This window comes from Elephantulus edwardii, unplaced genomic scaffold (assembly GCF_000299155.1).
Source record: "Elephantulus edwardii isolate Elephantulus edwardi_28Jun2011 unplaced genomic scaffold, EleEdw1.0 scaffold00015, whole genome shotgun sequence".
NCBI classification, from domain to species: domain Eukaryota; kingdom Metazoa; phylum Chordata; class Mammalia; order Macroscelidea; family Macroscelididae; genus Elephantulus; species Elephantulus edwardii.
In genome coordinates, this window is record NW_006399765.1 from 4,096,608 (window position 1) to 4,168,696 (window position 72,089).

General features: G+C 44.8%; 1 protein-coding gene and 1 pseudogene across 1 annotated transcript; both read left to right on the plus strand.

The window, feature by feature from the left end:
- The first annotated feature begins 31,498 nt into the window (after positions 1-31,498).
- Positions 31,499-41,602, plus strand: REM1 (RAS (RAD and GEM)-like GTP-binding 1). The gene is made up of 4 exons (XM_006881414.1): positions 31,499-31,839; positions 32,730-32,812; positions 38,643-38,844; positions 41,324-41,602. Exons 1-4 carry the CDS (start codon positions 31,500-31,502, stop codon positions 41,593-41,595), a joined length of 897 nt encoding a protein of 298 aa, XP_006881476.1. The 5' UTR covers position 31,499; the 3' UTR covers positions 41,596-41,602.
- A 29,724-nt stretch (positions 41,603-71,326) lies between these two features.
- LOC102846178 lies at positions 71,327-71,890 on the plus strand (annotated as a pseudogene).
- The last annotated feature ends 199 nt before the right edge of the window (positions 71,891-72,089 follow it).

Sequence of the window (72,089 nt, forward strand, 5' to 3'; positions counted from 1 at the left end):
GCAGTGGACCAGAAGATAAGGTGCTATTTGCAAACCTATTTTTATAATTAAGACCATTATTTCGGATAATTATAGCCCTTTCTCATGTCTGTGTATGTGCATGGAACTAGGAGAATCGCTCATCAGGCTGAACCTCAGTTTCCTCATTCATAAAACGAAAGTGTTAACAGCATCTTCCTCTCAGGTTGGCAGGAATAGGGATGTTGTTGTTGCTATGTACCATCAAGTAGCAACTCTATATACAAGAGCCCTAAACGCTACTCTATCCTGTGCCAACCTCACGGTCTCCGACACACTTACTCCCACCACCCCAATCACAGAATTGATCCATCTCATAGAGGGTCTTCCTCTCCCATGCTGTCCCTCCACTCTCCCAAACATGCTGTCCCTCTCCAAAGACCAGTCCCTCCTTGCAACATGCCCAAAGCATGTCAGATGAAGCTTCAGAATCCTTGATTCCAAGGAGCAGCCCAGTTTCACCCTCTCTAGGACAAACCTGTTTGTTCTCCTAGCATCCACGGTATATTCAACACTCTTCTCCAGCACCACAGCTCAAAGGCATCAATTCTCTTTCTATCATCCCTAGTCACTGTCCAACTCTCTGATGCATAGCACGTAATTGTGAAGAGTATGGCCCAGGTCAGGCGCACCTTAGTCTCCTGCCTGACGTCGTTGCTCTTCAGAACCCTAGAGAAGTCCCTGACAGCTGATTTTCCCAATGCAAGTCATCTCTTGATTTCCTGGCTGCTGGTATCAAGAGTGTTTACTGTGGAGCCAAACAAAGTAAAACTGTTAACTATCTCAATCTCTTCACCATCTATACTGATGCTGCCAATTGGTCCAATGGTAAGAATCTTTATTTTCTTGATGTTGAGCTTCAATCTGTATTGAAGGCTGCAGTCCTTGACCCTCTGCAGCAAGTGCTTCAGGTCCTCCTCAGTTTCAGGAAGCAGGGTTGCGTCATCTGCATAATGCGGGTTGTTGATAAAGGACGCAGAGCGGCTAACCCCTAGTAAGCCCGCTCTCCTCTCCTGCGCATGCTTTCCTGTTCACAGCTCTGCCGCTTGAGCTGGGTCAGGTTTACAAAGAGACAGACACAGGGAACAGCCAGATGTGTTTTAATAAAGCTCAGACATCTGCAAAAGTCAGACCATAGGCAACACTATCTTCATTTTGTGATCTCCACAGTACTATATTGGCCCCAAATGCAGATGTTGCAGGAACTTGACCTTCACACAGCACAGCTTATCATCCCCACAGATAACGTAAAACCTTTCGTCCTTGGCACAGGTTTCACGGCAGGTGCCATGATAATGCCAGCATTTTCTGGTGCTGCCTGAAATAAAGAGAGAATGAAGAAAGGAGCTGGTGTCAGTCTTAAGCAGAAATGGGTTCTGGATTAGTGAGAACTCATGGAGGGCCAAACGTCCCTGGGGGGTGCAAATGGTTTTCCTTGACTGCTAGCCCGCAGGTTGATAGTTCAAATCCATCCCATGCATCCAGAGAAGAAAATGCCTGGCAACCTGCCTCTATTAAGATTACAGCCCAGAAAACCTATAAAGCAGTTCTACTAGGAAAGTAATAGAAACCTATGGAATTGCCATGCATCAGAAAGCAACTAACGACAACAAGGGTCATGCAAAGAAAGGGAACCACAGACAAAGAGGAGCTTCAGACAACCCAATGAGCTAGAGAGGCTCTGTCCTGAGACCAGTAATGAACATTTAACATGAAGTTATTTGTGAACTAAAAGTATACAAGGACTAAAAAGGAGAGAGTAAAGTACCTAACAACGACCTGTTCTAATAATACAGAAGAGTGACACGGTAGTATCAGCCCCCTTCATCTATGTTCACAAAGAGGGAAAGAATCAAGATCAACATCAGTCCAAAGTTGAATCCCACAAGTTAGAGATCAAACAGCTCCTCTTTCCATTCATTTTGCTAATTCTGACCCCAGTCATCCTCCCACGGCACTCTCTACTTCTCTGCTGGGTTCTATAAGTCATTGCAATAGCCACACAGAACTCAGACTACACTCATATCTATGACGATCTGTAGGGAAGGACCAGTTCGCTATTCAGACAAAGAAAGGACTTTGAACACAGTTCTGTTACTAGGACAGCTTCTTTTTAACGTGCCCCATAGGCAGGTTTCTCTCTGGCTCTCTCCCTCTCACCCCTTTGCTCTCTCAGCTCCTCAGCCTTTTAGCCTTGACCCGGCCTCTTGATGTGACGAAGATCCTTGGCTCCACCAGTCAGTACGTGGAGGTACCTCACTTCACCACGAGCCTCCTATCAGAAGGCATTCAGCTCTCACTCTCTGGGTCAGCATGCCCACTGTAGCTGCCTCGTTTCTCTTGTCGGTTTCCTTATTCTGTTGCCACCATTTCTCATCATTGGCTCTGCCATGCTTGCCACCACCACTTCTTGCTACCTTATTGTAATTCCCTCTCCCAAACGGTATTATCCTCCTTTGTCTGCATAGTAGCAATGTGGTGTGAGACCAGGTGCTCCACTTAAGCAGTTTCTGTCCAGTAGGGTTTCAAGGCAGCTCTTTCTAGCAGTTCAGCATGCCAGCAAAGGAAGTGAGTCTTTCCTTTGCTTTTAGCACCCTGTCTCAAACTCTACTATTTTGTTTTGTCCCTAGTATAGCCCCATAGCAACAGGAATTCCCAAATGGAGAGACTTTTCCCCAAGGGAGTTTCAGTCCTTTCTCTCCTTTGCAACTGAAAGTGCTGCCTCTGGGAAAGAGTGTCACCATCTCTCATTGCCCTGTCTTCTAAGTCTAGGAAGTTATCAGTCCAGGGACCCAGGCTCAAAGGGTGCTTTCTGCTCTGAGCTCTTATTTTTCTTTCATCTCTGGGATTAACTTTCTTTGAGCCTAGCAAGATGGCAAAACTGGCCAATCCCTTCGTTAAAGTTCCTCACACCTTCTTTGCCATTCCCACTGCACATGAGCCCCATGAGCCTTTGCATTATTAGTGAGCTGCCCAGACTCCTTGATGAGCCACTGTAATAATTGTGTGGGCGTGCAGATGACAGCGTCTGGTCTCCACCAACTTTGCAAGGAGAAGGAATCCCAATCAACAGCAACAACTCAAAGTCAATTTCTATGAGGTCAGACATGTACACCCAAAGGGATTCAGCCTTCTCACTCCAGAGGCCAGGAGTCCACACCTGTATCTCATTCATGTCTCCTTGTTCGACTGCCTGTACTGCCACCATGTTTCTATTGGCCACTCACTTACCACCCCTCCTATGTAAGGACTTTGCTGTCTCCTAGAGTAAGGAAGTTTCAAGTGCAGGATCGTCCAAAGGATACTCTACACTTCCTGATCCTTCCTTCATGGTAAGAGCCTCTTTTCCACCTCTGTTGTTGAGCATCATAGAGTTAGAACCAACCCATACCTGACCCTCCAGTGGGTTTTCAAAGGCATTTAATTGCATGGGAGGAGATTGTCCATCCTTCTCCCAAACTTCTCCTCTAGGAAGGCTCAAATTTAGACCTGGCAAGATGACATACTGACTGACCCATACTCACATTAGTGTTTTCCACATTTTATTTGCACAGTCTTACCCCAGAGGTGCTATTTACATTATTAACGAGTAAGGGAAGCCAAATTTCATACCAAATATTATATGAAAAACCATATGCTTATTCAGGAATTGAAGGAATCACATAAGTTGGAATTTCTGTTGTGACAGATCACAGGAAATGAGCTGCTTCCTGCAGACAAGAGTTAGCTAACACCCAGGCAGAGGGAATGTAAAAGTACATGCATGTAAAACACTTCCTACCTGAGCTAAGCATTAAATTGACAGTAGAGAAAAATTGGGCTTCATTTACAAGAGAATCCTCTTTATGGTTTGCTTCCCCCAATTCTCAATAAATACACGGAGAGGCATGGCTTATGGTGCTTCAGTTAATTCGAACTGCTGGCCCCCTGTTTTTTACACTCTCTGGTTTATCTCATTCTTGGTGTTTTGTCTCATTATTAATTATTAATATGTTTTATCCTCGGTCTGCAACAAACAAGATATTGAATTCCCTTAGTGAACCACAACATCTCACATTCGTATAGTCCAGAAAACAGTGGCTTTTGGTGAGCTACACTGCCAACCCAAAGGCACTTGGTTCAAATCCACCAGCTACTCCACAAGAGATAGACAGACAGTCTCCTCCCTGAAAGGTACTCCCTCTGAAAACCCACTGGAGGGTTACCAATAATCGGTCTTGATTCAGCAGTGCATAACAGCAAATGAACAACTATCATGATAATGTAGAAAAGAATGAAGCTGTCAAGACTTTCCTTTTACTAAGATCTACAGTCAGTATTCACAGAAGCAGAATCAAGAAAGGAAGTGGTATTATTTTGAGAAAATGTGCTGCAAGGTACAGCTTTACAATGCAAACAAGCAAGGATGTCACTTTAAAGACTAAGCTGTTCCTGACCCAAGTCATTTGAGGGATTTCCAATTGCCTCATTCATATACATGTGAAAATTAGACAGTGAACAAGGCAAATGGAAGAATCAATGTCTTTAAACTGTGGCATTTGCAAAGAATACTGACTATATGATGAACTGTCAAAAGAACAAGCAGATCTGTCTTGGGAGAAACACAGCCAGAATGTGTCTTAAAAGTGAGAATGATGTGATTCCATCGCAAGTACTTTGGGCTTATTATGAAAGGACGTTAAGTTCCTAGAGAAAAACATCATGCCGGTAAAGCAGAAAGTTGGCCAAAAAAAGGACAAAACCCTCAGTGAAATGTATTGACAGAGTCAATGGTGGATTTGAACTGCCAGAGACACATAGCTTTTGGGTTGTCAGTAAATCACATAGTAGGAGACTCCCTATCTTTATCTCAGGGAGCAATTGGTGGATTCGAATCTTGTGCTTTTGGGTTAACAGCACAACTCCTTACCGCTATAGATCACCAGAGCTTCCTATGGACTAGGCCACCAGAATTCCTTCTAATATGATATCAAACTCATTGTGATCAAGTCATAACTAACTCCTAACGGACCCTCTAGCAGGTTTTCAGAGGCTGTAAATCACATTGGAAGAGACTGTCCATCTTTCTTCCATGCAGCAGCTGGTGGATCGTCACCAGCTGCCTTTGAATTCACAGTGCCGCTCCCAACTCATCTGGCCATTGGAACTAGTCACACGCAAAGCAGCTTGACAACAGCAAATTGAAAAGTAATGTAGTAAATTTGAGAACAATGAGTTTATGTCAACAGGGGAGAAATAAGTGTAATAAAAGTCACTGAATTATATCTACAGGAGTAGTTTAATTGATTAATGTTTTGCTGGATATATTTTCAACATTTTTTAATACCAAATCCCACTAAAATAAAAGACGCCAAGTTTTCTTGGAAGATTCCAGTTATTTGGCAGGAAATGTACAAGCTAAATCTGAAACTTTAATATGTCCCTCAATCTCAAAGAAAGTATCCAAAACTGAACTGATGATAGGAATAAATGAAAAAAAGACTCAGATGCCAAAATGAAGAGGCTCCCACTCCATATTTGTTCCTTATTAAGAATAACAATAGGCATACAATCTACTATTTATTAAATACAATCATTAGGATGAGCCCTAAGATGTTGCAAACTTTTAATGTGCTTAAGCAAAAAGCTTAGCGATTTGAATCTCCCAGAGGCACTGCAGAAGCAAAGCCTGGTGATCTACTTCTGAAAAACCAGTCATTGAAAACTTTGCAGAACACAGTCCTAGTCTGACACCTATAGGGTCACCATGACTTGGAGTCAACCCAAAGACAACTGGTAGTGATGATGGATAGTGGTTGCTGTTGTTGTTAGGTGCAGTCGAGTTGACTACTCATAGCAACCCTGTGAACAACAGATCTGAACTCTGCCCTGTCCTGTGCCATCCTCATCATCTCTGAGATGCTTAATCCCATTGTTGCAGTCACTGTGTCAAAATCCACCCCACTGGGCGTCTTCCTCTTCATCCCTGACCCTCCACCTTGCCAAATACTATGTTTAGGAAATAATATTTAGGGAAAAGCATTCAAACCTCAGAAGTTTCCAGAAAATTTATTATCTTACAAAATAGTAAACAAATAGCATTTACTCTGCATTTCCTCTCTAAACTATCTTTGGGTAACCAAAAAGCATTTGAAAGGAAGCATCTCCTTTTTCAGTTGTAGTGTGTACCATAGCTTATCTTCCAGCGGGTTTTCAGAGGCAATATATAGCAGGGGGAGGAGATAGGCCATCTTTTGTCTATGGACCAGCTGGTGGATTTGAGTCACTTGCTTTCAGGATTGAAGTGCAGCTCTTTACCACTAGGCCACTATAGTCCATCTAATAAATGAGTACTCTTCCCCGCATAATTGTCCCCTCTCATCTCCCTCAAACGTCACCTTCCCTGAACTTTGCTTTTAAAATGCAAACTCACCTGTCCTGACACTTGCCTTCTCCAATTTCAGAGGAAAGGAATTTCATTTGTCTGTTTGCCTGATGCATGGACACCCTTCAACAGTATTTACTGAAGGAGAAACTTAACTCAATACCATCAAGTTGTAACTGACTCAAAAACCTGCTGATTCTTCAGCAGTTCAGACTCTCCAAATTGTGCAAGAGGAGGTTGCCCATCTTTCTCCTGTGGAGGAGCTGGTGGATTCGAACTGCTAGAAGCAGCTCCACTTTGGGTTAGCAGCCTAACTCCCTGTACCACCAGAGCTAGCCTTGTTGATCTGCTCTTAAAAGACTATACTATCAGGATTCCCTTTACTGAATGAGCGATTCTGTAGTTAACTAATGGTGTATCAGCTTTCCCCTCACTATAGTTACCTTCCTGGGAAAGAAAAACAAACGGATCCATTGTCTTCATGTCAACAGATGCAAGACAAAAGGAGAAACAGTAGAAAGACTAAAAACATCTACCCAGAACAAGAGGAAGGACTCTAACAGTTTCAAACCCAAAAAGATAAATGTAAGTAACTGCTGAGTATAGGCACAGCCCCTGTGTCCTTTCCAATTCCTTCACTTGCCTGTCGGCAGAATGGAAATTCCTAGGAAAATCCAGACGACTTCGGAAAAATCAGGGAACTACATTTTCTGCACACTTACATTTCAATTTGTTCCTTTGTGGTCCCTCAGCTTGATATATGCTTTCCAGTTGAGAAATGGGCACCTTGAAGCTGAGAGCAGCGGTTTGTAGGGGTGAGTTCGGTGTCACACACAGAGCAGGCAAAGGGCGGGGTAGGTTCATCTTCCCTCCATGAGCACGGTTTCACACTGCCCATCCTCCAAACCCTAGGGAGCCCTGACCAGGACCCACTTCCCACCCCTCACCCCTCCTCTGAAGAGGTAAAGGTTACCTGGAACCTCCTGGGCCAACAGCAGCAGCGCAGTCAAAGTTACCAAGAAGAGCTTCATGGCTGGAGGCGGCCAGCTGTGGTGTCAGTCTGCGGAGGTAACAAGCCGGTGAGGATGCGCTCCCAGCTCGCTGGCTTCCTCCACTCGCACACAGTGTGCTCAGCTGGCCTGGGTACAGCCCGCTCTGGAACGTCCTGTTGGAACCACCTTCCGTCTCTCCTACTCCCAATCACCGTCCTGGCACACCCACGTCACGTGGTGTACAGCCACACACCCTCAAACTGATGCATCTGAACTTTATCTCCTTTCACTTGTACGGACCAGAAAGGGAAAGTCCATAAGAGCCCAAACATCCAGAAAGGGGTGTGTGTGTGTGTGTGTGTGTGTGTGTGTGTGTGTGTGTGTGTGGTGTTGAGTGCTATCCAATTGATTTTGACTCGTGCGATCCTGTAAGATAGAATAGAATGGACCCATGAGGTTTTCTAAGCTGAGAACTTTACAAGAGCAGATCACCAACTCGCTTCTCTCAGATCCACTGGATGAACTGGTTAGAACCAGCAAGCTTTCTGTTAACAGCCGAACACTTAGTAACTAACCATTGAGCCTCTAGGACTACTTTGGGAGAGGGGGAGTGTGCATATCTTTATTTGTAGGGAGCCCTGGTGGCCAAGTGGTAAGGAGTTGTCCTGCCAACCCAAAGGCAAGCAGTTCGAATCTACCAGCTGCTCCAAGAAGAAATACAGACTATCTCTTCACAATTTACAGCCTCTGAAAAGCTGCTGGAGGGTCAGCTATGAGTTGCTTCTGACTCAACAGCACACAATAACATCATAAGGTGTGGGCATGTGAAATCCACTCGCAATGTGTTGAATGAATGACTAAATGAATGATTGGATTATTTCATTCACACTTGGGTCAGAGGAATCTTCCCTTGATACCAGCACTCAAAGTGCTATAATGACTTTGCCCATCATAGTACCTCCCTCTGCCTGTTCTTTGTACAGCAAAGCATGAACCTCTTCTCCAGTTATTACAAAGGTTTAATACGCTCCTCAGGACCCTTGAGTGAGTCTCACCATAGCAGGATGTTCCTGGAAAGGGGTCCATAGGGTGCCAGTGATGGAGGGGAGAAAATAATTTGGGGTTCCCTGCGTCCAGGCAGTTTGGAATTGAATGGAAGAACTACCAAGCCGTGTCACGCTGTAGTAGAAGTTGGGGTTTTAAACAGCATCCTCAGACTTTCCCTGACCTCTCTCTGCTCGCCCTTGGTGATTGAAGGGAGGAATGTCCACTCCAGGGTGAGTGACTCCACCCTATAGACTCCAGGAGGAGGAACCGTACCCCGTGGACAGCCGAGGGCACGGGCAGGTGGTGAGTGTTCCTGTCACTTGCAGGAAGCACACGCCGCCCGTGTGGCCAGAGCTCTCCCACCTTTGCTTCCCGTTCACTTCGGACTCTGGGCTTCACCTTGGGCCACCACCAGCCATGCGGCTCCTTCTGCTGACTTTCGCTATCCTGCTGCTCCTGTCCCAGCTCACCCCAGGTAACCTGAGGGTCTTCAGGGCAGGGTTAGGGTGTGGGGACGGTGACCCAGCTAAGGGATCGAAGGATGAAGGTGGGACCTCCAGACAAGAAGTCTCCATTCAGAGCCACACTGGGGTTGGGATTACCTACCTGGCACCCTGACACTGCCTTTGCCCACAGCAGGTGTCAGATCTTTGCTACCAACTGCAATGCCCAGAGCTCATCGCTTGGCCATCCCCTTCCCCTTCTCCCTGCCTGACTCCAGGGAGCATTTTGAGGGTAGTCTAGTGTTTGAAGAAAACTATAGAGGGTGGAAACCAGGCAGGGCAAGAGAAGTGAGAAAGAGCAGAGGGCAATAGTAGCCCTTTTACAAAACAGGCTCAGAAACACCCAGGCTTTACGAAGATTGATGCTGCCTTAACAGAAGAGAAAGCTCAGATGTACTGTTGCTAGCTCTGTGTCAGACCCTGCTTTGGTAGCTGGGACCATGAAGTTAAATAACATGACTTCAGGGGAGCCTGGGCTGAGAAGAAATGTCAAGGTCTTTTTCCCTTGAGAACACAAAATGAAATTGTATCCAGAAATCCCCTATCTGAAGCGCTAGCCTGGCTGGGAATCAAGGCTACCCTTCTGTGTGGAAAGAGACAGTTCTTACTGAAAGCAGCATATTTCACTCCTGCTGATATGATTTTAAATACAAAGTTTCTGTCACAATTTGAGAAAACAGGGTATCTCAGCACTTTGTCCTTTTGTCAATGACTCTCATTTGCTATTTGGTGTAACAGAATATTCTCAACTCACCTTGCGCATCTTATCCCAGACCTTGAATGAGCCCCTTCTTAGAAAAATAATTTTATTGGTTTGCACATAATGATTCAAATACAATATGTTTTGTGCATGTACTTTGTGTTTTATGCAATCATTGATATTCATGAAACCTTGATTTCTTTAGTAGAGAAAAAGGTGTTTCCAAATCCAGTCTAGATGATGAGTTGGTCATTTTTTTTTCGATAAACCACCCAAAGAGAAAGAATACAAAGTCAAGGGAGAGTAGAGAAAAATGCCTACTTTTAATCATATAGTTTGTTGAGCTGTAAGGTTTTTTAAATGCATTCTAGACAAAAATTCTTTATGAGTTATGTGTTTGGCAAATATTTTCTTTTCAGTGTATAAATTGCCTTTTATTTACTTTAACACTACCTTTTGAAGGGCTCCTAAGACTTTTTCATTTTCAAGGAAATCTAGTGTATCAACTTTTCCTTTTATGGTTCATGCTATTTGTATAAACTAAAAATATTTTGTTGAAATAGCACATGTTTTGTTTGAGAGAGAGAGGGAAACAGAGACAGAGACAGAGAGAGCCTCTGGTGGCCTAGTGGCAAGAAGCTGTGCTGCAATCCCAAAGGCATGAAATCAGTGGCCACCAGCTGCTTTAGGGGAGAAGGATGGGCAATATCCTCCTGTGCAATTAACTGTCTCTGAAAAGCTGCTGGAGGGTCAGCTATGGGTCAATTATGACTCTATAGTACACAGCAAATTTTATATATATATACAAATTTTAAAAACCCCATATAATATATGGCTGTTTGCACGGGTATTGTGGCAGTTTTTGGACGTGAAGGACTAACGCTGCTTCCAGAAGCCAGGCAAGCCAGGTTTGGCCTAGAGTTTAAGGCAGCAGAGGGCCTTTGTTCAGACATTCCTTTAGGTCGTACAGCCCTGGTGTACCAGTTGCCGTACAGCGGTCACTTGTGGTTTCTGTGAGGCTGAACACTGTGACACTGATGTGTCAAATGTGTTAATGGTTAGCTACACAATGCAGACAGAGAGTGGGGTAGAGCTCCCCGATTAAAACAAGCTTGGAAGGAGGAGTGGCATCCACTTCCATAATAACTTGTCTCCAGAAACCCTATGAACATGGAGAGAGGATGAGAGACAGCCAAGCATTGAGGACTCTCCTTCATAGGGTCACTATGAGTTGCCTGCGACTCAACAGCACTTAACAACAACAACAATAGATAGAAAGATAGATAGATGATAGATAGATAGATAGATAGATAGATTGATAGATAGACAGATAGACTTGAGTAGATAGATAGACTTGAATAGACTTGAATATATAGATAGAATTGAATATATAAATACAATTGAATATATATGTAGAATTGCATATATATTGAATTGAATATATATATATATGATAAATTTTTTTTAAAAGTTCAATGACAAATCTTTGCCTAACTCAAGATCAGAAAGATTTTCTCCTGTGTTTTCTTCTCAAAGTAATGTTGTTTAAACTCTTATATTTAGGACCACAATCCATTTATGTACCGTGAAAAGTATGGCATATGAATGTGCCATTATTCCTTTTCCCTTTGAATTACCTTGGAATGTTTCTGAAAATCAATTGATGATATAGGTGTGAATCCATTTAACGGCTCTTTCTTCCATTCCATTGATCTATAGACCTTTAACTGCCTCAAAACCTGTGGTTGGAACCATCACTGGTAGAATCCCAAACCCAAACCTGACACCTCAGGGTTCCTTGAGAACTGTTAGGGTAGGCCTTAGAGTTTGAAGTCACAACTCAGGAAGCAGTGGGCGAGGGGTAGCAAAAGTAGCATAGATGGCAATCCCAGAGGTGTGCGGTTCAAATCCACCAGGTGCTCAGCTGGAGAAGGAGGAACAATCTCCTCCTGTACCAGTCAGATCTGATTTGACAGTACACACACAAAAATAAAAAAATAAAAAATATTTTTTTAAAAGTAGCGTAGCTGAACCTTCATGTTATATTAAATTGTGAAGGGGGACCTCAAAAGACTACAGATGATACTTCCAATTGTATAAAACATCCAAAGCAGACAAATACACAGGGACAGAGGACAGAACGGTGGTCACTGGGGCCTGAAGGAGGGGAGAGTGGGTTGTAGTTATTGGTAATTTCCTTCAAGTGAATTCCAACTCATGGTAACCCCATGTGACCCCAAGGGTAATCTTTCAGAAAGAGATTATCAGGTCTTGGACCAAATTCCTTCTTGCCCTGAGTGAAGCCACTTTTCTAGCATGCAGTTCAGACTGTACCCTCTGAAAAAATTCCCATTGCACCTTTGACCTTGATACAGTTTCTGCAGGGGAGGCGGAAGCCATTTTGCCTATCTTGCTCTGTTTATTTCAAACTCGTCGTTAGAAATGCCTACTGTTTTACAAGAGGATTACTCAGCTTGTATAGCATAAAACATTGTGTTGCTCATCCAACTTTGGCAGCTAAACTGATTCTAAGAAAACATCTCCCTTTAAATCCTCTCAGTTGTGCTTGTAATTTTCCAAATATTTTTCTGAACTAACCCAACTTATGGTTAAAATAAGTCAGAGTTTAAAAAGTTAGGACATAAAAGGAAAAAAGAATCCTAATGCTTCCTTACATTTAAAAAAAAATGTTATAACTTTTCTATATCAAAACCCTTTCTCTTCCCTTGAGTATTACAATACTTAGCGTTTTTGCCTGTAACCATTCTAGTCAGTCTTCAACAAACTCTCCGGTATTATATCTCAACAGAACCCACCATCACAATGCTAATATAACTCGGTTTAACACAGCTTTCAGATATCTAGGTGCGAGGAAACTGAGGCATCCTGACAAGGAAGGGCCAACTCTAACAGAAGTCTGGCAAGGCCCTGGCGCCTGCAGCTTTGTGCTTGTCAGACAATCAGAAACACCCTGGGTAGGTTCTCTTCCTGGAGATTTTTCCCTTTACCAACCTCTGTAGCTCCTTGGGGCAGGTCGTCAAGAGCTTCTTGGCTCTGCATTTCCCTAGTTTTGGAAATATCCTTTGCCATTCATAGAACTCTGTTCTTACTTTAAAACAGTTATCTTTTGTGTTTCTCATTATGATAGTAATTTACTATAATAAAAAAAGATATTAGGGAGAGCAATGCTAGGATTGAAGGTAAACTGGGGAACCTCTGTTATGCCGTTTAAATCCTTCCTCAAATCTTTCAAATCCGAGATCTACTGCTTCTTGAGACTCACACTGGCTCTCTTTTTCCCCCCCCGCTCTGTATCAGGGTACACCCAGAAATGCTGGAATCTTCATGGTAAATGCCGCCATAAATGCTTCAAGAAGGAAAGGGTCTACGTGTACTGCACGAACACCAAATTCTGCTGCGTGAAGCCCCAGTACCAGCCAAAACAAAGTCAATGGTTAGCCTAAGTGCTTTGAAGCCTGAAGCTACAAAATGCAGATGAAGCGATGCAGAAACCACTTCTAGGGGGGGAAAAACACACCTCTGGCTTATCCCTAGCGGGGAGCTTTTCCTGTGGTCTGTAAGGTCAAACTATTGTCATAGCAATCCTATGTTCTTCACTTTTTTTCAATCTCATTCTTTTACAAATGTAAGGTGGAATTTTCTAGAAGGGACCTGTCTACAGGACAGGTGATAACATTTTCCTGGCAGAGCACAGTGTTCTCATGTGCTCTTGTACTTGTAGAAGCCACGTATCTAAAAGATTCAACATCTAACTATGTTCATTTTGAGAGATTGACTTGGTTGTTTTGGATGACTACTGGCTCCTTAATACTTCTGTTTATGCTATTAATCTCTGAAACTCATTATCATCTAATAAAATGTTATTCTGAACTCTCAAAAGTTTTCCTTGCATCTGTACAGAAACACAGCAAGAACTAAAAACACTTTGCTCTTGTCTTGTTTTGCATTAATTTTTAACAATAACATTGATAATCTTTCCTTTTTAATTACAATATGTACTCATAGTCATTTTCAGTGTGATGAAGGTCAACAGATGTGTCCTGCATCGAGGGACCAAATATGACCCACCACCTGCTTTTGTAAAAATCGTTTAATTAGAACATAGTTGTGTCCATTCATTTATATAATGCCTATGACTACTTTGGAGCTCTGGTGGTCTAGTTGCAGGAAACTGCACTGCAATCCCGAAGGCACATGGTTCAAGACTACCAGCTGCTCCATGGGAGAAGGATAGGCAATCTCTCCTGTGTGGGTCGGTTCCAACTCTACGGCACACAACAACAGCATGACTACTTTTATGTTACAATTGCGGAAATGACATGACTTATATTGTTTAAAATATTTATTATTTGGCAAAAAAAAGTTTGCTGTCCCCCGACCTATATAAAAATAATTTGGAGATGTCCCTGATAATTTTCAAGAGTTGTAAAAGCGTCCTGAGGTCAAAGTGTTAGAAGAACACTGGTCTGCTCAATCATTGTTGAGGAAAACAAAGCTGGGCTGAGAAAATTTTTCAATAAAATAATTATGAGATATCATCTCACAACAGCAACAATAGCAAAGTTCAACAGGGCAGCAAACAACAAATACTGGCGAGGTTGTAGAGAGAGTTTGGAACACTTATTCACTGCTGATAAGAGTGTAAAATGGACAATCACTGTGGAAGGTGGTCTGGCACTTTCTCAGAAAGTTGGTGAAAGGCCACCTGGAAGCTGGGCAGCATTCCACACTGACGCACCTCTTGGGAAACATACCAGTCAGCCTGGTGTAAGATGACTACAGCCAATCAGAAGAGAGCATGGCCACCAGCCACATGCTACCTAACATCAGCTATGACACAACCCACCTGAGGGTCCTGAGAAGCTCCATACATGGGAAGGGGCAGGGGGCATCCAATCAGAGTCCTCCACAGAGAGCTTACCACCAAATGGATCAACGTACCTCCAACCCCAGCATATAAAACCTTTGTTGTAGCTTCCCCATGTGAGACTTCCCATCCCCACTGCCTTCCTTGGGCCTGGGGCTGCAGAACTTCACCCTAGAGCTGATAATAAACTCCTTTGTTTCTCTTCATCTGGTTCTCCAAAGCCTTTTATCTCACAGTTGGAAACAGAAATATCATTTGACCCAGCATTTCCACTACTGGGAATGTATCCTAAAGAAACCAGGACTCAAACAGATATATGCATACCCATGTTCTAATGTAAATACACTAAATATAAATGCACTAACATATAAAGAAATCGGTAGATCATGTGCACTGCAGGGATGCAACAGCTACAGATGCAGACTCAAGAGAGTGTGCACACTTCAGCAGCAACTCAAATACTACCCATGGTTTTTTTTCAAAATGATAAGCAACTTGGCTAAAGCTCTAACAAAATTAAGGGCAGTTTTGGTGAGGTTTCCTGCCCCCCTACTTACACAACAGTTTCATTCCTAGAAAACTCAGCATGCATTAAAGCCATGCAATGTGTACTTGAAAAACAGCCCTAGATTCCAGGAGCAGAACATGATAAATATATTCCTCATCTACAAGGCTGTCTGGCAGGTCATTTGAACGTTGTTTAGGAAGCTGGTCAACACTTCATTTTGTGTGACAGTCACACATAACTGCATGCGCTTTTGGTATCTGTGGTCCCCAATCCACTGAATTTCAGCAGTGCTGTTAGTTGCTGTCAAATTGATTCTGGCTCATAATGACCCCGTGTGTGGGCTTTGACCTTTCTGAAACAGGTCTCCAGGCCTGTCTTCCAAGGTGCTTTTGGGAACAGGGAAGATGGGTGGTTTCAAACTATCAACCTTTTGACTAGTAATCAAACTCTTAACCATTTGGGCTGCCCAGGAAATTCCATAAATTTTGGAATTTGCTCCTATAGAGCAATGGTTATTAATGATATAAAATATAATCTATGCATATGAATGATTATATGTAAACCAGTTTTTTAAAAAACAAAGATAAACTAGCAGAAATTTTTTTTTAAGGGAAAAAATAAAAATAATTTTAAAAATAATCTTTAAAACAATGCTTCCCATAAATTCCCAAACTAACCCCCAGAGGGCAGTATCTCCTCTTTGAAAACTCCAAAAACTCCAATTTTTTGGCCTTAATCCACTGACTCCAGCGAAATCTGACTCAGAGCAAACCCTCCGACGGTTCTGAGACAGTAAATCTTTAGACAGTCCATCCTTCCCCCACAGAGACTGGTGGATTTGAACCGCTGATGGTTAGTAAGAGACAAGTAACACACTAGTCCTCAAGAGCAATTTATCTGTTAAAAAAAGCCCTGAAAAAGTAATGCTTTCTCCCTAATTTGTCCATTCATTTAGTGTGACAAAAAAGCTGCCGCATAAGTGCAGATAATTTATGCAAATTCAACTATTTTTTTTAAAGAAACAAGATTTTTATTTATTTTTTTGGTCTTTATTTTTAACTTCCTTTTGGATCAACTTTGTTTTCTCTTTCTGAAGTTGCATATAGTAGAGATCACTCAGAATATAGTTCTTCATGGCTGTGTTTTGCTCCACTGAGTAACAAATCTGGCTGCTAAGCAAAAGGTCATTGGTTCAAACCCACCAGCCTGTCTGTGGGAGGAAGAAAGATGGTCTGCCTCCATATAGAGTCAGCGTTGAAAAACCTGGGAGTCTTTCTTTCTGTCCAGAGTTACTGGAATTCAGGTGGTGGTTTGTACATTCTTTCACTGAGTCTAATGGTTTTCAGACCATCTCATGCTACGTGTGTAAGTAATTTATTGTAGTCTGTCCAAAACCCCGCTGTCAGGGAGTCAATTCTATTATCAACAGGGATCCCTCATCAGGTTTCTGAGTCTATAAATCTTTAGTCTATGGAGTAAATAAATGACTGATTCAAACCACTTACCGTTCAATTCACAGCCTCATGAATTTCACAATATGCCACCAAGGCTCCTTCATGTTGTGGTTTAGTGAGTTGTAGTGTACAGACAGAAAACAATCTATGCCTTTTGTTGTTGTTGTTTCTACCTGTAGAGTATTATGAATTATGTTCTAATCAGCATTTATGTAAATGCATTAGTAAAGCCATATGCCTTCATTCCTCTTGTCATTACTAGATCATATGGTCGTAGTCTATTTAATTTTATGGGTAACTCTGAATTATTTTTCCAAAGTGACGGTACCATGTTATATTCCCAAAATCAATATATTAGGATTCAAGTTGCTCCATACTTTGACTAACTTGCTGTGGACTTTCTTTTTCATTTTAACCATTCTAATCAGTGTGTTGTTGTTTGTAGTTTTAATCTACATTTCCTGGACAACAAACATAGCAAAATAGATTACTTTTATTTCTTTTAATAAATCACTTTCATATGGCCTTTCTTACTATGGCCTTGTGACTCTCACGGAATGATTGTGTAATTGTTATGTGCCATTGAGTCCACTATGACTCTGACACACCTGCCCCCATTGCCACAGTCATCGTTGTGTCAGTCCATCTCATCCAGGGTCTTCCTCTCCTGCTCTGACCCTCCACCTTTCCAAGCATAATGTCCTTTTCCAAGGACTAGTCCCTCCTGGCAACATGCCCAAAGTATATGAGATGGATCTTTACAATTCTTGCCTTCTAATCTGGTTTCATCCACTCCAGGACAGACATGTTTGTCCCCTTGGCAGTCCATGGTACATTCAATGCTCTTCTCCAGCACCACAACTCAAAGGCATCTATTCTTCTTCTGTCATCCTTGGTCATCATTCAGGTCTCAGTTACAGAGCAAGCAACTGAGAATGATTGGGTAGGACTCATGCATATCTTCCATCAAGGGGATTGGACACTTTGCCAATAATGTAAATGGCATGCAAGGAATTCCTGCAAGAATGGAAACATACAAATAAGGTATAAGAAACCCTAAGGAGGGAATTGGTCAGTTCTGTCATCTCATTTTACTTAAAGGAGAACCAAAACAGAAAGGAGGGGATCTCATTACCACTTAGAAAGAAGAGTTAAAAGGGGGGTATTAGCTTTGGACCTCCAAGGTCCTTGCACCAAGAACCTTCCAGACCCAGGTGACAGAAACAGCAAGAATTTTAACAGTAGGGACAGAAAGAGACATCACAAAGCAGTGGCAGAAAAATAGCAGTAAAAGCTGTGAGACCAAGACAGCAGCACAAGAAGGTACCGTGACCTTCCCAGTTCATGGAGTGAGAGAACTGAGTGCCTTTGAGTCAAGGCTTGCTAGTGGAGTAGGGTATCTCCGGGCCCGTACCAGCAGAGCCAAAATGTTAAAACACTTGCCTGAGCAGGGCAGCGGGTCTGAAAGAGAAGCCTGCCTGTGGGTACAGCTGAGAAGCTGTCCTAACTGAAGAACTGAATCCTGAATTGTTCCTGATCCCGAGTTGTAACCTGTGACGTAACTAAAAGACCCTGTAACTCTGAGTACAGTCTGTGAGTTCTGTGTGGCCAATTAATCAAACCTAACAGAAAAACAGAAAGTGCTATAGGAGGGAAAGTTGGTCCCAGAATTGTTTAAAAAGGTGGAGGGTGGAGGCAGGTCTGACCTCCACCCCTTAACAATCAGCCTCAGGCTGCAGACGCTGGTTATTCTTTTTCTTCCCTCCTTGTGAAGTTCGGGGACTCAATCTGGTGCTCCCACCATGCTGTTGTTGCAGTGGCCCTGTTTTAACAACTGAGCGGAAACATATTTGCATGGATTTTTAAGCTATTTATGTACCCTCTGTTGTGATGTTTGTTTCAATAACTTATTACTGAATGTTTTACCTTTATTGATCTCCAGAAGTTCTTCATGTATTCTGGATATGAGTCCTTTGTCAAATGTACATTGTTGTTGTGTGCCATCAGTCAAAAATGACCCATAACTGACCCTCCAGTGGGTTTTCAGAGGCAGTTAATCAAACAGGAGAAGACTGCCCATCCTTATCCCATGGAGCAGTTGGTGGATTCATACCTCATGTCTTCAGGATTGCAGCCCAGCTTCTTACCACTAGGCCACTAAGGCGCCCTTTGTCAAATGCATAGATGATGCAAATATTAACAATAATGTTCAAAACATGCCAGAAGATTGCCTTCTTGAGACAATGTCCAAGTAACAGAGATGAAAATTTCCTTGGTATCCATGCAGGAAAAGCATTTGTCCATGAAGGCATCACACAGTGTTGTGATTTCATTATGAAAATATTTCTTTTTCATAAAACTAGTCCCTCAATACAACCAATCACCTTCCCTGGAGAACTGCCAGGGAGAAGTGATTGATGAACTCCACTGATGTTGTAAGTTGCCGTACCTGCTAGCTTCTGATAAGACACCTCGCAGAGGGATTGTTTCAAGAAGTTGGGCCCTTTGTGATTGGTGGAGAGCCAGATAGATTGACAGAATGGTTACCAAATAGGCTTGAGTCCCGCCGACACTGTAAGGAGGGTCCAGTATGGAGCAAGGTCCCATCTGTGCTGACTGGGCTTGCTGCAGCCAACTCAATGGCACCTAACAACAACAAAAACAATTGTTTTCTTATTTCTCCACAATATTTTCTAAACATTTTACTCAAGCAGTAAAAATTGGAAGGGAAGTTTTTAAAGAACTTCTAGGAGGCATCGTACTGCTAAAAATCTTTTGGAAGAATACCTAAACGCATATGGAAACGTTCATGATACATTGACAAGTGAAAAAAATCAGGACACACAACACAATATGAACAATATGTGCAGATTGATTCTATTTTCTCTTTTTAACACATTTTATGTAATCTTGTTTATTGGTATTTCTGGGCAGAAAATACTGACTTTTGTTTTCTTATTAGTGTTTCTCTGTTTTCTGAGTTTTCGCCAGTAACTTTGTTATTTTTATAATTCGTGGGAAAATTATATTTTAAAAGTGATGTTTTGAGGGAGCCCTAGTGGCTAGAAGCTGAGCTGCAAGACAGAAGGCACACAGTTCAAATCCAGCAGATGCTCTGCTGGAGAAGGGGGGGCAATCTCCTCCTGTACCAGTCAGATCTGATTCGACGGTACACACACACAAAAAAAAAGGGGGGGGATGTTTTAAGAACATAACTTAAAAATGATGAACATTATTTTTAAGAATATCACTTTTTTTAAAATTATTTTTTTAAGACTGACACAAAGTAGAATGTCAGAGGATTGAAAATGAATCTCACATTTAGAGCTTCATTTGCCTTGCAGGTAATGATATTATAAATTTTGAAAGCTAAGTGAAATGATTCATGTAAAGGGGTCAGTATTTAAGGTAGGTGTCACTCTGGAGACTAAGGTACGCCTGATACAGGCCATGGTCTTTGCAATCACTTGTTAGGTGTCAGAGGTGGACAATGACTAGAGAGGATAGGAGAATTGATGCCTTTGAGCTGTGGTGCTGGAGAAGAGTACTGAGTGTACCATGGACTGCTAAGAAAACAAACAGATTCATCCTAGAGAGGGTTAAACCAGGCTGCTCCTTGGAGGCAAGGATTCTGGGGCTTCGTCTGACATATATTGGACATGTTGCAAGGAGGGATCGGTCCTTGTAGAGGGACATCATGCTTGGGAGGGTGGAGGGACAGCGCAGGAGGGGAAGACCCTCTATGAGGTGGATTGATTCAGTGACTGAGGTAATCGGGATGGGTGCGTTGGAGACAGTGCGATTGGCACAGGATAGAGCAGGGTTTAGGGCTGTTGTACATAGGGTCGCTATGAGTCACAAGCGACTCGACAGCACATAACAACAACGTCATCACTATTATTAGGGACCTCTGGTAGCCTAGTGGCAAAAAGCTGCATCTGCAATCCCAAAGGGGTTCAAGCCCACCAGCTGCTCTGCGGAAGAAGGATGGACAATCTCCTCTCGCGCAATTAACTGCATTTGAAAGCCCACCAGAGGGTCACCTATGGGTCGTTTCTGACTTGATGGTATACAACAGCATTGCTATTATTATGGCTTCATCTTACATACTATGGGCATGTTGTCAGGAGGGGCTAATCCTTGAAAAGGAACATCATGCTTGGAGTCAGAATAGGAGAGGGAGAGAAGGAAAATGGCAAGTGTGTCAGAGATGGTGATGACAGCACAGAATAGGGCAAGGTTTAGATCTGATGTTTATAGGGTCACTAGGAGTCGTACTCAACTTGACAGTATCTAACAACAACAAAAACTTATTGTTGTTGTTGTTATTATTATCATCATCATCATCCCAAGGAACTTCTGTGGCACAAATGGTTATGTGTTCACTGGTTAACCAAAAGGTTAACAGTTCCAATCCACCTAGTGACTCTGAAAGAGAAATGTCAGCAATCTGCTTGCCAGGAAAAGCCTATGGAACATCACATGAAAGTCACTATGAATCAGAATTGACCTTCACACCAAAATCATTGGCACTAATCAAGTTCAGCACCAACAACATCATTACTCAGCCATTCCATGGCTCTGTAGGGAGTGTTTGTACTCTAAAATAGGTCTTCTGAGCAGCCACGGCAAAAATCCCTCTCTAACATCCCGTACCCTCTTGGCCTCACCTTGCACGTCTCTAGAGTCAGTTGCTTCCCTGACCAGCGGCTTCTCCTTCAATTTACTGGCTGAACTCTACCAATGTGTGTCTGTCCCTCTATCATGGAGCTGCTTTGATCTGAACTTTGATCCAAAGATCTAAAAGTCCAAGCTTAGTCTCTGTCTTTGGTAACTGTGGCCTTGGACAAGTCCTCCTTACTCTCTGGGCTTGGGAGACCCATCTGTGAAGTACCTTGAAGAATCTTCCACCCTACATTTCTGTGTCTCCTTGACTTGTTTAGATGTGTTCTTATTACTTAAAACCAAACTAGTTTCAACTGAGTTCATTCCAACTCGGAGCAGCTGTGGTAGTTAATAGTGTCTGTCAACATATTCCATATGCTCAAACTATTCCATGTATTGACCACAATGATGTTAACAAGACAGGATTAGAAGTGGTTCTGGGTAGATAATCAGCCTTAACTAAATAAGGGGAAGTCTCCTCAGAGGTGTGGTCGGCACTGGATATATATATGTTTGGACTCTGGCCAGAAGCTAGAGAGCTTGTCCTAGATGGAGAAAAGATAGTAATTGTCGATCCTGCTTGGATCCACAATCAACAGCCTTGGACACTGGGTGGGAAATTTATGTGCAAGATGTTAGCAGTTTTCTGATTAAAGATTTAAAGGCTGTGATTTAAAGATTAGCCCCCAGAAGGCCAGCGGCTGCTTTGAACAGGATGTCCTGAGAAAACTCAACTTCACTGGGCAGCATCCCTGACAAAAAGGCATTGGCTGAATCAAACCTGAGGAAATATCAGACTGAGGGAGAGTCCATGCGATCACTAACCTGGACTCTTCAGAAATGCCTACGTCATTAAAGACTGAGGACTTGTCCCAGAGAAAGAGGGTCCCAGAAACAAGACCGCTGACTCCAGTGAGGTATTCTGGGATTTTCTTTTGCTGTAAAGAACTTCATTGGATTTTGTGGTGGAATCTAAACAAGATTGCTGCTGTTGTTGTTGTTGTTAGGTGTCATGGTGTTGTCTCTGGATCATAATGGCCCTAGGTATAACAGACCAAAACCTTGCTCCACACACACACAAAAAAAACCCAAAAACAAAAAACAAAAAAACTGTCCTCACAATCTCTACACATTGTTGCAGGCCCTGCATCAGTGCATCTCATTGAAGGTCTTCATCTTTTTCTCTGATCCTTTACTTTTCCAAGCATGATGTCATTTCCTAGGACTGGTCCCTCCTGACAACACGTCCAAGGTAAGTGAGATGAAGGCTCACCATCCTCACTTCTATGGGTGCGCCTTGGCTGCACTTCTCCCAAGACACACCTGTTCATCCTTTCGGCAGTCCATAGGATGTTCCGCTCTACACCAATACCAAATTCAAAGGTATCAATGCTCCCTTGCTCTTCCTTATTCATTATCCAAGCTCACACATAGGTGAAGAAATTGAAGACATCCTGGTGTGGGCAATGAGGGATCCAGAGATTATTTCAGCTAACAGATGCTGCCCTGGATGTGCTCACCAAGTTGTGCCAAGAAATCTGGAGAACAACCACTTGACCAACTGACTGGAAGATATCTATATTTGTTCCCATCCCAAAGAAGGGTGACCGAACAGAATGTGGAAACTATAGAACAATCTCATTAATTTCACATGCAAGCAATATTCTACTGAAGATTATCCCAAAACGACTGGAACAGCACATCAGCAGAGAACTTCCAGAAGTCCAGGTTTGGTTTAGAAGGGGTCATGGTACTAGGGATATTGTAGCTAGTGTTAGATGGATCTTAGCTGAAAGCAGGGAATACCAGAGGAATGTCTATCTGTGTTTCATTGACGATGCAAAGGCGTTTGTGTGGCATAACAAACTGTGGCTGACTGTGAGAAGAATGGGAATCCCAAAACACTTGATCATGCTAATGAGAAATCTATACTTGAACCAAGAGGCAGTCATCAGAACAGATCAAGGAAACACTGCATGGTTCAAAATTAGGAAGGGCATAAGCCAAGTATGTGTCCTGTCTCCATACCTTTTCAACCTGTATGCAGAACAGATTATCCGGGAGGCTGGGCTCTATGAGGAGAAATGTGGGATCAAGACTGGTGGAAGATCTATCAACAATCTGCGATATGCAGATGACACAACCCTGCTTGCTGAAACTGAGGAGGACCTGACACGCTTGCTGCAGAGGGTCAAGGACTGCAGCCTACAATATGGATTGAGGCTCAATGTCAAGAAGACAAAGATTCCAGCATCAGGATGGATGGTGAAGAGACGAGATTGTTCACAGCTTTAGTTTGCTTGGCTCCCCAGTCAACACTCTTGGCAACAGTAGCCATGATATTAAGACATATTGCCATGGGAAAGTCTGCTGTTAGGGACCTCTCCAAAGTACTGAAGAGCAATGGTGTCTCTCTGGAGACTAGGGTGTGTCTGATACAGGCATGATCTTTGCAATCACTTGTTATGCATCAGAGAGTTGGACAATGACTAAGGAGGATAGAAGGAGAATTGATGCCTTTGAGCTGTGGTGCTGGAGAAGAGTATTGAGAATACCATGGACTGCTAGGAAAATGAACAGATTCATCCTGGAAAGGGTTAAACCGGGTGGCTCCTTGGAGGCAAGGATTCTGAGGCTCCGTCTAACATACTTTGGACATGTTGTAAGGAGGGATCGGTCCTTGGACATCATGCTTAGGAGGGTGGAGGGACAGCACAGGAGGGGAAGGCCCTCTATGAGGTGGATTGATTCAGTGACTGGGGTAATCAGAATGGGTGTCTCAGAGACGGTGCGATTGGCACAGGACAGAGCAGAGTTTAGGGCTGTTGTACATAGGGTTGATATGAGTCGCAAGCGACTCGACGGCACATAACAACAACAACATAAAGAACTTCACTGGACTAACTGGTGAAATCTGAATAAGGTCTAAAGACAAGGCAGTAGTAGGTTATAAACGTTCATTTCCTTGTTTTTATAAGGGCTATGAGTGTACTAGACAATGTCTTTGTTTTTTTGGAAAAATCCACTGAGGTATTTAGGTGCAAAAGGGGCATTTTTTACACAACTTACTTTCAAACAGTTTAGAAAATATGGAAGGACCGAGTATGCAAAGGAAGAGAGAAAAGAAAGATTATAAAATGTTAATATTTGGAGAAACTGGAAGAAACGTAAATTGGAATTATCTATGCTTTTCTTGCAGTTTTTCTGTAAATCTAACGTTTTATGGAGAAGGGAAAGAAAGAGAGGATGAGGAGGGAAGAAGTAGAAGAACATTGAGGAGGAGGAAGAAGAGGAAGAGGTGAGCTGGTGTCCAATTTTGTACCTTCTTGGTCATTTGAAGTGACAGTCAGCTTTTGTGTACAAAGCTCTGACCAAGTGCCAGATGACCTCATCTGACCTCACAGCTACTCCATTAGAAGTTGCCCTTATGCCCAATTTGCACAGAAGGAACTTGAGGACCAGACACAGGAAGTTACTTGGCCCAAGTCACAAAGCTCAGACATAGCGGAGGCGGGGTGTGGTACGAACCTGAGTCTGGCCTCCATCCCAGTCCTCAAGAACAAACACAGACCTTCTTCGTTCCTTCTAAAACTACTGAAGTGGGAGGAGTTTTTGAGACTTTGTTCAATTTAACAAATCGAATGTTCTCTTAAAGCTTCTTGAGTTGGATGAGGTCTCTGGTGTAGTTGTTCATTTTTTTCAGTCTTCCTTTCCTCCCCCTGCTCCTCCAGATATGGTGACTAAGGGGAGGCTGAGGAGATACGAGGGTCTGGAGCTGCTCTGCCAGGGCCTGGGTGGCTTGGGCCTGCCCTGGAGGCCATCTGTTGGTGTCTGTGCTGTGGTCAATTGCTAGAGAACAACTCAGGCCTCACCCTAACTCATTTGACACCTTGAGGTCATAACGTCACTTCACATCTTCTCGGTGCTGTTCTTACCTGCCCTTTTCCTAGGTTCCCAACCACCAAACTCATCTCACATTCACCACTGTGGACACGGAAACAGACCCACTGGCTCTTAGTTCCACTTCCAGACCCGGTAGGAACTAAGGAAGGTGTTCAGAAGCAAAACTGATATTTGGGTAGATCATTTCCTTTTTAAAATAATGCAATGCTTCTATCCAGGTTGGTAAATACCAATTGTCTTAGGAACCAGCCCCATCCCAGCTGCCTCTGGCCCACCCCCAGATCCCTCTCATACCAGGACCTAAAGAGTTAACACCTGTGCCAGAAAGTAGGCTCCAGGACCTTCCTCCAGCTGCCTCATCAGCAACCTCTATGATGTGATGTATGTTGAATGTCTCACAGCCCGACTCTGCAGGGTCCACCTCCCTTACCTGGGCTGCAGCCAGGTCAACCCTGAACAACTATCACTTCTGATTGTGTCAAAGGGCGGTGGGCATTTCCCTCAACCTCTCCAGCATGCCTCCCCAGTTCTGGGCTCAATCTGAGAGGGACGATGGGTAAGTACTGAGGGTCTTCCCCAACTCCCTCTCGCTCTCAAACTTAAGCCACCATAAAAGGCTTGAAAAGCAAACTGCTTTCATTCCAGCCCTTCCTCCCAGCTAGATATAGCCGCGTGCCACCGTTCTAGGCAATGACATGTAAGCCACAGTCACTAAGGGGAATTGCAGGGGAAATGTTTGGTTTTATGGTAAAGGGATAAAGTACAGTGCCTCCCTCTCGTGCCCACCTTTAACGAAGAACAAGAGCCACCTATTTTAGTAGCTGTACTGTGACCCTGAGGGAAAGGTCAACAGGATCCCAGCTCCACTTGCCCTGCCTACCTGCAGGGTAAAAGCCAAAACACTGCCATCAAGTCCAGTCAATTCTGACACATAATGGCCCTGTCTTGAGAGGTTGTAACTCTTTACGGGAGGTGACTGCCCATCTTCTTCCCAAGGAACAACTGGTGGATTCAAACGTCTGGTCTTACTGGTTCACAGTATAGTGTGTAAAACACTAGGCTACCAGGGGTCCTCATTGCCATAAAATGCCCTGGAAAATCCACCCTCTTGTTCCTTTCAGCAATTGCAATCATAACACAGACAGGGTGACTGGAAGTCAGCCTCCCTCCTCCATGCCCTCTCTGTCTCTGCACTCCAGTTCCCACAAGTCACCAAGCTTGGAAGAGGCAGACTTCTTCCTCTTCCTCCACTTCATCTTTACACACTTCGAAAACATTCTTTGAAAACTTTGAAAATGTTACCTTCATTGGACTCTAATGGTCCTGTCCACTGAGGCAGACGCTTGAAATGTTAGAATAGGTGATAAAGAAATGTAGGCAATTCCTTTCACTCCCAAGAGCTCTTGCCTCTCAAATCGAACATCTTGATGCACTATCTCATTCTGAATGCCCAGGGCTGGTTATTACCTTTCTTTTTTTTTTCTATTCTTCCTATAATATCATTATCTCCACTTTACGGATGAGGAGATTCATGGAGGTTGAGTAATTTCTCTGGAGTTGGGCAGGACACTTTCAATGGTCACCAGTGCGCATGCTGCCCAAGTAAGCACCTCACCTTCCTCCATTCACCTAGGTGTCCACGTCCCCGCCAGGGTCCACTATCTCCATGGGTGGGAGAAACGGCAAGAGCAGACATTCAGGGAATAGGTGCTTTATTGAAAAGCAAGCATTCCAGCCCCGGAACCAGCTATGACATTAACTCTTTCTGGGGGGGCTCTGGAAGCGCCACTGTGTAGGGCAGACAGCACAGCGTGGCATCTGGGCACAGCTGCATGTAAACTTCTTGCCGGGTACAGTAATTTCGGCAGGCCCCGTGGCCCTTCCAGCACCGTTTGAATTCACCTCTCCCTAGGCAAAGGAAGACCACAGGTTAGCCTCCTGCTCACAGGTTTGACTACAGGTCAAGGGTTAGAGGTCACTGGTCACAAGATTCGTGATCACTGATCACAAATGAGGCCATAAGTCTCCAGTTCAATCTCTGGTTGTTTACTAGCCCACAGGTCACAGAGCAGCCGTATTGTAAACTAGGCCATAGGACATCAAAAGGACCACAAGTTGAAGAAGGTCAGATCAAACAGGTCAAGAGTTAGACCCTTGGTTACAAATGAGACTCTCACCACAGATCTCAGTCCAGTTTAGCCTACAGAACACAGGTTAGACCAGTGGTTATAAATTAGAGAAAAATTTCTTGTCGAGCTTAACCTACATACCAAGTGCATTCCAAAGGTTTTCCACAACACTTTCTGATTCTAGTTAGTTTTATTGTATTCTTGGCTTTACAGGTAAGAAAGCTGGACCTCAGAGGCTATGCCTCACTTCTACACACACACACGCACGTAGGTGATGTTACCTGGCGGCACATGACCCAGCACCAGGAGCGCCATCATGACCAGAAGCAGCTGGGTCATAACCACAGGGCTCCGGGAAAGGTCACTGGGAAGAATACAGGAGAGCAGCTGAATGTGTTGAGCCTGGCTGCCAGCCTGCCAGCCTTTATTGGCCTGCAGATCAAGGGAAGGCCGTGGGCAGCACACCTGAGACCACGTGGTCCCGAGGCAGTAGCTGGACCCCAGCCAGCATGAGAGGAACTCAGCAGCCATACCCTTGGGAGGCTTGAATGCAGCAGCTGGAGACCAAGTCTCCTGAGGCAGTGCTTGCGACCAGCAACTGGATATCTTCTCTGCCTGGGAGTGCGGGGACAGCTTTGAGCACGTCCCCCTCATCACTGTGAGACCCTGGACAGGCTGCTTAGTCTCTCTGAACTCCAGGCCATCACCTAGGAAATGAAGGCCACGATTCCTCCTTTGCAAAGCTCAATACATGAGGCTGGGCTGTCCTTCCTTATGTCAAGGAGCCAAGATCAGACACAGTAACTTGAGTACAAACCAACAAAACAAGCATGGATTTAGGTCGACTCCAACAGGGAGATAGTTATGGCACTCATAGGGCTGCTCAGGGATTTAAATGAAACATTTTTCTTTTCAAAGTGTGTCCCCAGATGAACAGTGTCAGCAAGGCCTGGAATTTTTAGAATTGCCCCTTTTCTTGCCCCATCTCAAACCTCCTGATTTGGAAGCTCTGAGCTTCCCAGCAAAGTGTATTTTAATAAGCAAACCACTCCCCAGCCCCCCAGAAGTTCTAATGCTTTGCTAACGTCTGAGGACCACTGATCTCATATCTGCACAGAGTTTAAATCAGCACCTGCTACATAAGCATCAGAATTGCACTGAGTAAGAAGAATAGAGGAAGGGGAAGGAGGCATGGCCAAATCAAGGGGTCTGTCAGGAAGAAAGGCTAAAATGACCCTGCAGAGGACAGAAGGAGCAAGAGACAGCATCAGTGCCAAATTGTAACCTATTTAGACTTGGGTTTTAAATAAAGAAACTTAAATGCAAAGGTGATGGGCCCAAAGCCAGTCAGCAGCTAAGTCGCAGAGTTGGGACTCAAAGTCAAGTCATCTTGCTGGACAATGAACAATGCAGCCCCACTCATAGCCCATCTTGCAGGTGAGAGAAGGAAGATTAGCGGGCTGGGTAGAGTGGAAGCCACAGGTGATGAGGTTAGCTGCTTGCTCTGGGCCCTGGGGACCTGAGCCAGTCTGCCAGGCTGCTGCTGGAGTTGTTTCCAGCTAAACCCCTCAGACATGACAGTGAGTCTTGCCCACAGGTACAACCTGGTCTTCTGGTCTCCCACGCATGTGCATCGCAATGCCTCAAAGGGTACCCTCACCCACACACTCAAAGAGCCCGGATCCTGGCCCTCTAGATGACCACATCCCCAGGTTCCCACAACCCACTTTTTCCACTATACAAGATCACAGTGTCTCTTTTTTCTACCACGGATGTGGTAAGAAACTGTGAGCCAGGATGGGAAGGAAGAGCTTAACTGGGGGGCAAAGACGTGCATCCTAGGCCCCATTAAACAAGCCAGAGTGCTCATAATCATGGCAATGGGTAAGTTACATCGTTAGGCTCCATCAAGTCGAGTACAACTCATAGTGACATTATGAACAATAGATCTGAACCTGTCCTATCCTGTGCCATTCTCATCATCTCTGACACACTAGAGCCCATTGCTGCAGTCATTGTGACAGTCCACCAAGTTGAGGGTCTTCCTCTCTTCCGATGACCCTCAACCTTCCCAAGCATGATGTCTCTCCAAGGAATAGTCTTTCCTAGCAACAAGCCCAAAGTATGTGAGACGATGCTTCATCATCTTTGCCTCCAAGGAGCACTCTGGCTGCACTTTCTCTAAGATATTTCTGGGGTTTTTTTTCTTTTGGCAGTCCATGGCATGTTCAAGTATTCTTCTCTAACACTAAAGTTCAAAGGCATCAATTCTCCATCCATTATCCTTATTCATTATCCAGTTTCAGATGCACAGCAAGTGATTGAAGAGACCATGGCCTCAATCAGGCGCACCTTAGTCTTCAAACTGACAACATTGCTGCTCAATAATTTGGAGAGATCGAAACTTCAGACTTTCCCAGAATTACATCTCCTAAATCTCCTAACTGCTGGCCCCAAGGGTTGATTGTGGATCCAAGTAAGATAAAGTCACGGACCGTTTCAATCTTTTCTCCATCATCAGAGAGGAGACAGCTTGTCTTCTGGGTCCCAGGAAAGCTCTCCAACCTGGTGATTACCCCTACGAGGGTATTTGATGAATGAAAGGATGAGTGGCACCAAAATACTATATTCAAGTCTCTTTCATGTAAACTTGTGGGGTTTTCCTCCTCCGCACGCCACTTCGCAAATTCTGGAGCAGAATTTCTCAAAGTAGCTTCACAAACCACATGCATACGAATCCCTTAGGGCACCAGTTTAAGACCCAGGTTCCTGCACTTTGGCTGCTGGTCTGTGAGCTGCCTCTGGAGGGCGAGATTTGAGAATCTGAATACTTAACAAGCTCCCCTGGTGGGTGCTGCGAGGATTAAGGGTGTGGGGACCCGCCCCCGCCCCATGGGTGAATAGGTGTGAGATAGATGTACAACTGGGCACAGACCCAGGACTCCAGAACATCATCCTTCCAGTCTCGCGCCCCGAGCCCTGGCCTGCACTTGAGGCTGGTCCCCCGGACAGGGTTTTCTGAGGAGTCCAGGAGCAACCAGGCCTTGGGGCGGGGACCTCGGGGCTGTCCTAACGCGGCAGGGTTGGCCCGGCCGGGCTAGTGACTCCTCCCCCGGCCGGAGCGCAGGGCGGGACAGGCCGGAGTGGCCGTGCGCCGAGCTGGGTGGTACAGCCTGGAGCAACCCGCCGCGGAGGCGGCCGAGACCCCGGAGACCCCGGACCCCTTTCCAAGCCCAGGTAAAGGCCCGCGCCGCGCTCAGAAGAGCGCCGAGGTGGTGGAGCTGAGCGGAGTTTCCTCCAGGCGCCTCCATGGGAGGGCGCATCCATGCAGTCAGGACCAGGGGGGTTTCGAACTCACGCCCTGATATCGAAGATCCTCCAACCCGGAGCCCGCTCAGATAAGGAACTCTTGGGATTCATACCCAGGACCTTCGGGCTGGAAAGAGCCAGACTCCCAGGAATGACACATTTGCTCCAGGGCCCTCTGGTCTCCCCTCCTCCTGCCTGGGCTCTGTCCTGTCACCAAACTTGGGACCTTGCTCGCTTACAACCCCAGTCTCAGGCAGCAGCTGGAGGCCACCGAGCATGAGCACGGCTCCTGAATTTTTCACGCAGGGGGCGGGCCGGGCACGCGTTCCCATGGAACCCCAGCACTCAGGTTACAGGCAGAAGGAACCCCCAGGCCCCTCTCCTAGGGGCCATCATCCCAGCAGCCCTGCCTTAGCCCTCTGGGATGGGACAGCAGACAGGAACCACCACCTCTCCCAAATAATGCAGACGAGATCTCTGGAAAAGGTGATCTAGCCCATCTTGGGGGTTCCTACTTATAGATTCCAAGCTATGGCGACCTTTCATGGGGTTTCCAAGACTGTAATATTTAAATAGGGGCGAGTCAGGGCACTGGGGCCTTTGAGCAGGAGTGGGTCCCATAAATGGAAGAGGTCTGTGTATACCGTGTGTGTGTGTGTGTGTGTGTGTGTGTGTGTGTGTGTGTGTGTGTGTCCTGCGTGTGTCACCTAGGGCTGGGGCATTCCCCAGATCACCGGAAGTGGCTTCTGAGTGAGTGTGCACACAAGCATGTCTTCACAACCTGCGTGCTCACCCATCCAGGCCTGTGCTAGGGTCTCCCTAGCTCTGAAGCCAGAAACCCCTACTTTCTTCCACTGAAACACTACAGGACCTCTGCACGAAGGTGTCCCAGAAGCTCACAGGACCCCACCGGAGAAGCAGCTCCAGCGGCTGACTCCTCTGTGATTATTCTCCCGCTCCCAGAGCAAAGAGAAGGCTGAAAAGGAAAGAGGGAAAGAGTCCAGCAGCTGCCCACCAGGATGACATTAAACACCCAGCAGGAAGCGAAGACCCCCCTGCGCCGTCGAGCCAGCACTCCGCTTCCCCTGGCCCGCAGGGCTCACCAGCCTAGTCTCCTGTGTGCAGAGCCCACCACTAAGCCTCAGCATCCCCGGCTGGGCCAGTCAGCCTCCCTCAACCCGCCCGCCCGGACCCGGTCACCTACCCCCAACGGCTGGTCCTCTGAATCCAGCGATTCTGAAGGCTCCTGGGAGGCCCTGTACCGCGTGGTGCTGCTTGGAGACCCTGGGGTAGGGAAGACCAGCCTGGCCAGCCTCTTTGCAGGAAAGCAAGAGCGGGACCCCAATGATCAACTGGGAGGTAGGAGCACTTGGAGCTAAGGTGAGGGGTGGCTAACAGAGGGAAAGTCTGTCACCAGGGTACCTGACTCTAAGGACAGTTGTGCGTGTAGTGCACTGCTCAACTCTAAAGCGCATTAGGTGATGAAGTGAGTAGTGGTTCCCAAGAGCTGCACAGGGCATAGCCACCTGCACCACGATCCAGTGATTAAAAGGAAAGTCCGGGAATAGTGAGGGAGGATGCTGTCCATTCCTCATGGGTTCAATGTATGTCACAGAGAAAGCAAAACTGTATTTCATGAGTCTCCTGAGGGCCAGAAGATCCCCAGCCCCATGGACCTCATCCATGGCCACCAGGGTCTGCAGTAAAACTAAGACCCTGCCCAGAGTGGCAGCTCCCAGACTCCAAGGGCTGGGCCCTGGGTTCCTTTACTCTGGACAAAGGCTGTGTGCTGAGAGGGGGAGAAGGTGCAGGGACTTGACTAAGGAAGATGGGCCCCTGGAGGGCTCACTGAGAGGACATCGTGGGAAGGGGAGCAGAGGCACTCCACCAGGCCTTTCCTCCAGGTTTGGCCCCCTTGAGAGTAAGAATGTGTGAGAAGTGTGCACAGGTACACCTTTATTTGTTAGAGACAGGGAGACTGAGGCCCAGAGTGGGAAACAAAATCTGCCAATTACACAGTCAGGGATAGAGCAGGACTGGAAAAAACTGCAGCCCACTTTGACCCCACCATCCCACACTTACATATCCAAGTTAAAAACAAACGAACAAAAACTGCTTTCTAAATACTTAGTGCGGAGAGTACTGTGCTAGGAGCTGGGGAGACATGGACTCAGATGGAGCTTCCTGTGAGGCCGATTAGCTTCCTCCCAGGCCTTCTCCCTGATATCTGGCTCTTCCCTCTCTTGCAGAAGATGTATATGAACGGACCCTCACAGTGGACGGGGAGGACACCACGCTGGTGGTCGTGGACACCTGGGAGGCAGAGAAACTGGTATGGCCAAGTATCTAACTTACTCCTTTCCAGGGATGCTACAGACAAGGGGTGGGGTGGGATTCATCCTCAGCAACCCCCCAAAACCGCACAGCTGATAAGCAGCTTTCCAGCCAAGGAGAGAAGAACCTCGGCTCCCTGTTCTGACTGTGCTGGTTCCCTCCCTGTAACCACACAGGATGTGTTCCTTCCTCTCTTTACTGCCCTCTCCTCCCACCTACACCCACCTTCATTCTACAGAGAAGGAAACATTGGATTTAGCACCCAAAGGCCTGAAGTTGAGCCCTTTTCTTTTTATCAGTTGCATGGGTTTGCTCAATTGACTTACTTACTCCTCCAGGCTTCAGTTAAATAAATAGGGGTGCTATTAACTGCCCTCATCAGGTCATTTTTTAACACAGTTCTCATGCAGTATCTTACAGTTTCACACAGCTGAGTGGTTTGTAGTATGAAAAATTGCCAGACAAAGAGAATTATAATAATAATAGTACTGGGAGTAGGTGTGTCAGAGACAATAAGGTTGGCACAGGATAGAGCAGAGTTCAGAGCTGTTATACGTAGGGTCGTTATGAGTCACAGGCAAAATGATGGCACATAACAAGAACAGTTCTTATAAACCATAAGACCAGGTCAGACTCAAAATTCATTGTTGTTGGATTGACACCAACATATAGCCTTCCCCCCATTGAGTTTCCAAGGCTATAAATCACACAGGAGGCAACTGCCCAGCTTCATCCCTGAGCCACTGGGTGATCTGAACTACTTGAAAGTCTCAAAGAACCACTTTGAGTCAGGAGTGCAGTTCCTTACAGACTACACCACCAAGGTTCCCTGCATAACAGGTAGCTGGTAAAGAACGAATCCAAAGGGTATCTTGTTCTTGCCTCATTGCTTCCAGAGCACGAAGACAGCAGCACCCAGAGACTCCCCTTACACTAGGCCTCCTTTCCTTTCCTTTCTTGGTTGGGTTTTCTTTGTCTTTAGGTTATACACACGATACATGTTCATTGTAGAATTGTAAGGAGATAACATCTAAGCAAAGTAGGTTATAAGAGTCAGCTGGGATCCCCTCTTCTGTGGGGGAAGCCCCTCTCCTAATACCCAGCGATGTCTGCACACAAGGTGGGACGTAGGAGGGAAGGGTCAGTGACTGGTATAACAGCTGACAGCTCCAGGGGCGACCACCCAGAGGGGTGCAGGCAGATTCCTTTTAAGGAGCGTGCAGCAGAACCCAGGTTCACATAAGCATCACGATGCTCCTTACAACAGCAGCTTAACTCTGGCGACGTCATCCACAAGGAGTTGCCCTGCGACCCCAAGGGCCACATCTCTCTGGCAGTTCAACTCCATCAGTGGCTCTGCAGGAGAAAGATGGGCAGTCCCCTTCCATGTGATTTACAGTCTCGAAAGCCCCATGGAAGGTTAGCTATGAGTCAGTTCAGAAAACGGTAGTGAGAGTTTTCCGAAGTGCCAATCCCTGTGCTAAGAACTGACACGTATGACAACACTCCGTCAAAACAGAGACAATACAGTGAGTGTTCTGATTTCTTTCTATGGACAAGGAGATTGCAGCACAAACCGAAAACTAAACCCATAGCCATTGATTCAGTTCTAACTCCTTGTGATTCCATGTATTAGAGAGCAGAGCTGAGCTCCATAGAGTTATCTTCGCTGTATTCTTTATAGAGGGAGCTCTGGTGGTCTAGTGGCAAGAAGCTGCACTGCAATCCCAAAGGCACACAGTTCAAGGCCACCAGCTACTCTGTCTGAGGAGGATGGGTAATCTCCTTTGCAATTAACTGCCTCTGAAAACCTGCTGGTGGGTCACTTATGGGTCAGTTCTGACTAGATGGTAAACAACAACAGCATTCTTTATGGACCAACAGACCACCAGGACTTTCTCCCTTGACCCCACTGGGCAGGTTCTAACTGCCAACCTCATGATTAGTCATTGTTGCTGTTATTGTTGTTAGAAGCCGTCGAGTAGGACTCATTGCAACCCTATGAACAACCAACCTGAACCCTGCCCTATCCTGTGCCATCCTCGTCACCTCTGACACACTAGAGCCTGTTGCTGAAGCCACCGTGTCAATCAGTCTCTTTGGGGGTCTTCTTCACTGACCATCTTTCCAGCCATGATGTCTCTTTCCAAGAAATAGCCCTGTCTCGCTACGTGCTCTAAGTATGAAGGACAAAGCTTTGCCATCTTTGCCTCCAAGGAGCACGCTGGCTGTGCTTTCTCCAAGACATATCTGTTTGCTCTTTTGGCAGTCCATGGGATATTCAGTCCTCTTCCCAAGCACCACAACTCAAAGGCATCGATTCTTCTTCTGTCATCCATATTCATGATCCAGCTCTTGGCTGCATAGTAGGTGATTGAAAAAGTCATGGCCTGAATCAGGCTCACCCTAGTCTTCAAACTGACATCATTGATCTTCAGCATTTTGGAGTGGTCCCTGACACCGAACTTGATAAACAGTCAAGCACAAATCATTTGTGCCACCAGGGACTTCTAACTGAAGCTCAGGGAGATTAAATGTATCCAGAGCTCTCATATAGCAATAAGATTCAAAGATATATCTACCTATAAGACCTCAGAGCCTATTCACTTATGCACCAGGACCACACCAACCTATCGCCTTGTGTAGCATCACCCTCAGAACCTTCCACTGATGTTCTGATTTTGGATGTAGTTGAGGTTCCTATGAGGCAGAGTCTAGTGAAAAGAAATGTGATCTGACTAGGAGTCTCACTTGAAGACAGGGGAAGAGAATAGGAGACAGGAAGTGGTACTGTTCAGCTGGCTGTGTGGCCTTAAGAAAGTTTTCTCTTCCTCTCTGGGCTTTAATTTTCCAAACTGTAAAATGGGGAAATTGGGCCATATCAGTGACTATGAAGGTATTTCTTGAAGAGGGCCTATGCAATGCCAGCCTCATTGGAATAAGCGCCCATCCTTTCCATCATGAGCTGGAGGGAATTTGTTGATGTCAGAGGCAGAATCTGACAGAATGGGTGGGCCTTTGAGTAGTGCCCTAGCCTGGGTAATGCCACCAAAGTCACCTGCAGAGACTATTAAAAATCGGATTCTCATGTCTTGCCCCAGGTCTAATGAACCACAACCTCTAAGACTAGGGTCTGGGCATTTATATTTTGAATCACAATCCAAAAAGAGTCTTCCAATCAATTCATGCATCAGTTGAGTTTTGTATTCTAACATGAGGAAATTCTCCATATTTGCGCAAAGAATGGAGAAATGGTGTAGACCCACCTTCTTTCTGACTCTACATTTGGGGAACCTGAGGGCACCGAAGGTATAAGAAATCTATCCTTAGTCACATGAAGGAGCTCTGGCAGCTGCACTGCTAACACAAAGGCAGGCAGTTCAACTCCACCAGTTGCTCTATGGGAGAATGATGGGCAGTCTCCTCCCGTGCAAGTTACAGCCTCTGAAAACCAGCTGAAGGGTAAGCTGTGAGTCGATTCTGACTCAGTGGCACGCAACACAACAAGTCAAATGAGACCAGAATGAGAACTCATGTTAGTCTGGGTCAGCACAAGGCTAACTGACCCATGGATGGATCAATATGGTTGTTGATAATAATATTGACTATGAATCTAATGCTTCCCCCCACATTTCCCTTTTTTGAGTATCAGAAAGCTCTTAAATCTTCTCACAAAATCACAAGGGGGTTTTGTATGTCTTTTAAAAAAAAAACAACCACAGCTTTAATAGTACTTGGTCTTTCCCATGACTTTGACTGTAACCTTTGACTGGAATCTCTTCTTTCCTATTCCACTGGCTCATCCTTTAAAGCCCAGGTAACTGTGAAACTCTCTTATACTCTAATAAAATTACTTATTCTGACTTCCTCAACCCATCTTATGATGCCCAAAGCCTTTTTCCTAGCCTTTCTTTATGAGCTTATTATACTTAAGGATATTTATGGTCTTCTCAATCACCTGCTACACATCAGAGAGCTGGGTAATGAGTAAGGATGGCAGAAGATGAATTGATGCCTTTGAGTTATGATCTTGGAGAAGAGTGCTGAATATCCCATGGATTGTCAAAAGAACAAATAGATAAGTCTTGGAAAAGATGCATCCAGAGTGCACTTTGGAGGTAAAGATGGCTTCACTTTGTCTTTCATACTTTAGACATGTAACTAGACCAGGCTGTTCATGGAAAGGGACATCATGGTTGGAAAGATGGTCAGAGAAGGAGAGGAAGACCCCAAACAAGATGGATGGACTTGGTGACTTCAGCAATGGGCTCTAGTGTGTCAGAGAAGATGAGGACAGCACAGGATAGGACAGGATTCAAACTGGCTGTTCACACAGTCGCTCCAACAACACCTAACAGCACCTGACAACAACATCATCATATTATTAACTCTCCATTTCCATAATTTTCCTTACAAACTACATATGAGTGTTTAGAGGGCAAGACCCAAATCTTTTTTAATTACTATTTTTATTGTAAAGTTTACAAAGCTAATTGGCTTTGCATGCTATCATTCACACACATTTTGGTTTATGACATTACTTACAATACCTACAATGCAACCACACTCTTCCTACTTCTACCCTGTAATTATCATTTCCATTAATCCCTCTACCTAGCTCCATCCTGCCTTCTGAGCTTCATCCCTGGGCAGATGCTGCCCTTTTGTTCTTATGTTGTTGGTTCTTCTAAAGAGACTGTGCCTCCGTAGTGCTATTTGTCACTTTCAAAGCCTATGCAGTGTTTGGCTGAAAGTTGAGCCTTCGTGGTAAACTGTGTTCCAGGTTCAAAGGGTGACTATGAGCCATGGGCCTGGGAGTTCGACCAGTCTCTATTGAACCAATAGGCCTGGCCATTTTTCACCCACACTGTACAGGATCTTCTACTGGGGTCCCTTTTAGAGTGCTCAACATTGGTAGCCAGGCACCATCTATCTATTTCTGGTCTCAGGGTTGTGAAGGTTGTGAAGGGTGAGATTCGGGTGATCCTCACTTTTGCTTTTCTTCCCTCTTCTTTGTTCAGTCAAAGGGAGACCATAGTTGCACCTTAGACAGAAGTGCAAAAACTCCAGTTACTATTCACCAAAGTAGGATGTAGAGCATTGTCTTTGTAGACTTTGTTATGCTAATGCCCTTGACCTATCACATCTATGTCTTATGAACCATTTATAACATTGATACCTAAGTGGTCCAGTGTCCAAGTGTTTCCTCTGACAAAATATTACCAACAAAATGAAGTATCAAAATCACTCAAGCTCTTCACTTGCTTTGGACAAACTGCTTGAAAGGACTCTTTCTTTTTTTAAATTGACCCTTGCCTCTCCCATCCCTCTTCCTTATGCTCCACAGTTACTCTTTCAACTCTCTTCAAAACTACTCTCAAAAAATACCTCTCCTCAGGTGAGTCTCCTGTCCTCACTTCGCTCCCTTCCTCTTTTCTCTAAATTCTGGAAGCCCAACAGAACTAACAGGATGGGCAGAGCCCTCCTCAGAAATAGGGCAAAGGAACTAAACAGGCAAAGCCTGAATCTTCCCTATCAGCCAGGGGAAGAAGTGGCACAAGTAAGTCTCAGTGTTCAGCCCACAGAAGGAATGAACAGATGAGTGAATGCAGGAACACAGTTGCATTAGCCCAATTTTTCAACAGAGAAACTGATGCTCCAACAGTGAGTTCCTCAAGGTGATAAAGGGAATTATGATAGAACTTACCCCTGAAAGTGTTCAGAGTATAAACCTCAACTCTCCCTACTCAATAAACCGACCCAGCCCGTTCCCCCTGGCCAGGGACCAGGCACTGGCTGAGGAGATAGCCGGGGTCCTCCCTCCACAGAATGAAAGCTGGAGCCAGGAGCTGTGCCTGCAGGTGGGGAGTGCCTATGTCATCGTGTACTCCATCGCAGACCGAGGCAGCTTCGAGAGCGCCTCCGAGCTCCGCATTCAACTGCGGCGTACACATCAGGCTGACCATGTGCCCATCATCCTCGTGGGCAACAAAGCTGACCTAGTCCGCTGCCGGGAAGTATCCGTGGAAGGTGAGCCCCAGTCCCTCGCTGACCCTTCCCCTCTCTCTTCCTCCAAGTCCCACTGTCAGTACTCTTCCTCCAGTATGCTTCATCTCAGTGCCTGAAAGTCATATATAATTACTTTATAAGTGTCCTGCATCTACGTGCTTGAGCCTGAAAACTAGGCACCACTCCTGCTCCTCCTCCCTCATCCCACAAGCCCTGTCAAATCCACGTCTCTTAATCCCACACTCCCCTCCCTCCAGGCCCACAGCCTCTGCCCTCCCCTGGCACCTTTTCTGGCCTACACCAGCTGCTGTACTTCTCTACCCACACACAGCTGGTCCTCTTCGCCAGCTGCCATGGCTTTCCAAACTCAGATCTGCCCTTGTCACTTTGCTTAAAAAAATCCCCTATAGCTCCTCATGCCCTTAAATAATGACACTTCATCCACCAGGCAAGTCAGGTCCTCTGCCTACCGGCTCTCCAAGAGCTTACATTAAGACCCTACAAGAAGTAGTCATTGGCTCCAAAATAAAGTGGGAAATTATAAACTCAAAATCCAAAAACTTTTATCTAAATAGTATAATGTTGTGTTGGTGAACAACTGTAAATCAAACCGTTAAATGTGTGTAAAAAATCTATTTACAGCAAGATGGGAACCAACCACTTTAAATGTCTGAGATTACATCAGGTGAGGCTCTTGAAGATCTAAAAAGTAGCTGTACACACAGGTAACATCTAAGCCATCCTTTCTCAAGAGTTTATTCATCCTGTCATATCAGTATAGCTCCTTCAATTTGCAAATGTGAAAACCAAGGCCTAGAGAGAGGAAGCCATTTCTACAGTGTCACCAGCCAGTAAGGACTAGTCCCCAGGTCCTGCTTCCTAGCCCTGTGACATCCTGGAGATAAAAAGCACCCATGTGCTCATTGGGCTGTGGTTGGTCTTGTTAGCTGCCTTTCATCAGGTCCACCCCCTGACTCATGGCAGCCCTATACATGAGATCAGTCTGCTGTGATCCATAGTGTTTCCACTGACTAACTGGAAGTAGACTGCCAGGTCTTTCTTCTTAGTCCCTCTGAGCAACACAAAAACCTCTACTTACAGATAGATGGTGAATGTGCTTGAGTTGCATTAGACAGAAAGCAAACCCAAGTCTCCCATTTAAAAGGCAAGAAGTCACTAAATGCAAAAACAAACCCACTGCTATCAAGTTGATTCTGACTCATGGAATATCATCTCCAGGTGCTTTTGTTAAAATTCTGTTTGTTCTAGGGACAGATTCACAATAAGCAAAGGAAGCATTGACTTAATTATGTTTACCTATATATATTTGAAGTGGAAAATAGATGAAACTGTTCATTCTAAATTAGTAAACAAGTATTATCAGCCTCATCTTGCTTGGATCCACAATTAACATCCTTGGTATCAGCAGTCAGGAAATAAGAAACAACATTGCACTAGGAAAATTTGCAATTAGGGACCTCTCCAAATTATTGGGGAGTGATGATGTCAGTTTGAGGACTAAGGTGCATCTGATTCAAGCCATAATGTTGCCGATCACTTGCTTTTGAGCATGTTGCTAGGAGGGGGCTGTTGTTGGAGAAGGACATGATGCTGGGAAGGGTGGAGTCAATGAAGGAGAAGAAGACTCTCGACCAGGTGGATTCACACGGTAACTGTCACAATGGTCTCTTGTATGTCATGAAGTGTGAAGATGGCAGAGAACAGAAAAGGGTTCAAATCTTTTATTCATAGGGCCACTATGAGTCTTACTCGACTCAACAGTACCTAACAACAACAATCCCTGTTAGGGACTGTAAATTCACGAAGAGGTAGGAAAGTCTTGTGGAGTCAGGAGAGAAACAGATACCAGCCATACCTAGAATGAGAATCTTTGATGTGAATGACTGTGGAACTATTTCCTGCGCATTTGTAAGCAAGCACAGGTAGAGTTGTGAATATCTGTGCTTTATTAGTCAGGTAACCTGACACTGATTCACTGGTTAGGTAATCCCAACACTGAAAGACTGCCAGGTTCCTGACCTACTTAAGCAGAATCCCTGAGAAAGGCCAAGGAATCTGCATTTTTAACCAGCTGTTGTTTAGCCACTTTATCTAATATTCAAGACCTTTCCTCCGTTATCATATTGGACCTCCAGTAGAGATTTTCAAAAGCAGTAAATTCCGCTCATCTTTCTCCCAAGAACCATCTGGTGGATTTGAACCACTTGGCTGTGGATTGGCAGTGCAACTTCTTCCCACTAAACCAGAGCTACCTTTTCTTGCCTGGCCTCATTCTCCCAGGCTCATTCTGCTGCTAGGTAAAGCCACACATATCTCTCTAACCATTAGTCCAAAGCCTATGAACTGCTGAGCATCCAGCACCTAGCACACGTAAAAGCACAAGTGAATATGCACGTGCTGAACTTGAAAATGCATCTTTCCACTTTTATCTTTGCCTTCCGGTACGGCTCCGCCCCGGCTCTCCTGACTCCGCCCCCAGAGGGCCGCGCCTGCGCTGTCGTGTTCGACTGCAAGTTCATCGAGACGTCAGCCACGCTGCAGCACAACGTGGCCGAGCTCTTCGAGGGCGTGGTGCGCCAACTGCGCTTGCGCCGCCGGGACAGCACGACCAGGGAGCCACCGGCTCCCAGACGACGGGCCAGCCTGGGCCAACGTGCTCGCCGCTTCCTGGCGCGCCTGACAGCCCGCAGCGCCCGCCGCCGGGCACTCAAGGCCCGATCCAAGTCCTGCCACAACCTGGCCGTGCTCTGAGGCCACCTGTCATTGGGACAACCTGGGCTCCACAGACACCTTCGAGGGACAAAGAGGTCGTAGCGTGGAGTCCTACCTGCGGACTTGCCTGCTTCTGGCAACCTCAGGAACTCGCCCAGAGGGGAACGCGGTTGGACAGAATATGGGGCTGAAGCCCAGAGCTGAGCACAGATACAGTGAGATTTTCTTTATACCGTGGATACCTTTTTTATGAACTTCCTTGTCCCTTACTCCCTGGCCCGAGCAAGATAGCCTTGTCTGAATGTCCAGTCCTACCCTTGGGCATCGCCACCACCTGCCTTCTCATCCCATCTTTACTGACTGTAGATGACTCATTCCGCCTGGTCGGAGTATCAGGTTCAGTCACTAAAGAAATTGGACCAATTGTGTGCTGAGGCCCTTCTCCCAGCCACTTGGTAAATAAATAATGCACAGCCTCCTGTCTCGGATCTTTGAGAGAGACACAATAAGGCACAAACAATTGGGGGGTCAGTGTGATGACCACGCTGTTTTCACTCTGACCTGGTTGGGGGTTTTGTTTCAGATTATAGATTCACAGAATGCTATCTGAAAGAATCTCAGCCCTCCTTCTGCCAAGCTAATAGCTGACATGTGCTGGGAGCTGACTGTGTCCCGCTGTCCTGAGCATTATGTAAGCTTAACATCTAGAGGAGATTGGTATTAGCCTATTTTACTGGTCAGAAAACTAAGGCACGGGGCGGTAATGCATGAGCCCGAGAACATATAGTTGCAGTAAGTGAAGTTGCCAAAATTATCATCATGGCTTGTCTGACCAGAGTCTTTGCCTAACTTAGCCCCAAAATTGACCCCATGGCTTTCAAGTCAATACTGGTTGCTGGCTACCCTCACTGTGTTTCTAGAGGTGTGGATCTTTCCTGGAGAAGACTGCTTATTCTAAGAAGATGAACTTTCAAACATAGTTTTGCATAGAAGATGCCATGGATACCTTGAAACTCAATTCATTAACTGGGTTTATGGACACCACCACCCCTCTCTAGCCAAATTTAATCCAACCCGTTCATATTCCAGACCTGGAGGCTGAAGCCAGAGAGGAGGGGTGAGCACCAAAGGATCCTCCAGTCGTGTGGACGAGATGGATCTCAGGGCCCAGCCTCCTCCTTGGACCTGCTCTGGCTCTGTGGGAAGTAGGAGACAGTGAGGGGCCCAGTCTGGCTGGGAAGGGGCTGGGCCGTGGGGGTCAGGTCAGAATTTTCCAACCCAAGGAGAAGGATGTCACTGCTTTGAGGAAAGAACGAAATGCAGAAGCCTTGGGCCATCACGTCCTGGACGACTAACACCCCTGCCCCCAACCGCTTCTCCGCCCAGATGCCTCAGCCCCACACGTGGGCCATGTCCCAGCCACGGGCATCCAGATTTCCCGTCCTCTTAACACAGTCCCAAGAAGGACGGGAGCATGGTGAACTCCTGAACCTCCAGCCATGACCCCCAAATCTTGTCCCATCCCACCTCAGGGTTGGGAGGCGAAGAAGGCAGGGTTCCCCTGCCCCAAGCTGAGTGTCTGAACGGGCAGTGGGAGTCGAGGGGTGCGGGGAGGGGCTCTAGCTGTGGAAAGTTGGCAGAGGCAGCCAGCAGCAGCCGGGAGAGTGGAAAAAATGATATCAAATCCGGAAAATGCAGGCCGGATGGAGGGCCAGAGCCTGCCCTGGGAGGTGACAGGGAAGGGGGAGAACGGGTAGGAGGGACTGAGAAAGGAAGAGGGGCCATGGAGAGAGCACGAGAGGCGGCTTTGAGAAAGCAGGAGATAGTGACCACCATCTCAGTCCACTAATATTTATCGAGGGCCCTGGTAGCACAGTGGTTGAGCATTTGGCTCCTGACCTAAAGGTCAACAGTCAAACTCACTAGCCACTTGAGGGAGAAGAGATTGTGACAGCCTGCGTTTTGTAAAGATTTACAGCCTTGGAAACGCAGTGGGGCAGTTCTCCCTTCCCCTGCTGGGCTGCTGAGTCAGAACCAACTGGGTGGCAGCGTGCTAAGCGCAGGCATGGCGCCAGGCTCCAGGAGATTGTAGAGAGGCAGGAGGAGGACCCAACTCACTGAAGCAGCCTGGAAATCAGCCTGTAATCAGAATGATTATGAAAAGCAGGCAGTCAAAGTCCCGAAGATACTCCAGTCCCGTGGTGTCTGTTTATAGATGGGGAAACCAAGGATCAGAGAGGGAGAGGGCTTGGCCTGGGGCCACCGAGCGGATAGCAGAAATAGTGCCTACCAGAATGGAGAAGCTGGCTGTTATTGTTGAGTGCCATTGAGTTTACAACTCATAGCGAACAACCACTCTGCACCTTGCCCTACCCTGTGCTACCCTCATGATCTCTGATGTGCTCAAGGCTCTTGTTGATGTCACTGTGTCAGTCCATATAGTTGGAGGGGGAAAGGGTAGGAACGAGGCCTGGAGCAGACTGTGCTGGCAAAGGGCATGCAGCCGTGGAGGCAGGAAAGCAGGATGTATAGGCCCTCAACCAGCAGGTAACTGTATTCAAACTCTACTCCCCTCCATTTCTCTGCCTTGGTTTCTCCATCTGCAAAATAAACTCATGCCAGCTCCCACCCTAGCAAGGTTGATGTGAGGATTAAAGGCTTGAAAGTGCTTTTAAAAGTTCATTTGTCAAGAAAGACTCTAGAAATGTTGCTTCCTAATACCTTAGGTATCTTAATGGGTTCTGGTAGCCTAGCAGTAAGAAGCTGTGCTGCACCCCGAAGACTCGTGGTTTGAACCTATCACCTGCTCTGAGGGAGAAGGTCAGTCTCTTACTGTGCGATTAACTGTCTCTGAAAAACCCACTGGAGGGTCAGCCACAGTTTGGTTCCAACTCTTGGTACATAACAACAATACTATCTCTTAGAGGAGCCCTGGTGGGATATTTGGTTATGTACTGCCACTGATAACTGAAAGGTCAGCAGTTCAAATCCACCAGTCCCTCCAAGGAAGACAGATGGGTAGTCTCCTCCCATGAAGATTTACAGTCTTAGAAACCCAATGAAGGGGCTCCCTGAGTCAGACTGGCCTCAGTGGCAAGAGGTTAGGTTTAAGGTTAATGTTGTATCTTAGACATTGACAGACGTGAACTTGTGAAAGTCTCAAGCTCTGAGGTGGTAAAGAGCTGTCGAGACTCCTTGCTCTGCTGTGATACAGAGTTTAAGAAAATCTCTCCCCTTTTCCTTATGAATCAGGGTGAAGTCTCTCTCAGGGAGGAGTGATAGGGAATGGCAAGGGACACAATGACAAAGGAGATTAATCAGAATTGGCTTTGACAAGCACTGTGGCAATGGGACAATTAAAACAGACATGGGGGGGAAGAAGAACGAACTGGGGAGGAGGGTGGAGAAAACAGTGCAACAATGAATGAATGAAAACCCCAAATCTCTGTAAATGTTCATTAAAACTAATAAAATTTAATTTTAAAAAAAAAAAGAAAATCTCTTCCTTTCCTGTGCCTCTGTTTCCCTGTCTGTAAATAAAAAGAGATTCATCCTGGATTTGAATAGTTCTGAATGCCCATGTCGTCTGTCTTCTACACAGGAACGAAAGCTCCCTGAGGAAGGCCCTTTGCTCTGTATCCAGCACCTTCAACAATGCCTGGATTATAGTAGGTGATCAACAAATATTGCTTGAACAGATTCATTCGCCAATCTACAAAAAGTGACAACAGGCCATTGCAGTTTAGAAAGTTCCAATTTTAAAAAGTTAGCCTTTTTAGTTCTTTCTCTGTGCCAGAACTCAGGCTGCATTCTTAGCACACACCTTCTCATTCATTACCTCTACAGCCTCTATTTAATAAATACCATTTGATAGATGAGCAGTGAAGGTTAAAAGAAGCCGAGAAATGTGTCCAAAGCTGCCCAGCTGGAAAGCGTGATGAAGATTCACACCCAAATCAACTGTCAGTAGCCAGGCAAGGACTACTCTCTTAATTGTCCAGTTGAGGAAACTGAGTCCCTTAGAGAAGACATGAATTGCACAAGGTCGTGTACGAATAATAAAATAATAACAACAATGGGAACAAGCAGCTACATCACCAGGAGATGTTGGAAGTGCTTTGCAGACACTAATCCTCCAAACTCTCCAAACTAGTAATATTGTTAACACTATGCCAGTTTTCAGATGAAGAAATGGCAGTACCTGGACAATTTTGCACAGTTAGTAAGTAGCAACATACCTTTGAAGCTTTTGTGCTGTGGTGTTGGAGAATACTGAACATCTCATGGAATGCCAAGAGAAAAAACAAAAACATACTCCAGAGAAAGTGCAGCCAGAGTGCTCCTTGGAGGTAAAAATGATAAAGCTTTGCCTCGCATACTTCAGGCATGTTGCTAAGAGAGACTATTCCTTGGAGAAGAACATGAAGCTTGCTAAGGCGGAAGGTCAGTGAAGGAGAGGAAGAGCCTCGACCAGGTGGATTGACACAGTGACGGCCACAATAGGCTCTAGTGTCAGGAAGTGTGAGGATGGCACAGGACAGGACAGCGTTCAGCTTTGTTGTTCATAGAGTCCATATGGGCCCTACTCAATTCAAAGGCACCTAACAAGGAGCAAGGCCAGGATCCAAACTGGGGAAGTCCAGTCCCATAGTGTTAAGGGTCCTATAGACTGTATCTATTCCTATATATTAGGGCACTCTGGCGGCCTAGTAGAGATAAACAGCACTGCAATCATGAAGGCAATCATGTAGGTCAGATCCATCATTTGCTTCTCCATGGGAGAAGGATGGGCAATCTCCTTCCATGCGATTTACTCTGAAAACCCGCCAGACGGTCGGCTGTAGGTCAGTTCCAACTCAAAGGTACACAACAACAATGGCATTCCTACATATTGCATTCACTATATAGGGATCTCTGGTGGCCTCGTGCCTGTCCTGCAATTCCACAGGCATACCATTCCAATCCACCAGCTGCTCTGCTGGGAAAAGTTAGGCAATCTCCCATGTGATTTACTCCCTCTGAAAACCCACTAAAGGCTTAGCTATGGGTTGGTTCTGACTTAATGACGCACAACAACAACAGCATATTTTGTACCATCTGGCAGTTCAGATCAGCCAGCACCTGCGAGGATGAAAGACAGACAATCTCCTCTTGTGCCACTTACAGCCTCTGAAACCCCGCTGGAGGTTCAGCAATGAGTCAGTTCAGACTATACTGAGCAATAAGCAGTCAGTTCAGACTGTACTGGACAATAAGCAGTCGAGTTTGTTGGTACAAGTCAAGAGCAAACTGGCATAACGGGGGAAGGGCACGTTTGCCTTGCCCCCTGCTGCCAGGCCCGGGAACCAGGCAGAGAACAAAAACACATTAACAGTGTGCTGGGACTCCAGCTGGGACTTTCCACCTTGCAGGGAGCCGAGTGTTATGGAAAAAATGATAAAGCTCTGGAAAGGCAAATGTCTCCCCTGGGATTCTCAAGTCTCCTCTGAGCCATCTTCCCTGCTTTTGCCATGGGGGAGGAGCGCGAGTTGCCTGGTCCACATTGAGATGAGGGCCCACCTGTATCTAGATGGAGGTGGGGACACCCAGCTGGAGCCTCTGATACCCAGGATCACTGAACTTGGTGGAAAGTTCCAATTTGTCAGCCAGGAGCATGATGCTCAGGGACTCCAAGGAATCAGGCCCAGCTCCCTGTCCTTGGGCCGTGGTAAATACACCTCTCACCGGGCCTCACCTCGCTCACGCTGATAGAGCGTGTGCCGTGAGAGCAGGCAGGAGGTAGGAGGGCCACAGGTCCTGTGCCTGCTCTGCCTCTGAATGAGGAGACAAAGTGTAGTTGCTGTGAAAACTTTGTCTGTAGTTACTTTACAAAGAATAAGAAACCCTCAACTCTGAGGCAAATTAACACACTCAAAGAGTGAAAGGGTGAAGGTAGAATTCTATGTGCCGTTGTCTCTGCCTCAAAAATGTTTGCATGTTCTAATTTAATAGCTTGGGGGAGAAAATATCAGTTCCCCTTCAATTTAAGAAGTTCGGGGTTTTGTTAAAAATGTTAAAAATAAGACCACTTTCAGCTGCCACCGTTCCAAGCATCTCGCCTTTGATGCATGGAGCAAAATAGAGGGCTTCTTCCTTTCAAAGAGGAAATTCACTGCTCACTTCCCAGCAGTTTTGCTTATATCTCAACAGCTGAACTGAGTGTCATTGCCGCATTTAGTTGCAAGAGAGGCAAAGAAAACAACTGTTTGGCGAAAAGAGATAAAATTGCCACAGTTGGCTTTGGTCAATCACAATTAATCCCCTTGGAGTCCTTAAACTATGTGGTTCTGTGTGCAACGAAGAAAAGGGCAAGGATCCTTGGATAAGCAACTTCACTGTTTGGCACTCAACTCCTATTCTTCCTATCAGCTCCCCTCCTCTCCGTTCCTTCACCCTCTCACTATTTGCATTTTGAGGTTGGTGGACAACTGACATGTACAACGTACAGAATGTTTAGCTATTTTCCCTTCTCTTTCACACAGCTTTACTCTTCTGGTCTCCTCCCATGAGATTATGAATAAATTCTGATTACTCTAAACAGTAATTTGTTTAAAGGTGGACTTGAAACCCAGTTCTGGCTAACAAAGGCATGAAGGCAAGTTGGTGGGTTCTGGGAAGATTTTTTTGCCTTTAAAGTAATTCTTCATCAGTACATGGAGAATTTCTTTAATAAGGATTGGTTCAAGGCTAGCTCCATAATGTGGAAGTTAAAAATGTCCGCCCCCTAAGCAAATAGATGCACACCCATGTAAACATTGTGGCTTTGTTCACAATAGCAAAGACCTGGAGACAACCCAAGTGCCCATCAACAAACAAATAGAGAAGCTGTGGTATATTCACACAATAGAATACAACGTTGCATTGAAAACCAAGGAACTCATGAAATATTCAAAATGAATGATCCTGGAGGATATTATGCTGAGTGAAGTATCTCAGTCACAAAAGGACAGATACTGCACAAATATGTGCCACTGTTGTAAAACAGGACTGACATAGGGGTTGGCGGCAGGGGAAATGTCCCAAGTGTCCAATTCTCCAAAATGCTGTACCACCTATCATCTCCGACATCAGTTATTCCTCCTTTCCTGAGCCCTGTCACTCCTGTCTGTGTCTTGAGTTCTGTAATTCCCTGATAAGTCTCACAGAAACTAAAAAAAATCACCTGGGAAATGGCTCATGTAGTTGTATATGGTGTAGGTCAAAGCATATGGTCAGAGAGGCTGATGCAGTACATGGCTGGTGTTGGCTGTTGGTGCAAAACAAGGTTGAGCACCCCAGGAGCAATCCTCTATCTAGGATCTCAGGGATATAAACCATAAATGCAGTAGTACCAAGGGTGGTGACTTGGGTCTTACCTTCTAGTAGAGCCCCAAGGTGTATCCCAACCCAATTCTACCTCCTTTGTACAACAATGCATAGAAGGGTGGAGGGACGGCGCAAGAGAGGAAGACTCTCCGGGAAATGGATTGACACAGTAAATGGAGTAATGTGGGTAGATGTATCAGAGACAATGAGATTGGCTCAACAGAGTTAAGAGCTAGTGTGCATAGCATTGCTATGAGTTTCAAGTGGCTCAATGACACATAATAATAACAGTACAACAAATAGGGACTTCTGGTGGCCTAGGGTAAGAAGCTGTATTGCAATTCCAAAGGCATGCAGTTCAAATCTACCAGCTGGTCCACTAGAGAAAAACGGGCAATCTCCTCCTGTGTAGTTTGTTGTTGTTGTTATGTGTCACTGAGTCAACTATGATGCATAGTGACCCTATACATAATAGCTCTGAACCCTGCTCTGTCCTGAGCCAAAACCTTACTGTCTCTGACACACCTTAACTCCAGTTATTGTGTCTCTCTTATGTGGGGTCTTCCTCTCCTGCACTGTCCCTCCACCCTTCTAAGCATGATGTCCTACTCCAAAGACTAGTCCCTCCTGGCTACATGCCCAAAGTATGTGAGATGGAGTCTCAAAATCCTTACCTCCAAGGAGCAGCTTGGTTTTACCCTCTCTAGGACAGACTGTTACTTCTCTTGAAGTTCATGTTATGTATGTTCAATACTCTCTCCAGCATGCCAACTCAAAGGTATCATTTCTTCTTATGTCATCCTTAGTTATTGTCCAGCTCTCTGATGCATAGCAAGTAATTACAAAGACCATGGCATGGATCAGGCACACCTTAGTCTCTAGAGTGACACTGTTCCTCTCCAACACTCAGAGAGGTCCCTGACAGCAAATTTTCCAAATGCAATTCATCTTTTTATTTCCTGAATGCTGGTGTCAAGGGTGTGGATTGTGGAAATGAATAAGCTAAAATTGTTAACAATCTCTTTTCCATCTATCATGATGCTTCCAATTGGCCCAGTGCTGAGAATTTTCATTTTCTTGATATTGAGCCTCAATCCATATTGCAAACTACAGTCCTTGACCCTCTGCTGCAAATGCTTCAGGCCATCCTCAGTTTAATCAAGTAAGGTTGAGTCATCTACATAACACAGGTTGTTGATGAGTCTTCCTCCAGTCCTGATGCCACTTTCCTCCTCATAAAGTCCAGGCTCTCAAATGATCTTTTCCGCATATAGAATGAAAAGGTATGGAGATAGGACACATCCTTGACACTCCTTTTCTGACTTTGAACCAAACAATGTGTCCTTGCTCTGTTCTGACAGCTGCCTCCTGATCTGTGTCTAGTTTTTGCATGAACACAATCAAGTGTTCTAAGATTCCCATTCTTCTCAATATTAGCCACAATTTGTTGTAATCCATATAGTCAAATGCCTTTGCATAGCCAGTGAAACACAGATGGACATTCCTCTGGTACTCTCTGCTTTCAGGCAAGATCCATCTGACATTAGCAATAATGGCCTCTTCTAAAACCTAGCTTGTATTTCTGGCAGTTCTCTGTTGATGTACTATTTCGGTTGCTTTTGGATAATATTCAACAAGATTTTACTTGTGTGTGATATTAGTGATATCATTCAATAATTTCCATGTTGGATCATCTTTCTTCTGTAATGGGAATAAATATGAATCTCTTCCAGTCAGTTGACCAGGTATTTGTCCTCCAGATTTCTTGGCACAGCCTAGTGAGCACTTCCAGGGCTGCATCTGTTTGTTGAAATACGTCAATTGGTATTCCATCTATTCCTGGGGCCTTGTTTTTTCACTCTGAAAACCCATTTGAGGGTCAGCTATGAGTCAATTCCAGCTTGATGGCACACAACAGCAAAAACAATACAACAAATAACTGGCTCTAGAATGAGTAAGATGAGAACAAAAAATTAAAGTCAATGGCTGAAAAGGCTATATTACTTAATTCATTGTACCACAGTCAGGAAGCAATAGTCTCCTTTTCTCCCCTGGTCAGCCACCATCTGCATCATGAAGTGGTCTAATCAGAGGATGGCCATCTTGAAGTCAAGTCTCTGAATCAACTAGTTCTGACACTGCCTCACTTCTGGATTTCCTTTTCTTCTTTTTATTATTATTAAATTTTATTAGTTTTAATGAACATTTACAGAGATTTTGGGTTTTCATTCATTCATTGTTGCATTATTTTCTCTACCCTTCTCCCGAGTTCGTTCTTCTTCCCCACCCCCGAATGTCTGTTTTGATTGTCCAATTGCCACAGTGCTTGTCAAAGCCAGTTCTGATTAATCTTCTTTGTCAGTGTATCCTTTGCCATTCCCTATCACTCCTCCCTGAGAGAGACTTCACCCTGAGTCATAAGGAAAAGGGGACGGCGTATTCTCTTAGCTACTTCCTGCTGAAAAGGGACGCTGTGGGTTTCAGGGTGAAGATCTTCTCTCACTACTCTAAAGGGCCCCTTTGGCAGTAGGAAACACATAGACTATTATGGAGATTGATTTTGGAATTTAGATGCACTGTTATGGATTTCCTTTTCCATGAGATGCTATATGATCAGTGTGGGAAGCCAAATATCAAACTAAATATTAATAATAAACCAAATGCTATTTCAGGGTATGAGGGAGGTGCAGATACAAGCTGGAATTCCCCGTGAGACAAGTTACAGGGGTCAAGCGCCAAGGCAGACCTTCAGGTGTTTTCACAATTCTTGGATTGTATTTTCTAACCCCCTCCCTTCTGAGTTAAGCATAAGGTTTTCAATAGGAAGAGTTTAGCTTCATTTGCATAGAAGTCTCTTTGTGATTTGCTCCCTGGCAATTTTCAATAAAGACACAGGGAAGCTGAATTGGGACTTCAGTCTTCAAGCTGTTCACACCCCTGCCTTTATGCTCTCTATTTTTTATTCTTTGTCCTCTGCCAACAACAATCAATGCTGATGGCAATTGTAACAAGTCAAAATTGCCCATCTTGGGCATGTTGGTTTGATTTTTTTCACATATACAGATGGAATCATATCAACATGAACTAAAATAAACTTTAAATGCAGAAAAATGAAGCCAAATTTGACAGAGGTAGAAACAAGACGTGTCTTTTTCTTTTTTTTCTTAATACATTTTGTAATAATATCTCTGTACTGTAAGGGAACTCTGGTAACCTAGTAGCAAGAAGCTGCACTGCAATCCCAAAGGCACGCAGTTCAAGGCCACCAGCTGCTCCATGGGAGAAAGATAGGCATTCTCCTCTCTTGCAATTAACTGCCTCTGAAAACCCACAAGAAGGTCAGCTATGAGTTGGTTCTGACTTGTCAGTACCCAGTAACATCTCTGTACCACAGTGTATTCAATATGGCTCTTTCTAGGCACTATGGGTGTAACTCTCAGTACTGAGCAGGGTAAATGTAAGGAGTCTGTGGCCCACCAAGAGGATTGGATCACTTGCTAATAATGTAAATTAGGAAAATAGCACCTTTTTGTGGGAACTTGCAAATAAAATGTATAGGTCACTAATGTGGAGATTGGACATCATACTTAAAGTGAGTATGCTCAGAGGCAAAAAAATAAAAAAAGGAACCTCACTACCATAAAGAGAGTAGAGCAGAGAGAGTGCAATGTATTCTTTGGACCAGAGATTCCTGCAGAAGGTGAAGTGAGACCAAGACATGATCCAGACACTGGCAGCAATACTAGCAGTGACATCAGAGTACCAGAGGTCAGTGTGAGAGCTCAGTTAGATCTACCAACCCACAGAGCCAGTGTTGAGTGTCTTGGCCTAGTCTTACTTATGGAGTTGGATGGCAGATAATTTATAGACTTTAAAGAGCATTGTAATAACTTGCCTGGCCTTGGAGCAGAGCCTAAAGCCTCAAGGCTGAGGATTAGAGAAAAGTCTGCCTATGAGCACAGCTGAGAAGAGGAGGCTGTCCTTGATTGAACAGTTGTATCCTGAGTGTTTCCAACATGATTTCTAGCCTGTTACTTCACTAATAAATTTTTAATTGTGAGTATGGTATGTGAGTTCTGTGTGGCCATTGCAACAAAGTTAGTAAACCCAATAGTAGAGTAGTGAGAGCTGGGACACTTGGTGTTAGAACTGTTGTAGGAAGACATGGCAACTGGGGGACATGTCTGACCTCATAGGAATCAGCTCTGTGCTGTTGATGTTATTGATGAGGATCACTCTCCCTTAAGAGGTTAGTGAAAGTCAGATTCTGGCACCCCCACACTTGCTACATTATTTTTACAGTCTCACTGCTTCCCACTTTGCTATGGACTTTAGCAAAGCAAAAAGTTTTTGCGTCCATGTTTTCAAGCAACTAAAGCCCCTGCTTTAGTTAGTTTAGAAAATGAAATTGATAAGGTAGTATGTGAATAAACAAAAAAATCTCACCATTATCAAGTCAATTCCAACTGAGCAACCTTCCACTGAGTTCTGGTCCCTTCAGGACACATCCCCAAAGTATGTGAGATGGAACTTCAAAATCATAGCCTCCAAGGAGAAACTTGGTTTCACCCTCTCCAAGACAGACCTATTTGTTCTCCTAGTAGTCCACGGTATGCTCAAGACTCTTCTCCAGCACTACAACTCAAAGGCATTGAATCTTCTTCTGTTAACCTTAGTTATTGTCCAGCTCTCTGATGCATAGCAAGTAGTTGCTAGGACCATGGCCTGGATTGAGCACACCTTACTCTCTAGACTAATATCATTCCTCTTTAGCATTTTGGAAAGGTCCCTGAAAGCAGACTTCTCCAGTGCAATTTGTCTTCTGATTTCCTGGCTGGTGGTGCCAAGAGTGTTGATTACAGAGCCAAACAAGCTGAAATTTTTAACAACCTTAATCTCTTCTCCACCCCTCATGATGGTGAGAATCTTTGTCTTCTTTTTTTTATTTTTTTTTTTTTATTTTTTGTATGTGTACCATCAATTGGATCTGACTGGCACAGGAGGAGATTGCCCCTCCTTCTCCAGCAGAGCATTTGGTGGATGAGAATCTTTGTCTTCTTGATGTTGAGCTTCAATCCATATTGAAGACTACAGTCCTTGACCTTCTGCAGCAAATACTTCAGGTCCTCGGTTTCAGCAAGCAAGGTTGTGTCATCTGTACTTGAACAACTACAAGTGACCATCTGAGAATGGTAACATCCACACACATCACATGCTACAACACTATATATAGAAAATATATTACTAAGCAATAAGATTTTTTAAAAAAAGGTTGTGTGACTCATTGTAACTCAAGTCCATTTTAAGTCAGAGATTGCATGTAAAAACATTTCAAGCTATAAATTTCCCTCGATGCACTTCTTTAGCTGCATTCCACACATTCTAGTATATTGTGTTTCCATGATGGTTCAGTTCAAAATAATTCATTGCTTCCATGATTACTGTTTCTTCCCAGAGATTATTTAGAAGTATATTGCTTAATGTCCAAATGCTTTGGGGAATGGGAGTTACTTTTTTTTTTACTAATGCCTAACTTAATTCCTTTGCACAATTAAAATTATTTTCTACTTCAGTATCTGTTCTGTGCACTCTGGAAAATAAATTACACTATGCAGTTTCTCAAAGCAGTGATAATGCCATTCTAGCTTTCTGTCTATTTAGTGATTCACTGCCTCTGTGTTCTCGCCATTGCTGAGAGTGTTACAGTCTAGAGCCATAATTGTGGATGTGTTTATTTCTCCTTTCAGGTCTTTTTTAATTTTTTTTAGCTTGTTCTTTTCCATGGCTGCAAAATATTCTACAGTACGGATGTGCTGTTGCTATGGATCATTGAGTCGATGATGGCTCATAGTGACTCTAAGAATAACAGATCGGAACCTTGTCCTATCCTGAACCATCCTTACGCTCATGCTTAAGCCCACCCACTGTCAAAGCCACTGTGTTAAGAGTCTTGTTGAGGGTGCCAGGATCCGACGTTAACCATCCTCTTAAAGGATGATAATCCTCATCAATGACATCTTGCTGAGGGTCTTCCTCTCTTTCGCTGACCCTCCACTTTTCTCAACATGATGTCTCCTTCCAAGGCCGGGCCCCTTCTGATAACATACCCAAAGGATATGAGATAAAGATTCACCATCCTGGCTGCAAAGAAACACATTGCTTGTACTTCCTCCGAAAAAACTTGTTTATTCTTTTGGCCTTCCACTATAGCATCGATACTCTTCTCCAGCACCACAATTCAAAGGCATCAATTCTTCTTCTGGCATCCTTACCCATTTTCCAACTTTCAGTTTCATACAAAGCAATAAGTACCATGGCTTTGACAAGCTGTGTCACCTTAATCTTTAAACTAACATCCTTGCTCTTTAGAATTTTAAAGAGATTCTTGGCAGCAGGTTTTCCCTATGCAGCATGTGTTTTGATATCTTGACTGCTGCTACCATGAATGTTGATTGAGGATCCAAGTAAAATGAAATCATTAACAATTTCAGTCTTTTCTCCATCTATCATGATGTTGCCTATTGATCCAGTGGTGAGGATTTTCCCCCCTTAATGTTGAGATGTAATCCAGATTGAAGGCTGTAGTCTTTGATCTTCTGCAGCAAGTGTTTCAAGTCTTCTTCACTTTCAGCAAGTAAGGTTGTGTTATCTGCATCATGCAAGTTGTTAATGCATCTTCCTCCAATCTTGATGCCACATTCTTCTTCATAGAGTCCATTTTGAAGGCTATAGCCTTTAATCTTCTTCAGTAAGTACTTCAAGTTTTCTTGACTGTCTGCAAACAAGGTATGGATGTAGCACGGGGTATTTCATTTGTTGAAAAACAGTTAGTTTAGCTCTGTTGTTTTGCGCTAACAACCTGAGAGTGCTCTTACCCAAATAGCTTAGCACACATGTAAGAAAAATCACCAAATTTAAATTTACTGAGTCAAAGGGCAAATGCAATTCTGATGCCTTTTTGACAAATACCGCCCAATTTCCTTCCAACAGGAATGTGTTCATTTACACTCAGACCAACAGTTCCACTTTCCCACACCATCTACACCTGACAACAATGTCATCTATCTTGAACATTACCAGTTGGTAGTTCTGTTAGGGGCAGGAGTCAGGGAGGAAAGTGTCTCATTGGTTATTTTGTATTTCTCTGGTAGCCCAGTGGAAAGAAACTGCACTGCAATCCCGAAGGCACGCAGTTCAAGGCCATCAGCTGCTCCGTGGGAGAAGGATGGGCTATCTCCTCCCATGCAATTAATTGCCTCTGAAAACCCACTGGAGGGTCAGCTACACGTCAGCTCCAACTCTTCAGTCGGAACAACAACAACAATAAGAAGAAGAGTTCTGGGAGCCTAGTAGTAGGAGCTACATTGCCAACCTAAAGGCGAGATTCAAATCCACCAGCTGATCCTCTTGTGCAATTTTTTTTTTATTTTTTATTATTTTTGTGTGAGCGTACCGTCAAATCAGATCTGACTGGTACAGGAGGAGATTGTCCCTCCTTCCTCAGCAGAGCATCTGGTGGATTTGAACCGTGCGGCAATTTTTAACCTTTGAAAACCCACTAGAGGGTCAGCTGTGAGTTAGTTTTGACTTGATGGTACACAACAACCACAGTAAGGAGGTTCTAGTACATCACCAATAGCAAGTTGCACTGTTTAATCTAAAGACTGTGTATCTACAGTGATTCAGACTCACCAGCGCCTTGGGAGAAAAATGGCCAATCTCCTCCTGATTTACAGCTTCAGAAACTTAGCAGTGGGTGACTCAACCAACTTGACAGTAGGGAGTTTTGAGTTTGAATTCTAACAAAACTGGGCAATTTTCATATCCCTAACTTCTCCACTTAACTCCCCAAAACTGTCAGCTTTTAAGAACTGGATTAAATTCTTAACCTAGGTTATTCCATTCTTCTTTATCTGCCTGAGCCTAGAGAGATGGTCTTTCTTTAAGTTAACTGGAATTTATGTACAACAGGAACTCTGGAATCAGCCAGACTTGAATCTCTCAAGCTCAGATGTTTGTCAGCTCCGTGATCTTGGGCAAGTCACTTGCCCTCTCTGAACCTTTAAGACGCTCAGCTTTACAAATGGGACAGAAAGCACTTTGCCATTTTATTAGGAACAGAATGTGTAAAGCACCAACCCTTAATACTTAGAAGCCCTCAACTATTGAGATAGATAGATAGATAGATAGATATTTTTAATAGCAGCTATTCATTCAGTTCAATGCAAGGCACAGGAATAAACCCTTTTGTCAGATTCTTTCCTTAATCTTCATAACAGTAGATGATAATACCCATTTTATAGATAAGGAAAACTGAGATTACAAGCCCATCATTACTTTGACCAAAATTACACAGGGAAAAATAGTAGAACTGATGATTAAATCAGGACTGTCTGACTCCAGAATCTGCTTCCCCGGGCAGCTAGCTCATTTCACAGATTAAGAAACTGAGGCCCAAAGAGAGGAAATAATTTACATAAAATTAGATGGTGAGTGGGCAGCAACCAGTTAAACCAAATCTCTCCCTTCTTCCGGGCCTGGGGCTAGGAGTAGGAAGGAAAGGCTGGGGAGAGTGGAGGCAGGGACAGTGGCCCAGCGAAGGAGTCAAGAGCATGGAAAATGTCTCTTTCGGCCAATTTTCCTGAGAATCGTGGCTGAGGCTCCAGGCTGGGAATGGAAAGCGTGCAGGGAGGAGGCAGCAGCGTGTCCATCCGGAGAAGCTGTTTGTGGAGCCCTGCTGGGAGAGGCCGGGGAGGTAGGGGACTGGACCGAGCCTCTGGCGTCAGTCCAAGGCCTGGTCTTTTGGGAGAGGGGAGGCAGGCATCCCTAGCCTCTCCACTTCCTCTTTGGGCTCCACCCGCTGCTGCTCCGCCTGCCCACTTGCCTGGGCAGCGGCTGCTCCAGGGCTGGAGACTGGCAAGTTTTGCTCTCTGGGGACCACGCACAGCTGACTCAGGGAGGTGCAGTGAAGGCGAAGGAGGGTGGACGCTGACCTCAGAAGTCCTGACCAGGGCTGGTCTTGAAAGCTGTCAGCTTGGTCATGGCCCTTCTGGCCCAGAAAAAATCCCTCCTTGACAACTCATCAAGTCAGAATCAACTCATAGCTGACCCTCCAGTGGCTTTTCAGAGGCAGTAATTTCACAGGAGGAGATTGCCCATCACGGAACAGCTGGTTTCGAACCTCATACCTTTGGGATTGAAGCACAGATTCTTACCACCAGAGCACACTTAGATACATCCCTTCTGGTTGCTGAAAACTGTCTGGCGTTTCCTCAGAAAGCTGAACATAGAAATTCCATATGAAACAGCTATTCATTCCACTGCTTAGAATATACCCTGAGAAAATGAGAACTGAGGCACAAATGGAGACTTGTACATCCATGTTCAAAGCGTCATTATTCACCATCACAAAAACATGGAAACAGCCCAAATGTCCAACCACAATCGAATGGATTGAGAAATTGTGGTACATTCACATAATGGAATACTACATAGCATGCAGGAGAAATTCTTTTGTAAATCACTACCTAACTTGGGAGGGACTGGAGTGCATTATGCTAAGTGAACTAACTCAGTCCCATAAGGACAAATACTGTACAAGACTATAATTGTAGAAATCGATAACTAGTAAAACATGTATGAGAATCTAAAAGCGGCAAGGGGGATCAGAGGGGTGAGGATGTGGGGGGAAGGGTAATGATAAAGTTGCACAATTTGATGAGTGGAGGGAGGGGTGGATTAAGGAAATGGGAAAGATCCAGCATGAAAAACAATGTATACGAACATTGCAAGTAAACCAGTATGATGTTGTTGTTTTTAAGTGACCCTATGAACTAAAAACCTGAACAGTTATATAACTTTCATCATTTCTCCATGTTCATAGAGCTTCTGGAGGCAAGCCATTTTGGAAGTGGATGCCACTCCTGCTTCCAAGCTTGTTTTAATCGGGAAGCTCCAGCAAACACTGTCCACCATGGGTAACCATTAGCGCATCTGACACATTAGCATCACAGCAACCATGCGTTACCTCTGTACAGCAAATGGACAGACCAGTGCTATACCACTTAGAAGAATGTTTGACCAAAAACAATTAAAGCCAGGTCTGAGGGCCGCAGATTAAGATCACCCACCTTTAGTTTGGTAGCATAACTTTCTGTCCACTAGGCCAACAGAGCTCTCTCTATGCTGTTGGTGTTATTGTTGTGAAGTGCTGTCAAGTCACAGACAATTCATCACAACTCTATGAACAAAGACCTGAACACTATATAACTTTCATCATTTCTCCACATTCATAGGGTTCAAACCAATATAAAATTAAAATTTTCTATTAAAATAAAAACACATTTGGATAAACTAACTCAGTCCCATAAGAACAAATATTGTATAAAACCATTATTGTAAAATGAATGTGAGGATCCAAGGGGTGGAGGAGGGTGGGAGCAGAAGGATGAGGATGTGGGGGGTGCGGGGGATTCATCATGGGGTTGTACAATTTGATGGGTGAGGGGGTGAGAGAAATTGGAAGAATCTGCTCTGAAAAACAATGTATGCTAGTTTTGTAAATAAACTAGGACAAAATTAATGCCTCCCAGGTATGACGGCCCCTCAGACTCCCCACCAGGGGTCCCCCCACTTAGAGCCACTAAAGGAGTCATTGCTGGCAGAGCAGGGCCATGCAGGTTTGTTTCAATTGACCAGTGGGGACATAACAATTGTTAATACCTTTCGATCACCCCCTACAGACAATTTTCTGGCTTAAAGTTGTGTTTCCTGTTTGGAGGCAAACCACCAGGAATTTCGAGGTGAAGTGGCCACCTATAACATCATTATTTTGCAGACAAGGAAACAAAGGCCCCCAGAAGAACAGAGACTTGCCCGAGGTCACACAGCCTGTCAGAGTGAGAGGAGAATCCACTGAAACCCGTCTCCCTGACTCCTCACACCTTTGCTGGTGTCTATTTATCTGACCCACAAACACTGAACTTTCCAACTAGTCATGGCAATGAGCAAAAAGGGAAGAAGCTATCTCAGCGAGAAGGAAGAGAGCCAATCACTTGTTCTTGGACCCAGCAACTGTAGTCATAGCAACCACCCCTTGGTCACTATCTCTGCAGAGATAATTGTCGTGGCAACCAGCACCCAGAGCACGAACTTCCTGACACTCAAGCCTAGAATGGAGTCTGTTTCAGAGCACTGACCCAGATCAGAGCTCAGAGTGGGAAAGAAACCTGCTTCCTCCTCGCACAGCAAAGGGGCAGAGAAGCTGAGCTTTCTGAATGTCCAGCCCAAGGTCCTCACTGCGGTCCTGTGCCATCCTCGCCTGCCGACCCTTCTCTGCCCCCATTTTTCTCTGTACCTCCCACATTCCTCCAGCACTCAGCCTGGATCTCCTTCCCACGGCATCTCGCCCCAGGCTGCCTTTCAGCCAGCCCATCCTCCTGGGAACCAGCTGACAAACGTTTAGATTGTGACTCATTGCAGGGGGTTTCATCATTGGTTGGGCCTTCCTGAAGACCAAATCCAGACCCCTTACTCCCAAAGGACATGATCTCCTGTGGTGGGGTTTCAGAGTCGGCTCTGGAGCTCTCCTGAGGTGGTGAGGCCTTGTACACACAGAGCTGGGCTTTGAGAATTTAAATTCTCAGCAGGAAGTCAGACCAAAGTGAAGGAGTTTAAAAGTCTGGTTCTGAGGCCCTGGGCAGAACAAATGGTTAAAATTTTCAACTATGAATCAAAGAGCTCTGGTAGCCTAGTGGTAAGAAGCTGTGCTGCAATCCCAAAGACATCTGGTTCAAATCCACTAGCTGCTGTGTAGGAGAAGGATGAGTAATCTCCTCCTATGCCATTTACTACCTTGAAAAACTCCATTGGAGGGTCAGCTATGAATCCACTTTCCAACTCAATGATACACAACAACAATAATCAAAAGGTTGAAGATTTAAGTCAGCCTAAAGGTACCTCAAAAGAAAGTGCTGGCAATGTACTTCCAAATAATCAGCTTTTGAAAACTCCATGGATCACAGCTCTACCCTGACACGTGAGTCAGAATTAACTCACCAGCAACGAATGGGGTTTGGGGCCCATCTGCTATGAAATCCCAAACCAAGCTGCTGCTTCTTAGGAGGAGGCTGGAGCTGGGAATCTGAAGACCTGGACCCAAGCCCAGCTCTGAATCTGATCCCCTGCTTGACCCTTATCAAGTCCCTCACACTCGCTGGGACTAGATATCCCCAGGAGAGGGATGAGCTTGCTGGTCTCCACCCTCTCCCCCAGTAGCAATACGACTGCTGGCAACCAGACCCTGTGACCTGCGGTTTCAGTCTTCCGGAAGAGGAGGCTGTGGTCCGCAGGGCTGCCCTGTCTTTTCTCTCCTTTTTCATAAGGGGGGGTCCTCAAGATTGGAGCGCTGGGGGTGCAGTGTGTTCTGTGCTGTGTGCTCTTTAAGAGGTTAGCTCTACTCCCATAAAAATGTATATGGCCATTCCACACGATAGATAGATAGATAACATAGATAGATACATAGATAGATAGATAGATAGATAGATAGATAGATAGATAGATAGATAGATAGATTAAAAATGTGTACAGCCTTCAAAAATGCCAGAGGGTCACTAAAAACTGACTTGACCTCAGAGAGCAGGATCGGAAGGTGGTTCCACAGACAGGGAAGAGAGGGAGCCCAGCAGGGTCTGCAGAGGGCCTGGAGGCCTGTGGGGAGTTGAGAGGGTAGACGTGTAGGGTGCAGTGCTAATAATGGAAGAAAAGTCAGCCATAAGAAAAGGCCAGAGGTGGCTGGAAAGGGTCAGTCATCAGTCCCACAGGATGAGAGCTCAGAGGGCCCAGGACCATGCTGAGGGCTCTGCCTGGTGCAGATCCAATACTGTGGCTTATGGCCACACAGGCACACAGGGTGAGGGACCAATCTCTGCACGTACCCTCCTTTCAATCAACATTAGCAACATCTCAGTCTTAGTGACCTAGGACAGAACATGTCACTTCTCTGCACCTCGATTCTTTGTGTGTAAATAAAATGAGGACAATGAAGATGCTTGTCCACAGAGTCCTGTGAAGATCAAATGAGTGAGTCCATGAGGATAGTAAATGCGTGGGCACACACACAACCTCACTGCTATCAACTTGATTCCAACTCAGAGCAACCCTGTAGAAGAGGGATGTTGTTTTTTTGTGCTCTTAAGTCAGAACCAGTTGAGTCAGAAAGGACTGTGTTAATTGTGGATCCAAATAAAGTGAAATCATTGACAACTTCAACATTTTCTCCATCTCTCACAATAATTGCTTTTTGGTCCGGTGGTAAGGATGTGTGTTTTCTTGATGTTGAGATATAATCCATATTGAAGCTTACAGTTTGTTTGATCGAACCAAGTTTGATTCGTGCTTCAAGTCCCTGACTTTCCGTATATAAGATTGTGTCATCCACAAAACCCAGGTTGTTGATGAGTCCTCCTCCAATTTCAATACCACGTTCTTCATAAAGTCCAACTTCCCATAATATTTTCCCAACATACAGATTGAATAGGTAGGGAGCAAAGACACAAACCTCAATCACACCTTTTCTGATTTTAAACCATGGAGTGTTCCTTCATTCTGTCCAAGCAACTGTTCCTGGTCTATGTATAGGTTTCAGCTGAGCATAATGAAGAGTTCTGGGGCTCCCATTCTTCTCAATGGTAGTCATATTTTGCTATGATCCACACAGTCAAATGCCTTTCATACTATGGCAACAGCAGTTAAGAAATAAAAAGGCATGTTGCATTGGAAAATCCATTGTCAAGGACCTGATGAAAGTGCTAAAGAGCACAGATGTCACTTTAAAGACATCTGTTCCAAACTGTGGTATTTTCAATGGCTTCATATGCATCTATCTGAAAGTTAGACAATGAATAAGGAAGGCCATGGAAGAATTGATGCCTTCGTATTGTGATGCTGACCAAGAGTATTGAATGTATCACGGACCGCCAAAAGAACAAACAAATCTATCTTGGAGGAAGTGCAATCGGGGTGCTCTTAAGAGTCAAAGATGGTGCCGGAGGCAGGAAAGAGCTTGAGGCCAAAGAGGAGCATGATGGATGAGAGGCACATGCAGGGCCTCAAAAATGTAAGGAAAGGATGAGAGTGCAATTATCTTGAGGGCAACAGGGTGTCACGGAAGGTCAAGCAAAGAGTGTGATATGAAGAAAATTCAGGAGATCATTGAGAAGTAATAGAAATGGCCAGGGAGAGATATGTCCCGGATGGGGCACTAGCTGTGAACATGACAGTCCCTGTTTTCTGTGACTGAAGTCGGCCTCGACGTCAAAGGTCAGATTTGCGTCTCAGAGGAGCCCAGCTACTTTTCTATAAAATGGGATGCTTCCCATGCTTGTCCTAGACACACTTAGAGCACCTGGGTTAATTAGCATATACAGCCCCCTGCTGGTAAAACGGAAGAATTACCACAGAGGGAACAGCTACTGGAAGAAACCAAGAGAAAAAAGGGCGCCTGAAGGGCAGCCTCCATCGCCTCTTATGTCTGCAAGGCCAGCCCCAGCTCGGTTCTCATCTCCACTATGTCATCTATGGACAGATCAGTGACTGTTAAAGCTAACTCTCTCTCTCTTTGGAAACTTCAGATCTGCCTGGATTTTTCAGAGCTTCTCAAACTCAATGTGTATCTTTAAAAAGGTACTCAGGTTATTTTAGCCAAAATAACTAAACCCTCTGTCAATTCAAACTCACGGTAACCTGATCGGCCAGAACAGAACTTTTCCCTAGGGTTTTCTAGGCTGTGAGCCTTCATCAAAGCAAACAGTCACATCATTCTCCTCAGAGTGGCTGGTGGATTCAAACCACTTATATTTGAGTCAGTAACTGAGAGCTTTAACCACTGAACCACAGAGCTCCTTTTATTAGGAATTAAACCTCAAAAAAAAACGCAAAGACATTGCTACTCATTGTACAGCCCTATGATTTGAGTCCCAATGTCTTTGTGTTCGAAGGGGAGCAGGGGTGAGGGGAAAAGGAAAGCTCTTTGGTGAAAAACAATGTATTCAAACTTTGTAAAAATCAGTATAAAATTTTAAAATGCAAATTTTAAAAAAATTGCTACTGAGTCAAAACCAATTCAGAGCTGACTTTCCAGCGTGGGAAGAGATTGCTCCTCTTTCTTCTTCCAAGCAGCTGGTGGATTCAAACCACCAAAGAAGCGATAACTTTGGGTTAGCAGTTGCAACTTCCCACAGACAAGACTACCTCCTTTGTTAGGATTTAGGGCAGGAGAAAAGGTTCTGCCCAAATCATGATTCAGTGTCAAACCCATGAGGCAGGCATCTAGATTCTTACCTACAATTCCATAAAGTCCCATAGATTTTTTTTTTATTTTATTATTTTTTGTGCATGTACCGTCAAATCAGATCTGACTGGTACAGGAGGAAATTGTCCCTCCTTCTTCGGCAGAGCATCTGGTGGAAGTCCCATAGATTTGAATCTACCTGGCTCCAGGGACACAGAACTAGGTATCACAAAACCTCACACCACAGGCAAATCCTTCAATATGCCCCCTGACTGCCTGTGTAAGACGTTCACGAGGATTATGATGTTAAAAACACGGTTTTAGGGGAGCTCTGGTGGCCTAGTGGCAAGGAGCTGCAACTACAATCCCAGAGGCACACGGTTCAAATCCACCAGATGCTCTGCCGGGAAAAAGAGGAATAATCTTCTCCTGTACCAGTCAGATCTGATTTGACGGTACACTCACACAAAAATAAAAAAAAAAATTAAAAAAAAAAAAAACCACGGTTTTAGGCAGGGCTCAAAGTTCATCTATATAAGAGCAGTTTGGTCCTCCAAAAATACTTACCCAAATGAGGATTCCAACACTGGTAAGAGTTATGAGAGCATAGACATGTTTCTCGGAACATATACATTCTAGGTAGTGACAAAAATGTTTCTTCATGTGTCTTTGAGTATATTAAAACCGCTCAGAACCAGATCCACCTCACTAAATGTGGAAAAGTTCCAGGAGGATCTTTGGGTTCATTTATTCATTGATCCATTCATTCCCCATGGAGCAACTGATGGATTCAAACCATGTGCCTTCAGGATTGCAGCACCTCTTCTTACCACTAGGTCACCAGAGATCCCTAACTATGGTACGCTGTTTTCGTTGAGTATGGTAGAATCAGAACCGACCCATGGTTGACCCTCCAGTGGGTTTTCAGGGGCAGTAATCACGTGGGAGGAGTTTGCCCATCCTTTTCTAGTGGAGCAGCTAGCTGGTGGCCTCGAACTGCGTGCTTTTAAGATTGCAGTGCAGCTTCTACAGCTTCTTGCCACTAGGCCATGATATAAGATGATTATTATAAAAGCTAAGGAAAGGCTTACATGCAGAAGCCAACTTGGATTGTTAAAAGAAATGAGGAGGGAGGGAGAGGGGTGTAAAAATGAATAAATATGTAAATTGGGTGAAGGGAAAGATAATATACAGAAAGGGATTTATTAGATATTATAATTTATTCATTGCATTAATCAATCATAATTAATGTGATAAAATAAAATATTTGATAACATTCTTTTTTTTCTTTCAACCATTTATTTTTATTTATGATTTATGTTCAATGAAAATGAATTTTTTTTCTCTGATAACATTCTAAAATAAAATCTGAATAACTTCATTAAAAACCAGTGCTTTATAAACTTTCACTCAAAATAAGTTATTTATTTAAAAACCAAAGACTACAAACTCGAAAACCCTTTGGGACAGTTCTGCTCTGCCGTAACGGGTCACTGTGAGTTGAAAGTCAACTTGATGACTAACAACAACCACAAGCTCTAAACAGGCTCCATTCTGTCTCTCTCTCTCCTTCCCTCTGTCTCCTTCTCTGTCTCTGTCTCTCTCTCTCTTTCTCTGTGTCTATGTGTCTGTGTATGTGCGCAGGTACGCATGTGTCTAGGTTTATTGAAAATATTACAGCATAACAGACAGACTGAAATGGCTCCACGTGATGTTTTGAAATTCATCCCAACTGTGGGCTGAGTGACCTGCAAGTTGGGCAGACTGTCAAAGTTCAAGAGCTTCAGCATTTCCTTAGTATCAGGATCTACTTCAATGATCTCCTGATCCATGGCTATATAATTATCTGGTATCCCCTGGTATGTAATTATATTTCCTTTCTCTCTCCTCCTCCTACAGCTTAATGGAAATACCTTTCCCAGGCCCTCTCTGAAACCACTTCATCAGATGTGTGACACAGCCTGCTATCTGTTCTGGACCTTCTTGGTGGGAATACAGGCGATCTTCTCACACACATGCTTGTTGGTGAGGTGGTAGTATTTGTCAGTGATGAACTGGGGCTGCCTTCTTCACGGTTTTGGTGTGAACACGGCCCATGTTGGCAGTTCCTTGGTGAAAGTACAGGCTCCATTCTTGACCTCCACTCGGAGCTCCTCTGAGGCAGTAACTCCATCAGACAAAGGCTCAGGGTACCCACCGCTTGGAGTGACTCATCCCTGTCTCTGGAGAACATCAAACCAGGCGAGCAGCTCCACGCCAGAAATCCTACCCTGAAGACGGAAGCCTTGTCGAGACATTCGAAGACCTGGGCTAAGCCATCCATTCCCTGGGCCGTGTTCACCACCTCCTGCTCCGAGTTAAGGAGAGACAGTCAAATGCACCTCGATAGAAACTTAAATCAAGGGCTCAGCCCAGTGGAAAGCAGAGGTGCCTCCTATTTCCAATCCTACACCATCAGATGAGAAGGCTTGTTCTACAAAGCCTCATGCTAGGCAGACCCTGTGTCTGAATAATTGACGACTAGCAGGCACAATGCCTTCACCCATCTGCTAAGACCGTGTTCACATTGTCAGTTAACCAGCCTGAAACCGCACACCATCTGGCCCAGAACAAAGTTACTTTCTCAGGCCCAAACTCCTTAACCTTCTGGGTAGTTAGAATTTTTAAAAGCAGAAGCATTAATGTCCTGCAGAGCTGAGTTCAAATCTCCATTCTCCCACTGTTTACTGTGTGACCTGAGCTGGCTATTTTTCCCTCCTGCCAGGTTCAATTTCCTCATTTGTAAAATGGGAGCAATTGCTTCTTAGTAGCATCACTAAGGAAGCCCTGGTGGCTTCTTGTTATTGTTGTACCATCAAGTCAAGTGGGTTTTCAGAAGCAATATATCTCAGATGAAGAGACTGCTCATCCTTCTCCCACAGAGCACTCAATGAAGTCAAACTATAGACGTTTGGGATTGCAGTGCAGCTTCTGACCACAAGGCCACCAGATATGCCTCGTGGTAAGGAATTGTGCTGCCTACACAAAGGTATATGGTTCAAATCCACTAGCTGCTCTGTGGGTGAAAAATAGTCTTCTCCCATGCAATTAACTGCCTCTGAAAACTCACTAGAGGGTCAGCTATGAGTTGGTTCTGACTCATTATGGTCCACAACAATATCACTTAAAGAAAATGTGCATAAAGTAACTAGTATAATGCCTAGAATGTAATAATCAATCACATCTCTTATTCATTCACTCTTGAGCTGTCTGACTCCTCGCCTTTATCTTTCTTTCATCATAAACCTTAATGCTCCAATCACAACCCACCACCTGCCAAACCTGGGCCAGTGCAGGGATTTGACACCATCTCATTGGCACAAATGCCTTACACTTGTCAAATAAAGGTTGGAAGTTCAAATCCACCCAGCAGCACCACAGAATAAAGCACCATGGGAGGGAAAAATAAGGCTCCAAGAATTGATAGAATATGAATTGAGGTGTTTGAACAAACAGATGCACCCCCTAGAAGTGTTCATTCACCTGTGCCACCTCTGCCAAGAAATTTGAAAGACAGCTACCTGGCCAACTGACTCCATAGTCAGGAAAACGATGGTCCAGTTGTTGTTAGGTGCTGTCAAGTACGACTCATAGCAACCCTATGAACAGATCTGAACCCCGCCCTATCCTGCACTTCCTGACACATCAGAGCCCATTGTGGCAGTAGTCGTGTCAATCCACCTGGTCAAGGGTCTTCCTCTCCTTCATCGACCCTCCAGTGGTGAGAAGTTTGGTTTTCTTGACATTGAGATGCAATCCATATTGAAGGCTATAGTCTTTGACCCTCTGCAGCAAGTGCTTCAAGTTCTCCTCACTTTCAGCAAGGCTGTGTCATTTGCATATCGAAGGTTATTGCTGAGTCCACCTCCAATCCTGATGTCACATTCTTCTTCATAGAGTTCAGCTTCTCTAATAATTTGCTCAGCACACAAATTGAAGAGGTATGGAGAAAGACTATGACCCTGATACATTCTTTTCCTAATTTTTAAATCATTCATTGTTCCCTTGCTCTGTTAATACGACAGCCTCTGGGTCTTGGCATACGTTTTGCAAGAGCACAGTTCAGTGTTCTGGGATTCCCATTCTTCTCAGTGTTAGACGTAATTTGTTACAATTCACAGCCTTTACATAGTCAGTTAAGCACAAATAGACATGTCTGGTATTCTTTGCTTTCAGCCAGAATCCATATGACAGCAGCAATGATATCCCTGGTGCCACAACCTCTTCTAAACCCAGCATAAAGTTTCATCTCACATGCTTTGGGCATGTTGTTAGGAGAAGCTCTTCATTGGAGAGGGACATCATGCTTGGGAAGGTGGAGGAACGGCGAAAGAAAGTAAGACCCTAAACCAGGAGGATTAACACAGTAACAGCAGCAATGGGCTCAAATACGTCAAAGATTGTGAGGATGGCACAGGGTAGGGCAGGGTTCAGATCTGTTTTCCATAGGGTTGTTACAAGTTGTACCTGACTTGGTGGCACCTAACAATAACAACACTTTTCCAAGTATGTATCTTTTTCCAAGGACTGGTCCATCCTAACAACATGCCCAAAATACATGAGATAGTTTCACCATCTTTGCCTCCAAGGAGCACCCTGGTTGCACTTCCTTCAAGATATATCTGTTTGTTCTGGCAGTCAGTGGGATATTCAGAACTCTTCTCCAATACCACAACTCAAATTCTTTTGTCATCCTTATTCAATGTCCAACTTTAAGATGCATAGCAAGTAATTGAAAAGCCCATGGCTTGAATCGGGTGCATTTTAGTCTTTAAACTGACATCCCTGCTCCGTAGCCTCTTGGAGAAAGACCCTTTTTCCAATGTGACACGTCTTTTGATTTCTTGACTGCTAGTAGCAAGAATGTTATTTGTGATTCCACACAATAAAAAGTAAGATGAAATTATTGGCAACTTCAATCTTTGATGTTGTGTACTGGTCCAGTGTTCAGGATTTTTGTTTTCTTGATGTTGAGATATAACCCATATTGAAGGCTGTAGTATTTGATCTTATACAGCAAATGCTTCCATTTATATTGTTTGATAATCTCTAAAGTCAGTTGACCAGGTCACTGGATTCCAAGTTTCTTGACAGACCTTGTTGAGCACATTCAGGGATGCCTCTGTTTCTTGAGGTATATCAATGGATATTTCATTAATTTCTGGGGTCTTATTTTCTGCCTAGGCTGTCAGTGCAGCTCAAACTACTTCACTGGTTCTTGGTCATATGTTATTTTCTGACACAATGGCCTCATTATCACTAGAATCTCTACTTCTCAGATAAATTCCTTCCTCCTACTTCCAGCCTGTTCAACTATTAGCAGAAAGCTAACTGGTAAAAAACAGGGCATTCTAGAAATACTGCAGAAAATGAGCTAACTACACCTGCAAGAAAAGAAAAAGACACCAACAGGACACTGTCCAACCAAGACTTTTACATGTGATCTGCTGCACCCACCAATAATCTCTGTATAGAAAGCCTCCACTTAGGTAGCCTAGTGGCAAGAAGCTGCACTGCAATCCCAAAGGCACGTGGTTGGAGGCCACCCGCTGCTTCATGGGAGAAGGATGGTCAGTCTCCTCCAGTGCAATTGACTGCCTCTGAAAATGCACTGGAGGGTCAGCTATGGGTCAGTTCCATCTCAACAGTACACAACAACAACAGCAAAAGCTACTGACATTTAATTTGAGAGCTCAAGACACCTGGATCAAGATGAAAATAAACTAGCTTATTGCTTCATATGTAAACCTTAGGTAGTTGATTCGAGTATTCTCAGTCCAACTCCAGACTCGCCCCTTTCCTCTTCTACAAAACTTTTAGTTCCATGTTAGTCAATTATTTTTGGTACAGCAACTCTCTGTAGTCTTTCCATCTTCTTTTGATGCTTCCTAGATAATTCATGATCTTACCCATTGCAACTCAAAACTAGTCCTGCAAATACTGCATAGTCCTACTGTTGTAAAATGGGTCTGACATCAGGGTTAGGGGGAGACTGAGAAAGATGGGATAAATTATGTATACAGCATGGGAACAGATGAGGGAGAAAATGGTTTAAAAGGGATATATGATTAGGTATTATTGTCATGACAGGAGTCCAGAATGAAGGCTGCACAGTGGAGTGGACTTGAGGGGAGGGATTGTATAACAATGAAAGAATTTTACTTTTCAAAGAGAAGAGCAAACTGGGGTGGGGGAGAGACGGCCAGGGAGAAAAGTGTGACAATGAATGAATGGAAACCCAAAGTCTCTGTAAACTTACATTAAAATTAGTAAGAAAAAAAAGGGGGGGGAGAACAAACTAGTTGTCCTCAAGTGCATTCCTATTAATGGTGACCCCATGTTTGTCAGAGAACTGTGCTCCATAGCAGCCTATAGACTTTATATTTATTTTCACATAAACATCACTAAAATGTAAGCTTCATAAGGACAGGGATGGCTTCTGCCTATGTTGCTCACTTCATTGTCCTCAGAGCCTTACATTACACCTAGCATTATAAATATTGCATATTGGAAGGATGCATGCATGAATAAACAACTTGGTATTTACTCAGACGAGGATTTGTGGAGAGTACAGCGGATTGAGATAGAGATCTGCTGGTGCGTGGGGCGGGGCGGGGTAGGGGGTAGTTTAGTCCATTCCATTTCCCTCCAGACAGATGCCCACAGCAGTGGTCCAATGTTTCTCTCTCCACCACTACGAAGCCTGGCCAAGGTTTCAATCTGTTGTCCATGGTTTTGCTATGAACCTAAGTTCACCCCACAACACCTAACAACCTGTTACTTAGAAGACGTTGTTGTTGTTAAGTGCCATTGAGTCAAGTACAACTTAGAGAGACCCTGTGAACAACAGGTTTAAACACTGTCCTATCCTGTGTCGAGGCATTAATTCTCCTTCTGTCATCCTTATTCATCCACCAGGTCTCAGATACAAAGGCGAGTGATTGAAACATCCTGCATGGGCACACGCGCTTCGGAGCGCACCGGTCAGGAGCGCGCTCGGGGTGCAGCGCTTTGTGACGCACGGCAGCCTGGCGCGTCTGAGGGGCGGGGAGCAGTCGCAGAGGCCAGGCCCGCCCTCTTTCGCCGCAGGCCCTGGGGATGGAAACATCTGCCCCACGTGCAGGAAGCCAGGTGGTGGCGACCAAGACGATCCGCCACTCCCCATCCCACACCGTGCGAGTGATCTCACGAGACGAGCTCGCCAAAATGGCCGCTACCAGTCAAGAAAACTTTGAAGGAAACTCCGAGCCGTTGGACCTTGCAGAATTTGCTAAGCAGCAGCCATGGTGGCGCAAGCTGTTTGGACAAGAAGCTGGGCCTTCTGCTGAAAAGTACAGTGTAGCCACCCAGCTGTTCATTGGAGGTGTCACTGGCTGGTGCACGGGTTTCATATTCCAGAAGGTTGGGAAGTTGGCGGCAACAGCTGTGGGCGGTGGCTTTTTTCTCCTTCAGATTGCAAACCACACCGGCTACATCAAGGTTGACTGGCAACGCGTAGAGAAGGATATGAAGAAAGCCAAGGAGCAACTGAAAATCCGTAAGAGTAACCAGATACCTAACGAAGTGAGGAGCCAAGCTGAGGAGGTGGTGTCATTTGTGAAGAAAAACGTCCTTATGACTGGGGGTTTCTTTGGAGGCTTCCTGCTGGGCATGGCATCCTAAGGCAGGCAGCTTCACCGCCATGGTTTCTGGGTAGTTTCTCTTCCATCATTGATCAGAGTCTGCCGGTTGTAGTTTTTCACCAGAAGCCTCTGCCCTCCAACATAGAACATTGAGACTCTCCTCCTCCTCTCCTCCCGTGCCTTCCTCCCTGCATTGACAGAGTGGAATCAATTTCTTCTGGTACAAGTTAACTTAGTAT

Coding starts and splice junctions, on each gene's coding strand:
- REM1 (XM_006881414.1), top strand. CDS start 31,500: ATGACATTAAACACCCAGCAGGAAGCGAAGACCCCCCTGCGCCGTCGA. Junction 31,840..32,729: donor CCCCAATGATCAACTGGGAG/GTAGGAGCACTT, acceptor CCTCTCTTGCAG/AAGATGTATATGAACGGACC. Junction 32,813..38,642: donor CCTGGGAGGCAGAGAAACTG/GTATGGCCAAGT, acceptor CTCCCTCCACAG/AATGAAAGCTGGAGCCAGGA.